The 72,089-nt window shown below is 42.4% G+C and overlaps 1 protein-coding gene across 1 annotated transcript; it reads left to right on the top strand.

Moving 5' to 3' along the window:
- Positions 1-33,181: 33,181 nt before the first annotated feature.
- On the top strand, positions 33,182-68,534 carry TMEM123 (transmembrane protein 123). The gene is made up of 6 exons (XM_077808623.1): positions 33,182-33,452; positions 43,325-43,387; positions 48,840-48,869; positions 56,012-56,158; positions 58,804-58,957; positions 64,671-68,534. The coding sequence occupies exons 1-6, from the start codon at positions 33,374-33,376 to the stop codon at positions 64,693-64,695; spliced, it is 498 nt and encodes a 165-aa protein (XP_077664749.1). The 5' UTR covers positions 33,182-33,373; the 3' UTR covers positions 64,696-68,534.
- Positions 68,535-72,089: the final 3,555 nt, after the last annotated feature.

Genomic DNA, 72,089 nt, shown 5'->3' with positions numbered 1-72,089 from the left:
CCTGGAGCCCTTCAGGCTTCAGCTCGGCTGTGCCACCAAGGTGCTCATTAACTGCAGCTTGGAGCCTCTTCAGTCCCAAAAACGGGGCACAGAGGTGAAACGTAGCTCTGCATTCCTGAAAAAGAGTGTCGCACCATTTAATTGTTCCCTATCGAGTGCTATGTTCATTCAAATGGAACTAATCTCCTTGACTGCTCATCTAGTCCAGGATAAAAAGGGATTCACCTGGATGTAATTGGCAGAAAACATGCAGGAATGTCTAATATGGGGGAGAGCTTCCACTGAAACCTGGAAGTAGCATCAATGTCTTTTTGGAACAGATATATCTATGAAAGCTGCTTCACCAGGCATAGCTGTGGTCTCTCCTCTGTTCTAGAGAGGCAGGGTGCAGAGAGACAGGAACAGAGACCTGTCGGGGTCAGACCCATGACCTATCCTGGACTCTGGTGAGGCAGCCATAGACCAGTCTGGCTGGAATTGACTCAGTGGGCAGGTAATAAACTGAGGGGAGAATTTGGGCCTCCACAGCAGGCAGGAATAGCAGAGCTCCCCTGGCATTGGGAGGAAGATTCCTTTTCCTTAGTAAATAAGTCACTGTCGGTCTTACCATTGAAACCTCGGGGTTTGGGTCTTGCAGGTGCAGCAGAAGTGTGACCCAGCTCTGTCTAACCTGATCAGTGAAATAGGCCTTCCATTTTCTTTTTGTCAAGTGGGCCAGGATGCCAAATAGGACAAAGGCCAATGAACGAAGAGGCCATCATCCTCCTACAGCCAAGAAAGCCCCGCAAGTTGGTAACTAAGGGACAATCACATCATGCACCTAGCACAGCCATCTCTTCTATGCTAAAGCAGAGTGATTCCAACTACAGCTGGTTGGAAGAACTTGAATTAACCAATTTTTCGTCCAAATTTGCTGATTCGTCAAAATATTTTAGAGACAGTTCAATTTTGATGAAATTTCTCCAGAAGCCAGGCAGGGATCCTTAGAAACTTGTTTGTTGTCCTGCCAGTGCACCCACCCAGCTCCTTGGCAGATCATGGGCTTCTAGGCCCCCAGCTTCTGAACAGCCTATCTGGCAGGCTGACAGGGAGCCAGGAACTCTGGGAGTCCTGGCTCTCAAATTTGCAACTCCCTGGCACCTCCAGCTCCCAGAGTTTCCCGGGTCCCCAGCTCTGGGATAGTCTGGCAGCAGACTGCCCTGGGCCAAGGCTTCCAGAGGAGCTGGGTTGGGAGTAGTAATTCCATTTCACAAAGAGTTTTGAAATTTGGGGAGGGAGGTTCCCCCAAATAGGAACAAAACCAAAATTTGAAATCTCAAAATTCTCTGCAAAATGGAATTATCATTCCCACCCTCTCAAGTAAAAATGGTATAGAGCAGGCCCAGCACTCTATTGTTCTCTGTAACCCCCTCTTCATGGTTATCTAGCTACCTAATCCAGTATTCAGACTTTCTTTGCCATTCTCTGTGGAAATAAAGATGAACAGAAGGGTGAGACTGTGGGAGCAGGGATGTCATCCCCATCCTCCTAATGCTCTCCTCCTCCGTAAAACACTTCTCTCCCCTGAGGCCTAAAATCTCTTCACTCTGACATGAGCAATGCCCAGGGAGTCCACATCACACATTGTAAATGGAGTCTAATCAAGATCAGTTGAACGGGGTTGGAGAGTTCATAAGAACGGCTATACTGGGTCAGACCAAAGGTCCATCAAGCCCAGTATCCTGTCCTCTGACAGTGGCCAATGGCAGGTGCCCCAAAGAGAATGAACAGACAGGTTATCATCAAGTGATCCATGTCCTGTCACCCAATCCCAGCAAACAGAGGCTAGGGACACCATTCCTGCCCATCTTGGCTAATAGCCATTGATGGACCTATCTTCCATGAATCTATCTAGCTCCCTTTTGAACCCCGTTATAGTATTGGCCTTCACAACACCCTCTCACAAGGAGTTCCAGAGGTTGACAGTGTGTTGCGTGAAAAAATACTTTCTTGAGTTTGTTTTAAACCTGCTACCTATTAATTTCATTTGGTGGCCCCTTGTTCTTGTATTATGAGAAGGAATAAATAACATTTCCTTATTTACTTTCTCTATACCACTCATGATTTTATAGACCTCTATCATATCCCCCCTAGTTGCCTCTTTTCCAAGCTGAAAAGTCCCAGTCTTATTAATCACTCCTCATATGGAAGCCGTTCTATACCCCTAATCATTTTTGTTGCCCTTTTCTGAACCTTTTCCAATTCCAATTATCTTTTTTGAGATGGGGCAACCACATCTGCACGCAGTATTCAAGGTGTGGGTGTATCGTGGATTTATATAGAGGCAATATGATATTTTCTGTCTTATTATCTATCCCTTTCTTGATGATTCCCAACATTCTGTGTGCTTTTTTGACTGCTGCTGCACATTGAGTGGATGATTTCAGAGAACTATCCGCAATGACTCAAACATCTCTTTCTTGAGTGGTAACAGCTCATTTAGACCCTATCATTGTATATGTATAGTTAGGATTATTTTTTCCAATGTGCGTTACTTTGCATTTATCAACATTAAATTTCATCTGCCATTTTGTTGCCCAGTCACCTAGTTTTGTGAGATCCTTTTGTAGCTCTTCGTAGTCTGCCTGGGACTTAACTATCTTGAGTAGTTTTGTATCATCTGCAAATTTTGCCACCTCACTGTTTACCCCTTTTTCCAGATCATTTATGAATATGTTAAATAGGACTGGGCCCAGTACAGACCCCTGGGGGACACGACTATTTACCTCTCTCCATTCTGAAAACTGACCATTTATTCCTACCCTCTGTTTCCTATCTTTTAACCAGTTACCAATCCAGTTCTTTTTAACCAGTTACCAATCTGTTCACATACATTGTCAAAGCAAGTCCAGATCTGTGGGGTGAGGTCTCTGAAGGAAGAAGCTATGTCCTTCTCCGTCAGCTCCTTCAGGACTTTGGCCAGTGCCTTCATGCTCTCACCAATGACTTCAGAACTGAAAGTGTCATTTAAGGCCCTGATCAGTACGTCCAGAAGAAACTTCTTGTGCTTTTTCACCTGTACAAATATATGACATTAAAAACCACTTATCACTGATCACACTTCTAATAAGTTTTCTTTAGCAATTATGAAGCTGTGGGAATTTCATCTACACCCCTGAGACCTATAGCTATATTTCAGACCGGGTGCTAGCTACAATGAGCCAAACTCGGTGCCATATTACACCTGTGTAATCCTATTAGATTCCTAGCTACTTAGATTCCAAGGCCAAAAGGGACCATTGTGATGATCCAGTCTGACCTCCTGCATAACACAGAACTTCCCCGAAATAGTCTCTATTTGAGCTAGAGTGTATCTTTTAGAAAAACTTCCAAACTTGATTTTAAAATTGCTAGTGACAGAATTCACCATAACCCTTGGTAAACTGTTCTAATGGTATATTAAAATTACCATTAAAAATGTAAGCTTTATTACCAGTCTGGATTAGTCTAGCTTCATCTTTCCCCATTGAATCTTGTTATATCTTTGTTTGTTAATGTGAAGAGCCCATTATCAAAATTTATTCCCCATGTGAGTAGTTATAGACTGTCCTCAAGCACCCCTTAACCTTCTCTTTGTAAAGCTAAGTAGATTGAGCTCCTTGAGTCTATCACTAAAGGCATATTTTCCAATCCTTTGATAATTCTTGTGACTCTTCTCTGAATCCTCTCTAATTTATCAGCATCCTTCTTGAATTGTGGACACCTGATCTGGTCACAGTATTCCAGCAGTGCTCATATGAGTGCTATATTCAGAGGGAAAATAACTTCCTTACTCTTATTCAAGATCCCTCTGTTTATGCCTCCAAGGATCATCTCAGCCCTTTTGGCCACAACTTCATACTGGGAGATTATGTTCAACTGATTATCTACCATGACTCAAGTTTTTTTCAGCATCATTGCTTCCTGGGATAGAGTCTCCCATCCTGTAAGTATGGCCTGCACTCTTTGTTCCTAGATGTATACATCTACATACGGGTCATATTAAAGTGCACATTGTTGACTTATGCCCAGTTTACCAAAGGATCCAGCTTGCTCTGTATTGACTGCAAAGTGGTTACTAGGGTGAGAGAGCAGATTTTGGCCTAGTGCATTGTGTGCAGCCTCTGTAAACTCTGAACAACTGTTTTCCTTGGTTTCTCTAGTTATGCTGCATTCTATTCAGTATTCTCTCTTACCGCCTCAAGCACCCCATAGACTAAATTTCCCAGGCCTCTTACAGACATCTGATGGACAATGCTGTTTCTATCATGTGACCTTTCTTCCAAGATGTGTAAGACAGACTTAAGGAACTTCTTCTCCCTGAGCATTGGATCACTCATTAGCTGAAATAAAATCAACATGTCCGTTAACCCCAATATGTTCATTAAGACTGGGAATATAATTTGAGCAGACATGTAATATACTAAAACAACAAGGAGCCCTCCTACAGCCACAGTCTTGTGGATACAGACTAACATGGCTACCCCTCTGATACTTGGCACATAATACATTGTAACTTTATTATTCCACACAAATGAGAAATGTCTTAAAAACATGGAGCTTTCCTTTTGGGCACTGTAATAGGGGTCCACTCACCTTCTGAGAGCCTCTTAGTGGCTGGTTATAGTACCACAGTCCTTTTCTCACCCCTGGTGCACCCTGCCAGCCGACCTCAGTGAGTCTTCTGTGGGTCAGCCCTCTGTCCGAGTCCCAAAGTCCAAATGAACCCCTTCTGGGGAAGTAAAGAATAGTCCCATTTCCCTCACTAGGGTCTTCAACCCCAACTCTGGGCCCTTTAAATCTTGCCCTTTGTTCAAGCTCTCCATAAGAATTGTCCCCTTCGTGGGGCTTTTGCCATGGTGGATGGTAGGGGAACCTGGGCCTGCCCATTACTATGGGTTCCAACCCATGGACCTATAAACAGTAGCTAGGCACTGCTTGATTTCAGTTCACTGTTGCTTCTTCTCCGGGCTTCTTTCCTACCAGCCACTTTCACCTCAGGGTTAAAGTTCTTAGGGACTCTTTTCCTGCAAACCAAGCTTAAGCAAATGTTGCCAGAATCAAACTCTGGCTATCCCCTGAATTTCTGTGGCCAGCGAGCAGCACCCCTTCTTGCCCCTCCAGTTCCTGCCAGGAACTGACCTGCTAAGACCCTGCAGCTCCTTTTATCTGAGCCTGATGGGCTCTAATTGGCTGCTTTCACGAGGCCTCTCTAGACAGACCTGGAGGACCCACCTTTGTGGCTCTTTTCCTGGGGCAGGGTGTAGTAGGACCACGGGGCCTCTTGTAAGGCGCCTCAAAGCCCAGGTACAGCCCATCACAGGCACAGATAGATTATTTTTCTGAGAACCAGATGAGCCCCGAAGATAGTTGCTTAGCGTAAGTGGGAAATATGACGCAGATGTTGGAGGAAGGCTGTGGAAAGGGAGGGTGCTCCAGCAGGTATCACACTAGCCTAGGATTTAGGAAACCCAGGTTCAATTTCCTGCTCCCTCAAAGACTTCCTGTGTGACCTTGGGCAAGTCACTTAGCCCTTCTGTGCCTCAGTTCCCTGGCTGTAAAATGGGGATAATAGTGCTTCCCTACCTCACAAGAGTGTTGTGGGGATACATACATTAAAAAGAGTTTTGAGGTATTCAGATACTACAGTAATGAGAACCTAAGATAGATGTTAATGTATTTGTATGTTGCTTGTTTCATAGTATTAGGACACTAGGTTCATTCAGAAGATCTGCTGAGCTAAACCAAAATCAGGAGCTGTTGGTTAGGATCAGCACTAGCAGAAGAGGTCCAGTCTTGGCAGAAGAGGTCCAGTCATCCAAACTCTGTCTGTATCTCTCTCACTCTCTCTCAGCCAGCACCAGTGGCTGTGTAGCTAGTATAGGCAGTGACAGCGATAAAAATAACACAGAGAGAAGGACTCAGAAAGGTGTAATGAAGTTCCTTGTGAGGTTTCCATATAAAGGAGGATCCATCCTGCTATCTAAAATGACAATTACTCCTATGAACTGAACTGTACAACTCCTGAAAGAAAGGCAAACAACAGACAACAGCCTAATGGTGAAACTGCTCTTCAGAGCCCTGTGTCTTACCCGGGCAAGGAAAGCTGTGCTGGTGACTCGATGGTTTTCTGTTGGGGAATTCACCCAGGGGAGGAGGCTCTGTATGATATCAGGTGTTATTAGTCCCGATTTTAGCAGAAGACTGGAAGACAAAAGAAACCGCTTTTGGGGTAGATTGCACACTTCGAAAACTCAGCTGCTCTGACCATACAGCTCTGATATCTAGGAGTGGGAGCTGTGTGTTTCCCACCCAGGGCACCCCCCACAAAGCTATAAACTGGAGGGTCCCTCTCAGCCACTCTATTGGTTACTGATCCCCAAGCATGAAATGATGCCTCCTAGATCTCTTACCTCACCAGCAGACACACCCCCTCATGGTGAGTCTTGGGGTTTTCAAGAAGAATCCAAGTTCTCTGCTTCCTGAGTGCTCTCACCAGTCTCTCATTCACACCCTTGAAAAGCACAGAATCTAATGCTTCGATGGAAAGCCTGGGGAAAGAGAGGCACAGAACTGCAGCAATCAGAAGGAAGGTGCAGCCTGAACAGAGTCCGGAAACCCCGGTTACTTGTCAGGTCTGCTGTTCATCGACAGTTCATCCATTGACAATAGCCTGGAGACCAGTGTCCCTGGAAGGACTTGATGCCAGGAGGTAAGTTTCAGTCTCATACATCTCATATGACTAGTTTTGCTAGGGACAACATTTTGCAGTCATTTTTCTCTTTCTGCAAGGAGTATGGGCACTAGCAAAGTACAGTGATATGGAAAAAATACATGATCAGGACCGAAAAACTAGGGGCATAGAGTGTGGTGATCACTAATGCAGCTGTAGCTCACGAAAGCTCATGCTCAAATAAATTGGTTAGTCTCTAAGGTGCCATAAGTACTCCTTTTCTTTTTGCGAATACAGACTAACACGGCTGTTACTCTGAAACCTGTGATCACTAATGGACATTTTGGGTAATATCTCCAGATATGATGTGACAGAGTGCTGTGGGCTTGCACTTGAGCCAGCACTCTGGTCACTATTAGTACTAATTTGGTTCCCCACAGAAGGCCTAATTGGACAGAGGTGTACCCTGATTACCAGGCCAGATTGGGGCTAGTGAGTCAAGGAACCAATTATCCCATTAACAGGGAAACTGTATAAAAGGACACAGGCAGGAGCCCTTTGAGGGGAACAGACAGAGAGAGAAACTAGGGTGACCAGATGTCCCAATATTTGGGGCTTTATCTTATACAGGTGCCTATTACCTCCCACCCCCTGTCCTGATTTTTTACACTTGCTGTCTGGTCACCCTAAGAGAAAAAGAAAGACAAAAAGCTAGGAGAGCCTGAGAAAGTGAGTTCTCTGAGTGGAAACACCATACCCTCCCTCCCCCCACTTTTGGAGAAGAGGTTAGAAAGTTGAGATACAATGTAAAGGTGCTATCTATTTGTAGGGGATTAAATAGACTACATGTTGGTGTTTACAAGCAAGAAAGTCTCAAAGCGGTCTGTGTTTGTGGAAGACGTGGGGGTGCAACATCCCTCCCTCTCACAGCTGGGGGCTCATCAGGGATTTCCCTATTATCTGTGCTATACCTCTCTGTACCAATATTCCAGTCATGAGATTTATCCCATCAAGTATCTGTGATGCCAGTTACGCTCAGTTATGACTTATGAACTAAAACTCCCAGTTCTTACTGTTTATTCCCCATTATTATTACTCCTAGCATTTGTGTATCGACTTCTAAGATGTTAAGCAGATGCCCCTATGGATTTCCCTCTTGTTGCTCCTATAACTCTACTGGTTTCAGAGTAGCAGCCGTGTTAGTCTGTATCCGCGAAAAGACAAGGAGGACTCGTGGCACCTTAGAGACTAACAAATTTATTTGAGCATAAGCTTTTGTGAGCTACAGCTCACTTCATCGGATGCATCACGAAAGCTTATGCTCAAATAAATTTGTTAGTCTCTAAGGTGCCACAAGTCCTCCTTTTCTTATAACTCTACTGTAATTTTCCACATCTACTTCTCCCCAAATATCTAGTCCTCATTAAGATCACCTTTTTTTTACCTGGTGGCTTTTGTCACTTGCCCCCTCTCTGAACTTAGTTTAAAGCCGTCTCATAAGGTTGGTCAGTGCATGAAAATGTTCTTCCCCTTCTTGGTCAGACGGACCCCATCTCTTCCCAGCAAACCTCCTTCCTGCAACAGCATCCCATGGTTAAGGAAGTCAAACTCTCCCATCGACCCATCTTCATAACCCTATTATGTGGACATGCCTACCATTGAGTGTATTGAGCAGAAAGAACACTCAGTGCAGGAAACAAGGGGACTGAGTTAAACCGCAGTTCACATACTTCCATTTTCAATGACTAATACAGCTCGCTCTCTTAAGCCAGTGGGGATCGTCAAGGTAGAAAGTATTTCTGTAGATCAGCATGTGATTATTTGTATTGCAGTACTGCCTCATAGTCCCAGTCACAGACCAGGATCCCATTGTGCTAGGCTATACAGACACAGAACAAGATGGTCCTTAACTGTCATTAATTAACACCTATTAACAGCACAACAAACAGACAAGAGAATAATAAAGTAAGCAAAAAAGGCCCCTTTGACCAGGTACCAGTATATAACTAAGTAATGCTACATATTTAGGGAACTTTCTCCCTGATTCAGGGTCTGATGTGACTAAGCCCCTGTTCCATACCATTGTGTAAACTGGGAACTTGTACAATTGCACAAGATGGAAAAAGAACAGGAGTACTTGTGACACCTTAGAGACTAACAAATTTATTTGAGCATAAAGTTTTGTGGGCTACAGCCCACATCATCGACTGCATAGAATGGAACATATAGTAAGAAGATATATATATACATACAGAGAACATGAAAGGTGGAAGTAGCCATACCAACTGTATGAGGCTAATTAATTAAGATGAGCTATTATCAGCAGGAGAAAAAAACTTTTGTACTGATAATCAAGATGGCCCATTTAGACAGTTGACAAGAAGGTGTGAGGATACTTAACATGGGGAAATAGATTCAAAATTATTCAATATATCTTCTTACCGTATGTTTCAGTCTATGCATCCGATGAAGTGGGCTGTAGCCCATGAAAGCTTATGCTCAAATAAATTTGTTAGTCTCTAAGGTGCCACAAGTACTCCTGTTCTTTCTGGGGATACAGACTAACATCGCTGCTACTCTGAAACAAGATGGAAAGTACGCAGTGGCACACAGTTGAGGCCTACTCCATTTTTAGTACATAAACAGGAGGCCACTTCCACAAGAAGCTATGGGCATGGTCATCACAGAGAGTTTGCCTGTCTCTGTGCTGTTACGCACCCCTCACTGTCTACACCTGGCTCCATAAAGTCAGGCCTTTCAAAAATGCAGCATCTTGTAGGAGCACAGGTAATTTTAATAATGCTTGTTCACTGCAGCTAGCCCATAGCAGGTGTTGGGGTTGCAATTCATACACTTGTCTCACTAATGAGGATCAACGGATCAGCCCATACTGAATGCAGCTTTACAACACACCATCACTTAAAACACATTACAGTCCAGAGAGGACGATAAATATACCATTTATACACATTATGTACAAGGCCCAAAATGCCTGAGGAAGCAAGAAAACAAATGTGGTAAATGGAGAAAATGCATTACTACAAAAATAGTTAGCAGATTTACTCCTGCTAGCTAAAAGCTTCTGTATAACGTACAGTAAGATATAGGGCTTAACCCAACTCAGTGCTAGGTTGAATTAAAGTCAGCCAAAGTTTTGTCTTAGTAGGGTATGAGACCCAGATCCTTAAGGGTATTTAGACTCCTAACTTCCACTGAAATCAATGGGAGCTAAGAGCCTCAATACCTCTTGAGGATCTGAGAAAGGACTGTAGAATTTGACCCAATAACAACAATAATAATAATTTGCATTTCTAGAGAGATTTTCTTCTTCAAAGCATTTTACAAACATGTTTTCTAACTCTCTGCTTCAAATAAAAGCCATTATTAACAGACAATTATATTTTTCCGTCACAGCACAGACAAATAGGAGAGTGAAGATAACACAATTTATTAAAGGGATTTTAAGCATGTTCTTGCATGGAAAAAAAATTAAAGATCCCGCACTCTAGAGATGACTCTGCTTAGCTGTGTGCCTTATGGCTTAAAGCAGAATTCCAAGAACATTACTTCGCTTTTTGAAACAGTTTCTCAATAAATGACAATTCAAAATATCTGCTTCCACCTAGTGGTGTGGGTTTGCATAACCTGTGTTATTTATATTCCCTGTTTTGGATATCTTTGCCTACAGGATAAAATACATCAGAATCTACTGAGACAATTTACACTTCTGCACAAAGCTACAACAGCACTAAGAATGTATATATTTGTTAGCAAATAGGATCATTAGTAACAAGGGAAAGGATAATCCCAAGAAGCGGCTCTCTCTTTCTCCTTCACTCTATTCTATATAGGTTCTTATACTATCATCAGTGCAGTATCTGAGCAGCTTCCCCTAGTACATTAATAATATGACTAACATCTATCATGGTAATATCTTTTATTGGACTAACTTCTGTTGATGAAAGAACTCCACAGAGTTCTTCTTCAGGTCCTTGAAAGATTGTTTCTTTCACCAACAGAAGTTGGTCCAATAGAAGATATTACCTCAGCTAGGGTGACCAGATGTCCTAATTTTATAGGCACAGTCCCGATATTCAGGGTTTAGGTGCCTATTAAACCCCTCCCCCCATCCCGATTTTTCATACTTACTATCTGGTCACCCTGTACCTTACCCACCTTGTCTAATATCCTGAGACCGACATGGCTACAACATGATTGCAAATAACATTTGTCATGTCCAGTTCATTCTCTCTCATCCTCTTCTCATGGGGAGAATTGTGTGTGCAGTGGATTGTTTTGTTTTGGTAGGGCTTTGATTTCTGGTTTGTTTGGGAGTGAGGTTAAGTGTACACATTGCTCATGTATTTATATTAGAGAAGTCAGGTTGAAGAAATGCACTTTGCACTGGGAAAGGTGGGAGGGTTGTCATGGTCCTTAGTTCCTTTGGGAGTTTGTTCCACTGTCACAGACTGTCCCCTGAGAAAGCTCTATCTCCTGCACAAACAAACCTCACCTTATCGTAGAAAACTTCATGGTGCCTGAGAAATAGGACCTGTCAGCCTGGTACTTTAGAGATACTGGGCCCTGGCCATTGAGCACCTTGAAAATAAGGACCGAGACCTGGAACCTGACTTGGTATGTTCATGTTGCAAAGTATGTACACAGCTGCACAGTGCCTCAAGGCAAACAACAAACAAAACTTCCATTACCACTGAATGAGGGGGCCTGTGGAAAAAAAACAGTGCAATTGTGTTATTAAAGACTGTGTCAAAATGCATGTGCACAGTGTTCAAACTACCTGAATCCTGGCATTTCCTAACTTTCCATTGCTCAATTTTGCACACTTACTAATCGTTATTTTAATGCAGATTTTTATACATTTGTTTGGCATATAAATATGAAGAAATACAGACACTGATTCATATCATTTTAGTGCAAACATCCCCAATTCGCTGTTTGTTTGCTTTTAAATAAAGAAGTACAGGACTAGATTCTGGCAATTTCTATATTCAGCTGTAAAGAAAGATATTTTTAAAGGTTTTAAACTGTAGAAACAGAGACACAGGAATTGTCTAACACAGAGAGGAACAGGTGATGTAGTGCACACTTTTCCAAGCCAGCAGAGTTGCTGCACCCCAAGAAATTCCCCCTCTATCCCTGAGTCAGCCTTTGCCAGAGGCAAGCAGACAAAAGGGTAAAAGTAGCTCTCCATTTTAATATAGGCTCTTGTAACTTCCTAGGTAAACTGTTCCCTTCCATTCTTTAGTTGACTACTACTCAGGCTCTTTTCTTACTGGCAAACTTGGAATTTGATTTTTCTACGTCATGGCCCGTCTTTATCACCTCTCTTGTAAACTGAATATGTCAATCCCTGGGAGGACATACTTTCTTGTTTTTTCCTGATTCAGAAATCAGAGCTCTGGGAACTGAACTCCCATTTAAGATACCTTTAAAGATGACCCCCTCCCCACCCAGTCCTTTATTTCATCTATCTGAATGTTCAAAGAGAACAGCTATAGTTAGGGTGACCAGATAGCAAGTATGAAAAATTGGGACAGAGTATGGGGGGTAATAGGCACCTATATAAGAAAAATCCCCAAGTATCGGGACTGTCCCTATAAAATCAGGACATCTGGTCACCTTAGCTACACTTCACTGAATGCCACTGCTCTGACTTTGGATTCCCTCGTAGAATGTGTGGCACTGGGGTAGCTGTCTCAGCTGGATCCTTAACCCAGAGGAAAGACGCTATGTCCTGTTAAATCAAGATCGGGAATGGCACATAGATTTGGGATAAAAAGTATATTTTACTTTGACTCTGTTTTCTTATTTCTCAAAAGGAACAGTACAATAAAGATAAAACCATTGTGAATAAACAATCTAGATATTGATGCATCTTGTATGAAATGGGACAGCTGCTCTTCGACTATAGGGATGGATGCCATATCAATAGATAAGATAAAAAGACAGGCCTGACTGAGAGATTGAACCCATATTAGGGCCAAATTCTGCTCCTCAGTTACATGAATATGTCACCCCCTGACTAGGGCCCAAATCTGTGTAAAGAAGAGTAAACCTGGTCCCAAGGGAGCACAAAACAACTTGCAATTGTTTTTATTTTCTGTCTTCCAGCAGATGGTGTTACAAGTCAATAGTATTGTTCATGCTGTAGCTGTATTACATTTCCTTGACTTTGGCTTGCTCTAATTTTATATTTGTTATCAGAGTCAAACCCTGAGCTAATGTAAATCACATCGTTTCATTAAAGTCAAGAAACTTTGCCAATTTACCCCACCTGAGAATCTGATCTTTGCAGTTTAATACTAATTAAGCCCCTTCTATATTTATAAGGGAATCATTTTCCTCAAATGGTTTTAAATCTGATGTTAAATCATTTCAAGTGTAAATGTGTTTAACAAAAATTAACTGGGGGGCCAGATATGTTAAAACTGTTTAAGAAGGGTGGTTGAGTCTAAATTTTAAAGATATTTCCAAATATGGACCACAGTTCAGGAAAGCAGCCCTATTCAACATAGCATATGAATGATGTAAGCAAGTTCTTAAAATTTGGATCTTGGCTCATGGCCATAATTAAAAAAATTCATTGACACAGCTGGACACCATCCACATTTGAAACATAAAGTAGCTTAAAACTGTTCTAGCTTGAAGTGGTTTAAAACTGCTTCAGGAAACATGGTCCTCTTACAAGTATAGATGTGAGGTTGCATGTATACAGAGTAAATGCTGATTTTAATCATAAAAATTTCCTAAGCACCTTACAGAATATCTAATTGCTTATTTTTAAATCCTAATCAGAGAAAAATTAAAATGTTTTGTGCAAATAACTGAATTCTAAGTATTGTGTAACAATAAAAAGAAAAGGAGTACTTGTGGCACCTTAGAGACTAACAAATTTATTTGAGCATAAGCTTTTGTGAGCTACATCCAATGAAGTGATGCATATGATGAAGTGAGCTGTAGCTCACGAAAGCTTATGCTCAAATAAATTGGTTAGTCTCTAAGGTGCCACAAGTACTCCTTTTCTTTTTGCGAATACAGACTAACACGGCTGGTACTCTGAAACCTGTGTAACAACAAATACTCTTATTTTCTAGATCTACTGATAGCTAGCTCTGAGCCAACAAAACAGTATTTTCAGCCTTTATGGTTCTTTACTCCAGCAGATCTATTCTTTATCTAAGAACAAGCAAACCAAAGAATTCATAATATTGTTATCCCTTTTGATCTGAGCAAGTAGTGAATATATGGGGGACTTGTGAGTTGTTTCCACTAGGGGGAGAAATTGATGATGGAGTCAGGTATTTCTTTGATGCAATGCTGTTTATTTACAAAGAATGTACACAAAGTTCTATTTCCCTAAGGACAGCAGGAACCAGTTTCTTTGCTCACACTTCCAAAGCTCTTTCTATCCAGCAGTCTACCCAAAAGTACGCGCTCTCTCTCTCTCAGCTTTTTCTGAGAGATCACACTACAAATACTTCTCTGCGGCTCCTTTGTGCTTCTGCAGTGTCACACTCCTTCCACCCCTTCCCCTCCCCCCCCCCCCCCCCCGACCATCCCCATCCCCCTGCATTTGCATTCAGACCCCAGTGAAAACCCCTTCGACTGCATGGCTCAACTCCTATTCCAACTTTACATTGTGGTGGCTTCTATTATGTCAGCCATCTATTCCACAAAGGAGCTTGATTATTCAGGATAAATGTAAAAACAAAGGACAACTAGTATGCCCACCAGGTTCAATAAGGCTTCACCTCCCCCCAGCATAACAACCTGTTTTCATGTTTTTTTAAATCTTGTACGCTTCCACAAAACCTACAGCATTCTTTTATTTTTACTAACCTGAAACAGGATATTGAATGCATAATTTCAGTTACACCAACGTAAATCTGTAGTAATTCATTAGAATTATACCATATTTATCCTGGTGGCAAAATATGTTAGCAAGTCACTAGAGAAAACATTAAACGTTTTGATAATTGTTATAACAGACCTATCACAAGCCAGAGAATTGAGATAATCAATTTTGGTTGGAAAATGCTGATGAAAATTAAACATTTTGTGCATTTTCCCCCCCATTTTCTAACCAGCTCAACAAGTAATGTTTATAGCCAAAAAACCTAAAGGGCATTCAGAAGGGCAGACTCTAGTAAAACTGCAGTTCCTGGAATTTAGTAGAAAGAAAATCATATGGTATTAAAGTGATGGGGAGGCTGTTTCTATAGCACTTCATTTCAACAGATTTGGATTCAACAAGTCAAATAGAGCATGTTTGCAGGTATCAGTAAAGCTATTCCTACATGGATATCTTCCAAATCAATTGCATGTTCCATTAAATAGTTATTCTCCATCCTTGCCTCAACCAGTGGTTCAAGGCGATAAGTTGACAATAAACATCTGTCTCTCTGACGACACTTGAGAGATTTCAGAAGAGAGCAGTATTTGTAAGGGACAGGATTAGTTGTAAAGTGATTCGATCCTATCTCTGTAGTACCCAGATTTTGAGGTTGGATAATAATCAATGGTATGGCCATATACATGCAAACAACATGTACATCAGGTGCCAACCCAACAAAAAAAAACCTCAGGAAAATAACTCATGACCTTTGCCTCCAAAAAATAGGTTTCTATCTAGTAAGTCAAATGAGTACCTCCACCTTTTAAGGCTCTTACTGAGCAAAACACCAGCATGTCTTATGCAACCATTAACTTTAAACACATGCTTAATTCCATCCCTCTTCAGCACTGAATGGTACATAAGCAAGTGCTTAATTGCTTTGCTGAGTTGGTGCTTTAGCCAGGAGATGGAAATTGCATACATACAAGCAGGTCTGAAGATCAGTATTAGATTCAGTACAGAGCAGTAGAACAGGTACAGAGTGGTCAGTCTGTTAGAAAACTTCTGGGAAAAGGAGGCTGGCAGTGTCTTTCTGGAACAGAGTGATCAGAACGGAAATTTGACAATACTTAAATTATTTCAATCCCGATGCTGTTAATAATTAGAGGCCCGATTCTGCCACGCTCATTTACATCAACTAGTAATTTATTTCATGAGTAGTGCTCATGTAGTAAGATAATTCCACGTAAGTGTGATGGCCACCATCTTGGCCGATGCACGGGGGACCTCCAGAATTAAGAGCATGAGATGCTACAACTTAAGCTAAAGAAACAAGGCTCTGTAGCTGGGGACTGTCACAGCCCATATGCTCTGTGGCTCACTAGAGACTAGGACCTGTAACACACACTCACTGGTGGGTTACAGAAGGGTGGGAAAATCTGGCCCCATGACTGGCTGTGTGGTTGTGCAACGGAAACAAAGGATACAAAAAGCCCTTCCTCTTTCTCATGTACCTACCAGCACAGCTGAAACAGCCAAGAACTTAGTCCTCAAACGCAAGGGCTGAAGGAGTGCTAGCAGCACTGGTACCAAGACAAAATCCAAAGGGGCCAGAATTAGGCCTGATGCCTTTCTGCACAGGCCGTTGGGTGTAGCCAACATAGCCAGCCCTATAACTCTAAAAAGGAAATGCAGGAGCTACAACTGAACTTCCAGCCAGAACCGGTGTGTGCTCCACCACTAGAGGCCCTGATGCAGCAAGCTACCCCTATTCAGCAAAGCATTATGCTTAACAAGTTTTTGCTTGAATCCCACTAAAGTAAACAGGATGTAAGCACATGCTGAAAGTTAAACATATGCTTATGCAATGTAGTTGTAGCTGTGTCCATCCCAGGATATTAGAGAGACAACATGGATGAAGTAATATATTTTACTGGACCAACTTCTTATTGCTGAGAATGACAGGTTTCAGAGTAGCAGCCGTGTTAGTCTGTATTCGCAAAAAGAAAAGGAGGACTTGTGGCACCTTAGAGACTAACCAATTTATTTGAGCATGAGCTTTCATGCTTCTCCGATGAAGTGAGCTGTAGCTCACGAAAGCTTATGCTCAAATAAATTGGTTAGTCTCTAAGGTGCTTGTCACTCTCACCAGCCAAAGTTGGTCCAATAAAAGATATTACCTTACCCTCTTTGTCTCTCTAAGCATGTGCTTAGGTGGTCTAGCTGAATCAGGTTCAACTTAAGCATGTGCTTACCTCAGTCAGGACTCATTGAGGACTAGTTCTGATGCGGTACCCCTCAACACCCTATATACATGGCTGTACGTTCTAAAGGCATTGAGTCCTTGATGTTCTGCGACACAAAGGTAATCATTTCTGGCATAGGATTCCAAATACTAGAATTAGAAGGAAAACTGTTTGAATGCATTAATCTCTGGCCAAATATTGCATAACACAAAATCCTGCGGGGAAACAGGCAAAGCTGATTGAAAGTGCATTTCAACTCAAATGATGTATGTGCTAGGGAAGTAGGCTGAGAAAACAGCTAAGATTTTTTGGGGCAGCTTCTGTCAATCCTGATTCACACCAGTTTAGAGCAAAATTTGACAAATATTATTGATAATAGATAACACCTTTATCTGAAGTTTACATTCTGTGTTCTAATCTAAAGTATTTTACACCACAACATTTTTGTCCAAAAGCTGGTGTAATTTAAACATTAGTGCAATAAAATGTGTAATTCTCTTTTCTGTTGACTTTTTCAAGGACCAGTATACAAAACATTTTTATTTTCAAAGAAAAAGTCTCCCTCTGGGACTAGAAAATATAACTCATTTAAACTTATGAAGCTATGAAAAAATACATTGGTGCATCAAGTGGAGACCTGCATTGTTTTCCAATTGGCTCATTAAAAGTCTGATTTTCGGATATGCCAAGTTCTCAGACCCCCAGTTCAAGTCAATGGGAGCTGCAGGTGCTCAGCATCTTTGAAAAGCAGGCCTTGTCAACTTCCAGTCCAAGGTTTTCAACAATTGGCAGCTAAAATTAGGCTCCTAGATCCATATTAAACAATAGGTATCCATTTTTTAAAACCCTAGCCTTACTGCAAACACATTTTTGGAATAACTATAGCCATTCAATTTGCAGAAGTCTCTATTAAGAAACAAAAACAAAAAGAAGGAAGAAGGTGGTTTGCATTGCTAAGTGTATTTATTTCTCCAAACTGAAAGTAATTATTGTTTTCTGATTTGACTAACAGAAGATTTCGTAACCAAAAAACTTCTGGTCTCTGATGTTTAAAGCATGCTGTGCTGGACATCCTGTGCAGCGAGCAATCTACATTGTATCCAGCTACCAATGTTTTGGTGCAGTGTCTTTGAAGATGAGTTAACTGTTTGAAGTGCAATATTAATTGAGTTAATACCTGAAAACATGCATTTCCATCCTGAAAAAACTATTCCCATGCTTATTTAAGAACATTACAGTAATAAATGGGCTGTTTTGACTTTTGATTTGTTATTTTATTTTATTGACGGTTCAAAATTAAGTAGTTTAATAGTTTTATAATAATTCCATTGCTATCAGATCTCTCTCCAATGTCTATATAAGTATTTCCCAAAAAGGATCACCACATTAGTCTCAGTCTTAATGACCTCTTGTAAAACAACAGATAATGAAAAGATAGCAGCATCCTGCATTGTATTGTGAACCTGTCAGATCTCAGAAGCTATAGCCGGTTCAGTCAATACCTAGACAGGACATCTCCAAGTGCTGTAGAATATAGCACTGGTATGAAGAATTCCACCTGTCTAGGTCAATATGGAATCAATGCCCAACAATGTCTCAGGGGCACAGTGCTGCTAAATGCGTCATCTTTCACATGAGCGGTAAAACTGACACTTGTGTGATCAGTAAGGATCCCATGGTGAATTTTGTAAAAGTAGGCGTTTTTTAACTCCAGTGATCTGGCCAAGCTCCAGATCAGCTAATTACATTTTAATCTAAGTGTTCCGGCACTTGCAATTAGACAATGTATTCTTCATTGCTTCCTACTCTGAACTGCTGCGCTATAAAACAGTTGCTGCATCCCATCTCAGAACTGGCCACATTTTAGTGGCCAGCAAATGACCCCTTATCTACATCACCAGGGTGTTGTGATACTTAAGCATTCTATATATGATAGGGTTTTTATGTTGCCTTCCCCCCCCCCCCATCACCAGAGCATCTACATGTGATCAGTAACAGAGTCCCTAGTGGTCTTAACTTTTGTAAAGTGTTTTGATATTTGGATAAAAATTGCTACATAAGAACAAAGGGTTATATTTTTAAAATACCAAATCAAGAGGCATCACAGTGAACTGGGTAGCTCTAGCGACTGTGGTTTTATGGAGCCTTTTACCCACAGGTGCTAGAACTAGGAATGCTGGGAGTGCTGCCAGATCCCCTGGCTTGAAGTGATTTCCATCATACACAGGGTTTACAGTTTGGTTCAATGGTTCAAACAGCACCTCCACTATACAAATTGTTCCAGCACTCCTCCTTTCACCTTTGTGTTACTGGTACATGTCAGGTGAACAGTGACTAAAAGTTGTTACCTTCTGATGACCAATGGAATATATTAAATAAGATGGTGGCTCCATTTCCTCGTCAACAGATGATAAAACAAAGAGGCTGAGGACAAAATGAGCATGGAGATTGACATAAAAACCCTATCATATATAGAACGCTTAAGTATCACAACACCCTGGTGATGTAGATAAGGGGTCATTTGCTGGCCACTAAAATTCAGCCAGTTCTGAGATGGGATGCAGCAACTGTTTTACTTAGATGAGGCCCCTCCATTTCATGGTTGGCAGAGGAAAGTTTGTGCTACAACTTCCAGGCTGTACCTGTTCTCTGAATAAAAAGACTCTAGGGCTGTTGGTCTGGCACCTCTCACCAGTATTCAGGTGACAATCAGAATATTCCATACAACTGCAGCATAAAAGAATGGGCCCCAGCCACACTATTCAGTAGGATATATTTGGTCACAAAGATTTCAATATAGCCTATCCACAGTCACACAGGAGTAAGTACCACGTAGCAATAAATAATGATGTACAGATTGAATAGACAATGTACAAAGCCAGTAAGGAACAAAAAGTTCAAAGACTTAAAGGACTTTTACAAGATAAATTCCAAGACTCTTTACAACTGGAATTTCTGGGATTATGGTCAGATTTTCATCATAACTTGTTCACTTGAAGGCCAGAGGCAAAATGCACACAGCTGCACGTAAGCATTTATACTGTTTTAGTTCTTGGTATCCGAATTGCTAAGTCACAAAACCTTCTTTTCATCCCTAAACATCTTTACAGACAAAGGGAGCAGTTCAGCATTGTCATTAATTCCTGTCCATGGCTTGTTCCTTCATTAAGCCCAGCCTGGTCATGTCTCTGCATATGATGTCCTGACATCTAGCTGATGGTCAGATCTAGTTTGGACTGAGCTTGGTTGTGTGCACTTTCTTTGGCATCCTACCATCTGTTTGTCTTCTGCAGTGTCCCGAGGTGTAGCAGAGCCGGAACATCATTCTGGCACTTTTGCTGCACAGAGGATGCTATTTTTCTTTCAAAATGGCACCCTCCGCACAGCGTCATCTCACACTTACCATACGTGCAAGGTCACGCCACCTGGAAGATACCATTTTGGAGAGCCAAATGGCATCCTCCACACATTTGTGTGAGGTCACTCCAGTGGGGGTGTTCCAGTAGTGTACAGCTCATTCAGGACTATACCACTGACAGCGTCCCCATCATTGCAATCTTTTTGGTTCTAGCCAAACCTGTACCCTGATTTCACATCCCGCTCTCCTAACATCATTTTTCTTAAGCTCCTTCTACTTTACACCTATCATCTTTCAAAGAACTCTGATCTCTACTTCCTCCAGCCTTCTGAGGTCTGTTTCATTTAATGCAGCTGCTCCCAGACCATAGAGTAATGTTGTTAGTACACTGCTTTGATAAATTTTCACTTTGGTACCAAACAATGTTTTTATCAGTCCATAATTTCATCTGTTTCTGTGCAACACTCATAGCTAAGACACACCTCCTTTTAACTTCCATTGGCACTAATCAAGCTTCCTGGGTACATACAAGATTTTACAGGTTCTATGACTTCAGGACTGATATATTTCAACGCTATCTGTTGTTCCTTTTCCAACATGCAACCACTTGATCTTCTTGGCATTAATTGTAAGTCCTAGTTGACTACACCAATTCTCCAAAGTAGAGAAGAAAATATCTTACACCATTTGACTTGAGCCAGTTGCTTCAATTTTCCACCAATTCTTATAACTTTTAGTACTTAGCTTTTATAATTGCAGTTATGTTATCTGGAACTCCATATGACTTTGCTACTTTCCATAATGCTTCCCTCCAAACTGAATCAAATGCTTGTGAAGTCAATGAAAACTGCAAACATCTTTAAAACCCATTTTCATTTTCCCCTACCATCAACTATCTGAGCATGAATATCTGATTAATGCAACTTTGGCCTGGTCTAAACCCACGCTGTTCCTTGCCTATTTCCTCTAAAATTGGCCTTAATCTGTTAATAACTGCTTTCATCATGATTTTTCCCAGTACTGACATCACTATAATTAATGGGGATCATCAGTAACTCCTTTCTTCATGATTGTCTAAAGGCAGTAGTTGTACCATTCAGCTAGTATCTCTTCTTGCCCCCATACCTTAGAATCATAGAATCATAGAATATCAGGGTTGGAAGGGACCCCTGAAGGTCATCTAGTCCAACCCCCTGCTCGAAGCAGGACCAATTCCCAGTTAAATCATCCCAGCCAGGGCTTTGTCAAGCCTGACCTTAAAAACCTCTAAGGAAGGAGATTCTACCACCTCCCTAGGTAACGCATTCCAGTGTTTCACCACCCCCTTAGTGAAAAAGTTTTTCCTAATATCCAATCTAAACCTCCCCCACTGCAACTTGAGACCATTACTCCTCGTTCTGTCATCTGCTACCATTGAGAACAGTCTAGAGCCATCCTCTTTGGAACCCCCTTTCAGGTAGTTGAAAGCAGCTATCAAATCCCCCCTCATTCTTCTCTTCTGCAGGCTAAACAATCCCAGCTCCCTCAGCCTCTCCTCATAAGTCATGTGTTCTAGACCCCTAATCATTTTTGTTGCCCTTCGCTGGACTCTCTCCAATTTATCCACATCCTTCTTGTAGTGTGGGGCCCAAAACTGGACACAGTACTCCAGATGAGGCCTCACCAATGTCGAATAGAGGGGAACGATCACGTCCCTCGATCTGCTCGCTATGCCCCTACTTATACATCCCAAAATGCCATTGGCCTTCTTGGCAACAAGGGCACACTGCTGACTCATATCCAGCTTCTCGTCCACTGTCACCCCTAGGTCCTTTTCCGCAGAACTGCTGCCTAGCCATTCGGTCCCTAGTCTGTAGCGGTGCATTGGATTCTTCCATCCTAAGTGCAGGACCCTGCACTTATCCTTATTGAACCTCATCAGATTTCTTTTGGCCCAATCCTCCAATTTGTCTAGGTCCTTCTGTATCCTATCCCTCCCCTCCAGCGTATCTACCACTCCTCCCAGTTTAGTATCATCCGCAAATTTGCTGAGAGTGCAATCCACACCATCCTCCAGATCATTTATGAAGATATTGAACAAAACCGGCCCCAGGACCGACCCCTGGGGCACTCCACTTGATACCTTCTTGAATATTTTTTCTAATGCTCTGATAGCACTCGTCCCACCAGCTTTTAGCAGCTCAGCAGTTATATTGTATATTCCTGCAGCTCTCATTTTCTAATTGCTTCACTGCTCTTCCTATTTCTTCTTCTGATTACAGTTCAGTGCTGATATCCACACTGCCTTGCAAGTTGCTCTGTTTTCTAGGATGTCTAAAATGCTTGCATCTGGATCAGTGACAGGGTTCAGCACTTTGTCAAAATGCTCCTTCCATACTCTCAGCATCTATTTGGCATTTGTTCTCAGTTCACCGGTAGTCTTTTTTACTGCATTCATCATTGGCCTGATTGTGTTTCCATGCAATTTAACCTTTTTGTATATTGTTTTCTTCATGCCTCCTCTAGTTTTTGAGCCCCTTCCTTCCAAAACTTTTGCTTGTCCAATCGTTGTGATTTATTCACTGCTTTGTGCAATGCTTTTGGAAGGCAAGCTGAAGAGGGTGGAACTGCTGATACCTGTTCCTAGCATGCCAGTAGGCTATGACATGGCATTCCCATGACCTGGACAGGGCAGACTGGCCCAACAAGACATTACATCTGAAACTCACTTGTTATAGAAACAGTACTGCGAACCAAACAGATTTATATGGATTCTGATCCACTAGCAAATAGAAATGGTCATAGATTTCAGATAACGGCTAAACACATTACACATATTGCGAGCGGGAATGATAGAACTCTATTTGCGTCAGGCCAGGCTCAGCTAGTAACAGAGGAGTTAAGGAAGTTACAAGTTTCCCTTAAAAACAACAAGGAGTCTGGTGGCACCTTAAAAACTAACAGATTTATTTGAGCATAAGCTTTTGTGGGTAAAAACTCCACTTCTTCAGATGCACTTCAGACCCACGAAAGCCTATGCTGAAATAATCTGTTAGTCTTTAAGGTGCCACCGGACTTCTTGTTGTTTTTGTGGATACAGACTAACATGGCTATCCCCTGATACTTGTCACAAGTTTCCCTTGCTGCCACACAGGAGATGCATTGCCTAGGTACAGGAAAGTCGACACTTGGAAATTACACTGTCCTTTACTCTGGACATTCAAGTGGGCAAGTGAAGCATAGAGATAAGGTTGCTACAGCAGTGGGCAAGAGAACAGCAACTTCATCGAACAGCTGGAAACTGGTGTCTGAGCAGATTGTCATAGCAAGGTTTACTACCACCTACAATAAACTATGCAAAACTGTGATCTGCTGTTACATACACAAACAAAAGCAGGAGAAGAGGAAGAGAAGGACAGATTTATCAACAGCTAGATAGCATTGTAGATGAGATTCCTGATCAAGCTATGATCCTAATAACGGGAGATATGAATGCAAAGATTTGTGGCAGATATGGTAAGCAAATGAACAGAGCTGGACCACATGGCATTAGGATAGCAAACAATAATAGAGAAAGGTAAGAACTTGCTATAACAGGGGTTCTCAAAAACTTCATTGCACCACGACTCCCTTCTGACAACAAAAATTACTATGCGACCCCAGGAGGGGGGCCGAAGCTTCAGCCCACCCAAGACCTGGCTCCCCTGGGCCAAAAGGGGCCAAAGTTGAAACCCAAGGGCTTCAGGCCTGGATGGGAGGGGCCTGTAACCTGAGCCCAGGGCTGAAGCCCAAGCCTGAGCCCTGCGCAGGTCTCAGACTTGGGCTTCAGCCCCAGGGCCCCAACAAGTTTAACGCCAGCCCTGGTGACCCCATTAAAAAGGGGTCCTGACCCACAGTTTGAGAACCACTGTGCTATAACATGCACTGATTATTGGTGATACTTGGTTTCCTCACAAAGACGTGCACAAGGTTACATGGAACTCAGCAGAAGACGGTTAAACCACAAACCAGACTGACCACATGTCAGGAGACCAGGTTGTAGGCAGTCAGGCATCGTGGTCAGAGTGGGGAGTCATGCCTAGTGGTGAGAGTCCAAATGCCAGAACCAGGGATTGAGACAGGGCCAAAACCAAGAAGCAGGTCCAAAGATCAGAACTAGAGTCAGAATCCAAATGCCAGAGCCAAGAATCAAGACAGAGTCAGAGTCAGGAATCAGAGCTGAGGGTCAGAACCAGATCATCAGGGGCATGGAAGACAGGAGTGGGCCGGTTCTGAGGCAGGAGCAAGGCTGGGTGTAGGATGGATCTGGGCTGAAGCTGTGGAGGAGCAGAGCAAAAGCAGGGCTTAGTGAGAGCTGAGCACAGGGAGGCAGAGAATCCATGGGCACTGAGCACCCAGCAAGCTACTGCTGCTGCTGAGTTTAAGAACCAGCCTGCTAACTTCTTCAGCCAATTAGGCAGGGTGGTCCATCAAGCTGCCTAGCTGGCTTGTTAGGGTGCCAAGAATATGGCGCAGCTGAGGGCCTTACTCCTGACACCACATTGTTATCAGTAAAAAGCACAGACAATCACCACTGGCACTAACCTCCGATGTGGCAGTGATCATAAACTACTAGTGGGAAAGGTTACAATTAAGTTAAAGTCCGAGAAAATGATGGGTGCAACTGGAGCCAAATTTGATCTTGATAAATTAAAGGATAACTTATGAGGGAGGCATACAAAGTAGTACTTGGGGGTATTTCAGGCCATTACTCTGCAGTGAAGAAATCTCACTACAGAATGGATGGGAACTATTCAAGGACACAACACAAAATGCAGTGGAGGAAGTAACTGGAAATTGTAAGCAAATAGAGGAAAGCTGGTCAAGTCTGTGAAAGAAGAATACTAAAGAAAAAATGTAAACAAGCTAAGACTGCTGAGAAAGTGGAAGAAGTAAAAGCATTGCACAAAGCAGTGAAGAAATCACAAAAGCACCTCAATCCTATTATTGTCAGTGGAATTAGAGAGCAATTTCCGTGTGTGGGTGTGAGCGCACACACACAACACATTAATGAAATGGGTTAAAATTTGACCAGATTCTGATCTCACCTAAGTCATGATTCTACAGAAGTCAAGCATACACTCAAGGCGCCCCTCCTCAGGACTTCACTGGGACCCAAGCACTTTCCTGACTAGAAGTGCTTTTTGGAATTTAAGTCCAGGGTAGCAGGGTGCAGTCTCTGAACCTTCCCCCCTGTGGTGAAACGTGCTCCTGCAGACACCTTTCCTCCGTTCCTCTCCTTTGTCTTCACCATCCCACACATCTTTCAGCACACTCAGCTACTGAGGTGACTTTAGCCCTGTACTAAGTCACATAAGAGTCAACCCTTCCAGGGGATTAAAGTCCAAACAAACCAAAAATAAAATCTTCTGCTCCTCTTGAGCTAAGCAATCCAGCCCTATCATAAAAATAAAGGGAAGAGTAACCACTTTTCTGTATACAGTGCTATAAAATCCCTCCTGGCAAGAGGCAAAACCCTTTCACCTGTAAAGGGTTAAGAAGCTAAGATAACCTCGCTGGCACCTGACCAAAATGACCAATGAGGAGACAAGATACTTTCAACTCTGGAGTGGGGGGAAACAAAGGGTTCGTCTTTGCCATGATGCTTTTGCCGGGAACGGATCAGGAATGCAGTCTCAGAACTTCTGTTAGTCAGTAAGTAATCTAGCTAGAAATTCGTTAGATTTCCTTCTGTTTAATGGCTGGTAAAATAAGCTGTGCTGGATGGAATGTATATTCCTGTTTTTGTGTCTTTTTGTAACTTAAGGTTTTGCCTAGAGGGATTCTCTATGTTTTGAATCTGATTACCCTGTAAGGTATTTACCATCCTGATTTTACAGAGGTGATTCTTTTACCTTTTTTTTAATTAAGATTCTTCTTTCAAGAACCTGATTGCTTTTTCCTTGTTCTTAAGATCCAAGGGTTTGGGTCTGTGTTCACCTGTACAAATTGGTAAGGATTTTTATCAAGCCTTCCCCAGGAAAGGGGGTGTAGGGTTTGGGGGGATATTTTGGGGAAAGATGTCTCCAAGTGGGCTCTTTCCCTGTTCTTTGTTTAACACGCTTGGTGGTGGCAGCATAGGGTTCAAGGACAAGGCAAAGTTTGTACCTTGGGGAAGTTTTTAACCTAAACTGGTCAGAATAAGCTTAGGGGGTCTTTCATGCAGGTCCCCACATCTGTACCTTAGAGTTCAGAGTGGGGAAGGAACCTTGACAACCCCTCTTGGGGGCTGTTCAGTTTCTGTCGTTTTATACTCTCTCTGGAATCCCTCCCCAGCCTGGGTCTTCTCTAGGGTTTCCAGGCGTCTGGTTTTCGACCGATGGGGGCGGGAAGAAAAGTGGGGGACAGAGCCACGAGGGAAGAGGCAAAGCAGGGCAGGGCCTTAGGTGGGAAGAGGTAGAGCAGGGGAGGTTCGCTCAGTGTCCGGTTTTCACAGATTGGAAAGTTGGCCACCTTAGTCCTCTCCCCTACATCAGGGGCATCTGTTAGAGACCTCCTGCTCCTTGTAATGCATCCCCATTCTAGCTGTCCTCCTCAGCTGAGCTTTTGTTTTACATATGCCAGGTGCTCTTCATCAGGCCCTACAGCTTCAGCTGGGAGGCAGCTAACTACTCTCTGGTGAGGCTGGGTCCATCTCCTCTTAAAAGGCCAGTCACCTTGTGACACTGAGAAACTAAGAGATTATTAGTGTTTTTAATTTTTAGCCTAGCCAATGTAGTTTCAGGTACTATTTTTATCTAAATTACAGAGAAGAGCTTTGTTTTGCTGTCTTCTCAGCTGATCAATAAAAACACAGGGGAGATGCATTTCTGGAAGGTACTCAGTACAATTATGAAAGCTGTACAAGAACCAGAGCAGATCAGAGAAATAACAGAATGCCGGAAATATAAAACTGTAAACTATTTTGACTTGGTGCATGTTATATAGCCAAACTACCCCATAACAAAAATGTAATTTTATTTTAACATTTTAATTTACTAGAGGCTCTTGGTGAGGCTTGGTCACAGAGAACAAAAGTGAGTGAAAAGAAGGTAGGATGGTTTTGTGGTTAAAGCACTGGCATGGGACTCAGGAATCTGAATTCAGCTCCCAGCTCTGCCACAAACTGTCTGTATGATCTTGGATAAATTACTTAATCTCTCTGTGCTTCAACTCCCCATCTTCAAAACTGACATAACACAGCACAGTGGTGCTGTGACAAAATATTCATTATTTGTGATGCAGTCAGCTGTCACTTTGATGGAACTATACAATGACCTACATAAATAGAAATTATTCTCCTCTAATTCATGAGTTTGCTAGCAAGGAATGACACTTTTTCATGCTTTCTAGTCCATAAAAGTCCTACACACATTCCACTCTTTAAAATAAGGCATGCTTTCCTTAACTTTTATATTTTTCCTCCACAAAAATGTTAACATCATCTTTAACTTTATAGGTATCATGAAAAAACTCTGAAGAAATACTCTTGCAAAATTAGTCATGGAAGGACTTCTAAAGATTTTTTTTCTCTGCTATTCTTATAAAGCAGCCATTCTCAAACTGTGGGTTGCGACCCCATTTTAATGGGGTTGTCAGGGCTGGCGTAAGACTTGCTGGGCCCCAGGGCCAAAGCCCAAGACCCACCGCCCAGGGATGGAGTCAAAGCCTGAGGGCTTCAGCCCTGAGTGGCGAGACTCAGGTTACAGGCCTTCCACCTTAGGCTGAAGCCCTTGGGCTTCAGCTTTCCCCCCACCCCCAGCTCGGGGCAGGAGAGTTCAGGCTTTGGTCCCCCCTCCTGGGGTTGTGTAGTAATTTTCATTGTCAGAAGGGGGTCACAATGTAATGAAGTTTGAGAACGTGTTATACAGTATATTTAGCTCTACAGAAGACAGAAGAATGACTACAATTCAGTCATATAGTATAATAGCGAGTGATGTACAATGCTCTCAAGTACGCAGAGAAATTTCACAATACTTTCACGTTGCACATCTTTTGTTCTGATTGCTTAATGGCATGAAACAACAACAACAGACTACAATAGTCTGTAGAACCAATGCCAATTTAAACAGGGTGTGCAAAGTATGAAAACTGCAATCCTGATTCAAAATATTCTTAAGAAGGATGAAGAAAGAGGGTATTTGCACCTAACTATTGTTCTCGATCAACAATATATTGCCCTATTGATGAGGAGAACAAACTTACATTTCGTTACTGAGGCCTAAGTGACCCACTTGAAACTGTTATTGAGAAAAGGTTACTTATTTAATGATTCCAATAAGATTTGCTTATATACAGTTTTGTTTGCTTCTGTCCTTAGCAGCCTTTATCCACTCTTGTCATAAACATAAAGGGAAGGGTAACCGCCTTTCTGTATTCAGAACTATAAAATCCCTCCTGACCAGAGGCAAAACCCTTTCACCTGTAAAGGGTTAAGAAGCTAGGATAACCTCACTGGCACCTGACCAAAATGACCAATGAGGAGACAAGTTACTTTCAAAGCTGGAGGGGGGGAACAAAGGGTCCGTCTGTCTGTGTGATGCTTTTGCTGGGACCAGGTCAGGAATGCTCTTCAGAACTTCTGTTAAATTAGTAAGTAATCTAGCTAGAAATGCGTTAGATTTTCTTTTGTTTAATGGCTGGTAAAATAGCTGTGCTGAATGGAATGTATATTCCTGGTTTTGTGTCTTTTTGTAACTTAAGGTTTTGCCTAGAGGGATTCTCTATGTTTTGAATCTGATTACTCTGTAAGGTATTTACCATCCTGATTTTACAGAGGTGATTCCTTTACCTTTTCTTTAATTAAAATTCTTCTTTTAAGAACCTGATTGCTTTTTCCTTGTTCTTAAGATCCAAGGGTTTGGGTCTGTGTTCACCTGTACAAATTGGTGAGGATTTTTATCAAGCCTTCCCCAGGAAAGGGGGTGTAGGGCTTGGGGGGATATTTGGAGAGGGGGGGGAAGACGTCTCCAAGTGGGCTCTTTCCCTGTTCTTTGTTTAACACGCTTGGTGGTGGCAGCATAGGGTTCAAGGACAAGGCAAAGTCTGTACCTTGGGGAAGTTTTTAACCTAAGCTGGTCAAAATAAGCTTAGGGGGTCTTTCATGCAGGTCCCCACATCTGTACCCTAGTTCAGAGTGGGGAAGGAACCTTGACAACTCTTAACACTTTCAGTTACACCCTCATTTCCATGGGTACATGCATACACACACAAATGCACGCGCTAGTTGTTCCAGCATTCTCTTCAAATGTTTACAGCTACAACATAGGTTCCTTTTATGTACAACCTAGCTAGTCTCTCTGTATATCACTATGATATGACAATATCCCCTTCACACACCTCTTAGCCACCCAATATTTTCTCCAGTCTTCTATAACACTACTACATAGAGCATACTCAAACATAACATGGCCCCAATCCTGTATTAAGCTTGGGCAGGAGGACCCTTGCCCCCATGTGCAGCTCATTGTAGGATCAAGGCCTAGAAAGTGGCCTCCAACCTTTTTAAGCACAAGATCACTTTTTGAATTTAAGTGCAACCCAGGATCTACCCCTTCCCTTCCCTGAGGCAGGGGGCTGGTGTGCAGGAGGGGGTGTGGACTCTGGGCTGAGACCAAGGGATTCAGAGTGGGGGAGATGACTCTGGGCTGAGCCAGGGACAGGGAGTTGGGGTGTAGGAGGTAATGAGGGGTGCAAGCTCTGGGAGGGAGTTTGGATGCATGAGGAGTCTCTGGGATGGGACAGAGGGTTGGGGTGTGCGAGAGGGGTTGGGGTGTAGGCTCCAGGAGGGGGCTGAGGGCTGGGGCAGGGGGTTGTGGTATGGAAGGGGTGCAGGCTCCCACTGGGCGGCACTTACCTTGGGCAGCGGCACAGCAGGGCTAAGGCAAGTTGCCTGCCTGCCCCAGCCCCGCACCACTCCCAGAAGCTGCTGGCATGTCCCTGCAGCCCCTGGGGAAAGGGGGGCACGTGGCTCTGGGCGCTGCTCCTCCCTACAGGTCAATGGGAGCTACAGAGGCAGTGCCTACAGGCGGGAGCAGCACACGGAGACCCCCTCCTCCCCACGGAGGGATGTGCCGGCCAATTCGGGAGCAGAGTGGGGCCAGGGCAGGCAGGGAGCCTGCCTTAGCCCTGCTGCCACACTGGACTTTTAGCAGCCAGAGACTGCTATTGACTGGCAGAGGCTCTGCGATCAAACAGTCAATCGCGATCTACTGATTGGTGACTACTGGCCTAGAACTTTCCAAGATAAATAATCTCTTTGCTGCTGTTAGTAGTAGTAGTAGAGAAAAGAAAAATACTCTAATATATTTCCCCATATCTTTCATAAACACTGGCTTTCCTAAAATCAATCAGCACTCATGGGAAAACACAATTTGCAGATAAATCTTCTCTAACATGGCACTGGCTCCTTTAACTATTTTCTTAATCTGTGACACATTTTAAAAAATTCATTCATATAACACTATCTCATGTAGGCCAACACAAACTGCCTCCTGTATTGCATCATTTAATGCAACATCTCATGTAAACAGGCAAGACTAGGAAGAGCTGACTCAATGCAATGGCAGTCAGGCCAGGTGAAGGAAGAGTAGAACAAAAGAGAATGGCAGGCGGCATTCTCAAACTCAAAACAATATTTAAAAAAGAAAAGAGAGAATTCAAAGTTTCAGCAACAAAACAAAAAACAGGAGAAAATGGTAGAAGTAGGGGGGAAAATGCCATGTCTTTCTTAGTATACTTGCAATGGAGGAAACCCAACTCAGGCCGAGATGGCAGACACCAAGACTTAGGGCCTTAGGCCCAGAATGAAAATTCAGTGGATGTTAGAAGCCTAAATACCTTTATGGATCTGGGCCCTAATCCTGAAAAATGATCCACACACGTAGATCTGTGTGTCTATATTTGTTTCAGTGGTACTCTACACAGATAGAAGGAATCAAGAGAGCTCCACCCAGGTGGATCAGACACACACATACATGCATGCATACAAAGTACCCAGAGAGTTTGTTTGTTCTTTTAAAGAAATGATGTAACACACATAAAGCTTACTCAAAGGAAGGGACCCATCCTAGACGCAAGCCATAAAAATGTGTAGTAATACATGCCTGGAGAGTCAAATTGTAGGAATATAATCATTGGGAAATACAACTTAAAATAGTTTTATTTCCTAACATTCCTGATGTTTGTGGTGCACACTGAGGCAGGGAGTAGCTAGCATTTTGAAATGTACTCACACACTTGCTGATCTGTTGCTCTCAATCTACATTCTATATCCATAAACTCCCAAGGCCAGCATGCGAGATGCTAAGCAATGAGCAAAAGGCTGAGTGTCATCAACTTCCACTGTCTTCAGTTGTAGATGCTGAGAATTTCTCAGGACAAGGTTCCATGTGATTACCAACCAGTGTGGCCAACTTTTTCAGTTTTTGTTGTTGCTCAAAGCCCTAGCTCTTGGATTCATGATTATGTGTGACTCAGTTTTTGCCTTTAAAAAGTAAGTTTCTAGCCCTCATGATTGCAGAGAAAAGCTTGAAAATATGACCTGAGGTCACCTGAAAGGCTCAAAATTTAAAAATTAAAGAGTCCAAGATTAAATTATTTCTTTAAAATCTCATGATTTTTAAGCCAAACTAATGATTTTTTTGAGGCCTGACCTGTGATTTTTGTAATGCTTGGGTTTGGAAATACTGCTAACATGGTAGATGCAATTATATGCTGAGCCCTTGCAGTGCATTAAAAGGCCTTGTCAGTGCTATCCCACAAGAAATATTGCCTTCAGACTGGACAGAAGGACCTGTGGGATCAAGTTCCCATATTGAGAGAGAACCTGAATGGAGCAGGCAGACAGGGTATGTCTACACCAGGGGTTCTCACCAGGTTGGGACCCCTGGGGGGGGGAGGGGAGTTATCAACCTCCACCCCAACCCCTGCTTGCCTCCAGCATTTATAATGGTGTTTAACTTAATGGGGCGGGGGGGTCGCCCTCAGAGGCTTGCAATGTGAAAGGGGTCACCAGTTAAAAAAAAGTTTTAGACCTACTGGGCTACACAGCAGTTTGCAGCTACCCTCTCAGCCTCGTCAACAGACTTCGGCTAGCAGGAATCAGGCTAGTGCTCTACAAAGAGCTGTACACAGCCAGCGCTTTGAAGTTGTGGCTTGGGCTGGAGATGGGGCTCTGAAACCCAGCGGACAGAGACTTCAGAGCAGGAAACCAGCCCACACCAAAAGTACTAGCTATAACACAGCTATTTTGAGAGACCTGGCACCCTGACTGGAAGGCTGGCTCCAGAACGCTGTGTAGACATACCCGCAAAGGCCGAGTAGCAGGCAGCACTCAGCTGATCCTCGCTGGCCAGCTGCCTTCCAGGGTTGGCTGACTTCATGGGGGTGGAAATCAAGGACTGAGGTGTGGTGGTTTCAGAGTAGCAGCCGTGTTAGTCTGTATTCGCAAAAAGAAAAGGAGTACTTGTGGCACCTTAGAGACTAACCAATTTATTTGAGCATAAGCTGTAGCTCACGAAAGCTTATGCTCTAATAAATCTGTCAGTCTCTAAGGTGCCCCAAGTCCTCCTTTTCTTTCTGAGGTGTGGAGGGGATTGACAAGCCTCCACCGGGGCTGGTCGGGCGGGACGGTGGTGGAGGGAGGGAAGGCTGGCTCCCGCCAGGCAGAGCGGAGAGGAAGTTTCCAAGGAGAGGGGCTGCATTCACCCTGAATCCTGCCCCGAGGGAATGAATTCTGCACCCCCGCCCCCGTGCCCACCTGCCTGTGGCCACGTCCCTAACGCGGCTGGGGCACATCAGGGGGGAGCAGGGCGGGAACGCAGCCCCCAGCCCCAAGGGGACGCGCCGCACGTGGGAAGGCCACCGGCGGCCTCTCTCCCAGGCTCGGTCCCTAGTCCACAGGCCTGGGCCCGGCTCCCCGCAGCGGGGCGGGAACCGCTTCCTCCGCCCCCTGCCGCCAAGGCAGCCGCCGCTTCAGCCTGTCCCGCCCCGCCCCGCCGGGCCGCGCCGCGCCGCGCCCCTCCGCTCCCGCCAGCTCCACCACGTGAGCTGCCTGCCGCGGGGCCCCGCTCTCCGCCCGGCTGCTCGCAGAGAGGCGCGGAGTTGGGGCGGGCGCAGCCGGTCAGCGTCAGGCAGCAGCAGCGCTCGGCCCTCGCCTCCTGCCCTGGGGGCTGTCTAGGGCTAGGCACGGGGCAGACCCCCTCCCCCCTTTCCCTCCCAGGACCATGAGACGCTCCGCGGGGGCTGCCAGCCTTTTGCACGCTGCGGCGCTGCTGCTCGCCGCCTCCTGTGTCGCCGCGCTCGGTAAGTCAGAGCCGTGGGTAACGGTGCGCCCAGAAGGGGCTTTGCCCTGCGTGCCGGCGCCGTGCCCCGAGTGGGACCCGAACCGCCCCCTGCTGGGCCCCTGACGGCTGCTCCCCTCCCACGTGGGTGAAGGGCCCCTGGCAGAGCAAATCACCGGGGAGACCTAGCGGTCTGGCGAGTGCTCCTTGTAGGGGCTGCCCGGACATGGGAAGTGGCCTTAGCTCACCTAGCTCAGTGTTCCTCAACCTTTTCTGGAAGCAGGGACCGGCTTGCTGCCTTCCTAAACTGTGTCCGAGAGATGCCAAGGACCGGTTGCTCAGAAACCTAGCCCTTCGTCCTGGCACAGCTGCCTCGCTGCTGTTCGGGTATCGCTGTACTGAGGTCCCAGTTAAAACGGTCTTGTAATTCCGAAGCCTGGGATAGCCTGGAGAGATGTAAATCCAGCTTTCATTAGAGTCCCGGGAGCCTCTGGTCATGCAGGCTTATAAAAGCATGTTTTCATACCACACGGATACTAATGGGGTGTTAGTCTCTAACTAGAGCAGTCATCATCTTTGTTTTGCACACTGGGGCTTTTTAAGATAAGGGATCAAATACAGGTATAGCAGAAGTGCGTTGTGCCTTTCAAAGACACTTGCAAAAGATGCTTTTCACCATTCTAGGATGATCTAATCTAAGGCGTAGATGGCTACTTTATGTCAAAATCACACTTTGCAATCAGTATTACAGTTTTACAGTGTGCAGAAAGATTTATGATCTGCATTTACTGAGTGATGGTATCATATTTATTGGCTCAGTTGTGCACATCTTATCCACTCTGTAAGTGATGACATGCTAAGCTATGTCCAAATAGAAGTTTTACTCCCTTAGGGAGGGAGGGAATGGACCAGGTTTGCCTTTACCCTCAGGCAATGCCCACTTCAGATGGATTAGCTAAAGTACAAAAAGAAAAGGAGTACTAGTGGCACCTTAGAGACTAACCAATTTATTTGAGCATAAGCTTTCGTGAACTACAGCTCACTTCATCGGAATGCATCCGATGAAGTGAGCTGTAGCTCACGAAAGCTTATGCTCAAATAAATTTGATTCCTCTAAAGGAGACCTCCAACAAAACGGGAGACAAGATTTGACATTTTTGATACTGCTAAAGTGAAAAAACAAATGGAACCCCTTCCCTTTCTTTCCTTAAAAAAAATGCCCATAAACCTTCTTGTATATTGCAAGAAAGCAGAAAAGGAAACAACTCCCCTAGATTTTGTTTTCTTGTTCAGCTTTGAATTCCACTATCCCCTTTTCCCTTCAACAAAGAAAAATACTAATTTATGTGGACACAAAATAGGGAGAGAAGATACTCATATAGGAGATCAGTACAATCAAAACCATAGCTGACAGAAGCAACTGGAACAATGGAACAAGGTGCCTAGATCAAGGTCCTTCTAGTGAACTATCCTAGGGGCCTACACTAGATGTCAGAGAAAGGAGAGGAGGGAGCCATAATATTCCTGGCTGGTTGTGTAGTATAGTGTCATAAATTTGGGGAGGGAGGAAATAGTTTTCCCGATCCCAGCTGAAGATCAGCAAATGCCCTAAGGCGGTGCTACATTTATGGCAAGACTGGTATCTGCTGCTCTTTCTGCGGTTGTGGGATTACTCTTCTATGTAAGGAAGGGCCCTTTTTTGTCTTGGACTGGTCTGGTGCTTATAATAATGTTTCCTTCAAGTGGCTGATCCCTGCAAGTATACAGATTGCTGCCGTCTCACATCAGATGAGTTCTTTAACTCAAGTTGTGAAAGCACCAGATTCAGTCCACACTGATAATAACCCTCTGAAAACACTTACCATAAGGATGGCTGTAAAAAGCTAGACAGATAGAATCCCAGAAAATTACTTTCAAGGAGTCCCACACAAACACAACAATTTTGTTTAAATAAGTAACCAAAATAATCCGCAAAAAAGCAACCTGACATCAGAAACTAAAGTGAAATATCACTTGGTCTAGCAATCCTGAATTGTTTCTCGTCTTACAGATACACAGTCAGTTAAAAAAACAAACCAAAAAAAAAAAACGAGGAGTACTTGTGGCACCTTAGAGACTAACTAACAAATTTATTTGGGTATAAAACTTATGCTCAAATAAATTTGTTAGTCTCTAAGGTGCCACAAGTACTCCTCGGTGTGGTTTTTTTTTGTTTTGTTTTGCTGATACAGACTAACATGGCTACCACTCTGAAACAGTTAGTAAAAGTTTTTACACTGAGTTTACTTTGGTGAAACTGCAATGAAAAATAGAATTAAAAAAGCAGGTGGAGGAATATGACAGGCTTTCAAGTCTCCATTTCAGTAGAAAACAACTCTCCCTTGGATAAAAAAATGCTCTTCTGAAGGAACATATGCCGTATCCTGTCTATTGTCTTTTTTTAATGCATTATGACCCTGTCATACAATGAAACACTGCAGGAGGTTCTGTTTTACCTAAGGAACAGCATGATTTGTCTTTGTAAACCAATATAAAACCCTGGTAAGCAAGCTGACTGGCAAATATTGGTTAAATGTTGAAAGAAGATAGTTCTGTTTTTATTATCTGTATTTTCCATGAACTGTAAAGTAGCATTTTCTCTTTTGAGAAGTGTGATATTTATGAGCTGTGCTTAACTGACTGTGTAGAAAAATAAGCTATTAGCGTCTGATCCAAAGACATTGGAAAGATTCAGATGACTTCAGTGGGCTTTGGATCAGGCCGTTACTATGATATAGTGATGAAATTACAAGTTCTATTCCAAGACGAGTAACATAAAGGAACACTGTCAATGTAAAGACCTTTTTTTATATTAGGTAATTTTAAAACATAGTCAGTTGCTAATAGAGTACCCCTTAAATATTATGTTCTGACTTTTTAAAAATCTAAATTCTGTTCAAAAATGTTGTGCGGGTTTTTCTGCTTTCCTGTTGATGTTTGTCTATTTCAGGAAGGATGAAAATGATTCACTAGTTGACAGTACACTGGAAAGTGTGAAACTGACAGTACTCAAAATGCTGTCAAATACACAAAGTAAATGGGCCATGAGAAAATAGAGAGAAATAGGTTTTCAGACAGAATTGTGATTTCAAGTTGATCGTGTTTTTTTAATCTGCTACTAAGTTATGAATATGCATCAAATATTTAAGGGGAAAACTTTATTAGAAAATTATGGTTTAAAAATAAAAAAAAATCAATTTATGAATGTGTAAAATCCCAGAGATTCAGAGTTATGGTTGCATTTAAAAATAAAAAAGTGGAAATGCAGAGTTAAGTTATATCAGACAAAATTCTGCTCTGTGTTTGAGTCCTCATCCGCCCTACATCCAAAGATAGATAACTGAACATTGACACATTATAAACGTTCAACATTGGCAAAACCAGCCACATACCCCTACTGTACAATGCTATGCTTGACATATGCACATGTGCACTTGCTTGTGAGTTGCTGGTACCAAGCCCTGTGATTGCTCCTGTGATCATGGATTCTCAACTTGGGAGCTTAGGGCCCCAGAGTGGTCACAGCCACCTCCCTTTCTTTATCTCTAGATGGGAGTGAGAAAGAGGTGTCCCTTTCCCCAATGTTTTTATACCTAAGAGTGGCCATACTGAGTCAGACCAATGGTCCATCTAGCCCAGTATCTTGTCTTCTGAAAGTGGCTAGTGCCAGGTGCTTCAGAGGGAATGAACACAGCAGTGCAATTACCTCGTGATCCATCCCCTGTTATCCACTCCCAGCTTCTGGAAAACAGAGGCTAGGGACACCCAGAGCATGGGGTTGCACCCCTGACCATCTTGACTAAAAGCCATTGATGGACCTATCCTCCATGAACTTGTCTATTTCTTTTTTGAACACTGTTATAATTTTGGCCTTCACAACATTCCCTGGCAACAAGTTCCACAGGTTGACTGTGTGTTGTGTGAAGAAATACTTCCTTTAGTTTGTTTTAAACCTGTTGCCTATTAATTTCCTTGGGTGTCCTCTGGTTCTTGTGTTACGTGAAGGAGTGAATAACACTTCATTACTCACTTTCTCCACACCAGTCAAGATTTTATAGACTTCTTTCATATTCCCCCTTAGTCGTCTTTTTTCCAAGCTGAAAAGTCCCAGTCTTTTAAATCTTTTTTCATACAGAAGCTGTTCCATTCCCCTAATCATTTTTGTTGTCCTTCTCTGTACTTTTTCCAATTCTAATATATCTTTTTTCTGTTGTAACATGGTGTCACAGTATCAGAAATTGTTCTGGTTAAACTTTGGAGTACCAGGGTCCTTGCATTCTGAGTTATGTTGGTAGAAGTTGAGTGGCTCAGGGCTGAATCTAGCCTATTTTGTCATTGTCTCCTACCAGTTGCTTCAGTTTTGGTAAAGTTAGATTGGGATTCTGATGAAAACTAACTTCATCCTCACTACCCATAATGTGAGATTATATATAGCACCAGCTCCATGCAACACTTGGATTACTCCTACAGACTCATGCCCTGATCCTGCAAACGCTTCCACATATGCTTAACTTTAAGAGCAGGAGTAATCCTTCAGTCATCATTTCAATCATAACTTCAATCACCAAGTGCTGGTGAGTGATCTGCAGAGGAAAAGAGTCTATTATAGCCTCAACTGCAGAGCTTTAGCACACTCTCAGTTTGAGTGGCCATCACAGTTTAGGATCAGGGCCTTCTTTAATATGCAGAATAAAACACATTGTAAATTTTTCTCCTCTTCGTTTTATGCAAGTGACAGAACTGTGCATATCTCAGACATTTTTGGCCCAGTGAAGCAATTCCGTTGCATTTTGTCTGTCTGTCTACCAGAGCCTGTGGTACAGTAGAACCTCAGAGTTGCAAACACCTCAGTAATGGAGGTTGTTCATAACTCAGAAATGTTTGTAACTCTGAAAAAATGGTATGGTTATTCTTTCAAAAGTTTAAAATTGAACATTGACTTAATGCGGCTTTGAAACTTTACTATGCAGAAGAAAAATGCTGCTTTTATCTGTCTTAATTTAAAAGAAACAAGCACAGAAACTGTTTCCTTACCTGTCAAATCTTTTTTTAAACTTTTCCTTTATTTTTTAGTAGTTTATGTTTAACACAGTACTGTATTATACTTGCTGTGTGCTGTTGTGTACTTCTGGTTCCCAATGAGGCGTGTGGTTGATTGCTTGGTCAGTTCGAAACTCTGGTGTTGTAACTCGAAGATTCTACTGTATAAGGGAGGAATGTTGGGGTTACAGAGAGTCCCTGAAATAGAGGGGGATGGCAGGTTGAGATACAGGGAGGTTGTGGCTGGGATGGAAGAATGCAAGGAGCCAGGTGTGTGCTGTGGGCTTAGCCTACAGAAGCAACAAAGTGCACAACCCTCTAGTTATGCATAGGTTTAACACACATGAAGGTTTCCACTTTCTATATATACGCTATCACACTCAATTTCATCGATACACTCATAGAAATAGCGGTTGGAAATTACTCGGAGAGCCTTTCCACATAAAATTGGAACAACTGACTGATTCTCTGTGTATGAAAGTTTTTGTTTCTGGTCTATCCAAGTTAGCTTGTGTCAGAGATTTGAAACTGCATGTGGTATAGACTACAAGTGTTTTCAGGAAATGGGAATAAATCATCGTGACAGACACCATCTTAGATCCCCACAGGAAACATTCTTTCGTTCAGGCTAGGCCAGCTTGATGCAGCTGATCCACTTCAGCAGAGCAGACCACAAACAGTCATGTTTCAAGATATATCTACAGATGACATTAGCAAAGGGAAACAGCAGAGTGACTGATAAAATAGCTGGTAGATCAGATAATGAATACACTTTTAATAGAATTAAAAGTAGGTCATTCAAAAAGCAGATGATTGAACTTGCATATAAAATGTCATCACTAGAACTTATAAATTGTGGTTATTACATTAGCAGAGATACAACTATTGCAATAAATTAACTTTTAACAGAATTAAAATCCATTCTTTGGACTGTCAGGGAAACTGAAGCTTGACCCTGCTGGCCTCTCTCAGACAAACTCCCCACCCCCTTACACTCTGAGTAAGAACTTCAGGATTGGGTCCTTTCTAGGGGAAAAAAATTTAACTCTGCTCCTATGCTGCTGTTCACGTAACCAGTCTGGGAAATTTCACTGTTGTTGTAAATAAGTATTCTACCCACTACATCAGTCCCATCATAATATCAAAGTGCCTTGCTACACTGCACTTTGAATGGGTACCTTAGGTTTAAAATACAGTTGGAACTAGTTCACCTCACTGATTTGCAAGCCTGATCATTCTGAGATCTTTACTGGGAAGTAAGAATGGAGATTTCATTATTACTAAGCCTGTATTGTATTTCTGAAGTGGATTACAGGACATTGATGTATATTTTATGGTGTATTGTCACATATAATCAGAACTAAACTATCCTTGTCAGAGTAATAAACGGTATGTTTTGCCATGCAGGATCACTGATCTCCTCAATTGTCCTTGTTTTCTTGCTAAGTCACAAAAATCAGTAACCACCAGAAGTCTCCTAATCACTTGTGCAAATTTAGCATTTTCTATTGTGTGCATGTTTGTTTTCTCTCACCTCTTTTCTCTTAACAGTTGTATGTAGCCCATGTGCTAGCACTAGGCTGACCCTGCTGCAGAGAGGAGGCTCAGAAAAGTTAAAACGAATCAATGAAAGCTGTGAAGTTAAAGTGAATTAAACTCTTGTGTGGGTGCTCTGATTCAGAACTGGTTTTAGCTCGCTATAGCTTAATCCTCTTTAGGATTTAATTTATGCTCATTAACTTCACAGCTCTAGTTGATTTGTCTTAACTTTCCTGAGTAGTTGGTTTCTTAACTTTGACTGAATTAGTCATTGAACAGAACTGGTTAAATAAACTGAAATGAAGAAAATATTCTCTCTGCACTTGTAGACGAGGCTACTGCAGTCAAAAGCTGGTTTAGCACATCAACAGATCCTGGTTTCAGGTGCTTAGCCAGTGACTTCCACCAATTCAGTGGTCTGACTTCCTTTAAAACTTGGCAGCAAAAGTGTACAGTATATTCCCAATTATCTGAGTCGCATGGGGAACATGGGTTTCATTTGACTAACTTCAGAGTAACAGCCGTGTTAGTCTGTATTCGCAAAAAGAAAAGGAGTACTTGTGGCACCTTAGAGACTAACCAGTTTATTTGAGCATGAGCTTTCGTGAGCTACTGAGCTGTAGCTCACGAAAGCTCATGCTCAAATAAACTGGTTAGTCTCTAAGGTGCCACAAGTACTCCTTTTCTATTTGACTAACTGGGAGTTTAGATAATTGAGAGGGCAGGAGCCATGCTACCGCCAGGGACTCATTGTCCTGCTCCTCCTCGCAATCCTGGATAGGGGTCTCTGCTCTATTATCCGAACACCCATGTTATCTGTATCCCTTCCTGGTCCCCCAGCATGAGAGACATGCTATAGAGAGCATGTCTCTCATGCTGGGGGACCAGGAAGGGGTTCAGATAATGCAGAGGTTTGGTAATAGGGTTCTGGATAAACAGAAGTGTACTGTGGTTCTTAATATTCTTTTTTATTTAATTAAATAATTTGAACAGATTGTAATAAATGTAACCCTTAACATAAGTTGTTAACTTGAAGATAATTTTAAATAAATATTTTTTTAAATAAACCTATATTTAATTTAAATTTTAAAAAATCCAAATTAAATAACATTCTTCGCTTGCTTGGTTTTTTTGTGTTTGTTTCTAGAGCATTGATTTTTATCCACCCTAATGGGTGGTATATGTGCAGCACCATTCCACACAGCATTTTGATTCAGAGGCACACTCCAAAATCAGTTCCTCCCCTGTTTCCTTGCTGCTGTAACTTGTTACTGGCCAACAAGGAGGCTGTGTAGCCAAGGCTTTGCCCTTTTCCTTGCTCTTCCCAACCACTTCCTTCCCAGCTACTCTAGTTACAGCGGCTCTCCCAAGTCCCCGTTCCAGGCAGGCCACATAGGGTGGTGTTGGTGATTCTCACTCCCATGCATGGGCGTGTAACCCATGTCAGAACATAGTACCAAGGTGGCACAGGTTAATCACTCAGAAGTCAAGAAATTCCACAAGTGAGCATGCATGCTCACCCATTCCTCGGGCCCCCAGTACAGGGCCTGTGATAGTGAGGGGTGGCTTCACTAGTGTCAGTGGAATTGCACAAGTGTAAAATCATTGTAGCCAAAAGAAGAATCAGGCCCTGTATGTTTAATTATTAATGATCACACACTATTTCTCAAATGCAGTAGGCTAGACAGTACAGTACAGTAATTAATATCACTTTTCTGAGTATTAGATACCCGTGTCGCATTTCTGTAGCATTGTTTATTGCTAAACAGGATGCCTGGAAGTCAGTCTTATAAAAATTACACAGCAAACTGTGTGTGCATGTGTGCTTGCTTGTGTGTAATTTGCTTAATCTGTTTTTAAACCTTAACATACGAATTGCCTGTGTGCAGCTGTTACGGAATCACTTGGAAGGGAGAGGTTTAGAGCAGAGATTCCAAACCTTAGGAACATCAGGACCGTTTAAGGGGGATATGCTTGGTTCTTTGTCCTGCTCCTGCCACCTCTAGCCCTCCCTCCCCCCCAGGCAGCTCTTTACAGTATTCTCTCTCACTGCAATCATTATGGAAGGAGGTGGAGGGCAGTGGTTATGTAGCACCAGCAACATGAGAGAAGAGAGAAAGAACATGTGGTAGCCACAGCTTCAGAGATCCTTAAATGAGGAGAGGGACACAGCCCAAAACTGGTGGCGGGAAAGAGAGGGAAGGAACAGCCCCAAACATAGGTGGGGAGTAACAGCCCCATTAAGACATAAGGACTGGAGAGGGGACACACCAAAATGGGAGCTGGAGGGACCACGGGAAAGAGCATGTAGAGAGCGGGAGACCTGAAAAGACAGAAGGGATAAACAGAGAGAGCTGGGAGAGAGGAAGTGAAAAACTGAAAGAATAGGACTGTCTTTTTGTTCTGTGTTTGTATAGTGCCTAGCACAGTGGGCTCCTAGATGCTACAGTAATACAAACAATAAATAAATTTAAAAAATGGGACTAAGAAGGTAAGGAGAAAATGGAGACGTAAGGCCAAATCTGCATCAGAAAAGGTTTGCACCGCTACCACAGCAAATCTTTCCAATGTAGACGAAGCTTCTGATGGCCAAAAAGTGATAAACTACTGTATACCAGTTCTCTGAGCAAAATAAACCCTACTTGCAAAAATACTTTTATGCCAGTATCACTGTTTACACTAGGGCTTTTGCCAATATAGAAGTTTCATTAGAAATTGCACCCCTAACTGACATTACTATTTTGACTGTAGACTTTGCCTAAATCAAATGCAGGAGAGGAGAGAATGTGATGGGGGCCATGAGAGAAAACAAAACCAAAATATTCAGAACCAAAACTAGAAAAAAAAACAAAACAGGGAAAAATCCAAAATGCAAAAATGTAAACCCAGGCAGTCAGAACGTGGCTACATGCAGCAGCTGTGACAGAGCATGAAGTGAAGGGGGAAAGGGAGAAAAAAGAGGCAATTAGTAAAACGGCAGGTGAGCAGGACTCCAACCCATGAAGGACAGGGATCACTGTACTTAAGGAAAGTGGCCCTGATCCTGCTGGAAGGGAAATCAGTGGCAAAATTGCAATAGGACAAGACCCACCCTTTGTGTGACTGTGCTTTCTGCCCTGACCCCAGTCGTGGCCTGCAGTTGGATGTCATGAAGAAAAGATGTGCATGCCCTTGGGACTTGCTCATTCAATTGCAGTACATTATGGTTGCGCAAAAGTGGCTTGTTTTTAATGCTAGAAAAGTTCATTCTTTCACTATTTTCTTTTTTCTTTGAAGGGACTACAAAGACATCCATTCCAACCACAATCGCACAATCCACTTCAAATACTTCAGCATGTGGTAAGTGTCTGATAACCCTTTTCCTGCTGGTACTATATAGGCAAGCACCAAAAATACCCAAACAGAAAAATTAGACAACACTCCATAGACCGCGATTGAAACAGTGCATTTTATGGGGGTATTAACATTTTTGCAATGGGATGGCACAACTAAGAGACCTCCCAAGATAGATTTTTATTTTATTGATAAAATTAAAGGCACCATTCTAGGTAACTTGCTGGCCACAAGCCATGAGCTCCCCAATGCCATAGGAAGAGAAGAATCAAGAAAACAAAATCTAAAGCTCCTTGATTAATTTTCTTCTTGGTCGTTCTGAACTTTAGCAAACACACTCCATTTTAGTGCAGTAGAACAGTGAATAGGCTGTCTTGCAAGCAGTGGATATTTGTTTGAATTTTCCTACTCTGTAGTAGCCTGTGAATGTAAGCAACAGGTGGGAATCCACATGTCATGGGGCAGGGAAAGAGAGAGAAATTTCTGTTAGGATGAGGCTCCAGGGTAGATGCGCCATGGAAACGTGCGCTGTCTCCATGGAGCCTATATCACAAAACACTGCAGTTCAAACAAGATATTGGCAGTAGGAGCGAGCAACTCTGTTAAAGATATACCACCAGCTTTCGTATCCCATTCCTTGGGGAAAGAGCCTTCATACTTGGAGGCCCCCAAATCCTTATTTATAATACAAGTTATTCAGACTTTAATGCTTTATCGTTAGAGGGAGCAAGAGGCTTCATATTGCCAGGTGTATTATGGTAAAATAAGTCAATGTGTATAATTAATGGGTGGGAGCTGTAGACATAGAACCTTATACAGACTAACACGGCTACTACTCTGAAACTTGTAAAACTATGCTTCCCTACCCTAGACCCCTGCCCCATCCTTAGCAGGGCTGAAGGTGTGAATTTTCTATGCAATTTTTAATCTGCTACTAAAACAAATTATCCATCTCATTTGATCTGCAACATTCCAGCCTTGGGTTGTTGCAATGTGACATTATTAAAAGAGAACAAATCATGGCAAGAGAACTGAGAAACTCAGAAGTCGTTTCTTGTGGGAGCTTGGCACAGACATGTTTCACCATGTCAGTAAAAGGTTGGTTGAAAGCTAGCACATCATACCACTTTCCACTGTGTGTTGAAGAAGCATTAGAAAATAATCTGTTGTCATGGCCCTCTGAAATTTTACACTTGAAAGAGGGAAGAGAAGGAAGTCTAGTTTCTTCTACTCTATGTCTATTTTTGTCACTTATTATTTGCTTTAATATCACAAGTAGATTACTACTTATTTATTATTTGGATTGTGGTAGCATGTAGGGGCCTCAGTCATGGACCAGGACCCCTTTGCAAGCTAGGTGCTGTACCAACATGGAAGAAAAAAACAGTCTCTGCCTCAAGGAGCTCTGTAAATCAAGGAGTTGTTATATCTTTGTTAAGAGCTACTTCTAAATCAGTTAATAAGTTCCAAGTACTCCTATTTCTGTGGATCTTGGTGATTACCAAGTAGCCCTGAGATCTGCAGCAATCAGGGAGGTGAGCAGTGGGCTGTGAACATTCTCACTTGGCTCATTACTAGAAATTCCTGTTGGGTCTTGAATATTGTCCTGAAGAATGTGGTGATTCATACAGATAAAACTCCATCTGCACTCTCCATAGCTGTTAGCATTTTGACTTAGGGATTCAATAGTGGGTACAAAAAAAGGGAGAACAGAACATAATTTTACCAAAGCCTGGTAGCCTTGGGTAGTGGTGGAAATGGTGCATGTTTTAATTTCATTGTTTGCAGAATCCCTACTCAGGCATGCAAGCATAGGCATGAATGAAAGAGGAAACAGAGAGATTAGTATCTTACAGGTATCCTGTCTGCAACAGAGCTTGACATCACATATGAAACCATTGTCAAATGTGGATTGTGTTCACACTCTAGATGGTTCTTAAATCCAGGTTTCCTGTAGAGGTACTAGCTTTATTATTATTTGTATTGTGGTAGCAAGTAAAGTAAAGGCCAAAGTCCTATTGTGCTAGGCACCGTACAAACCTAACAAAAAGACCATTTCTGCTCAAACAGTTTACAATCTAGGTAAGCTTTAAGAGCTTGTCTCCACTTACCAGAGGATCGATGCATGACTGGGGGTCAATTTATCTGGTCTAGTGAAGACGCACTAAATCAATTGCTGATCACTCTCCCGTCAACTCCGGTACTCCACCGGAATGAGAAACATAAGGTAAATCGTCAGGAGAGTTTCTCCCATCAACCCAGCACAGTGTAGATGCCGCAAAAGGTTGACCTAATCTACATCAACTCCAGCTATGTTATTCACGTAGCTGGAGTTGCGTAACTTAGGTCAGCTGAGCCCTGTAGTGTAGACCTGCCCTAACACACACACTCACACCCCGTTTGAAACAGATTCGTAGATTTTAAGGACAGAAGGGACCACTGTCATCCTCTGGTCTGACCTCCTGCATAACAGAACTTCCCTGAATTAATTAGTGATTCAACTCCAAATCTTGTCATTTAGTTTTTCGTTAGAATAAGTTTTTTACAGTGTTGAAAAATTTTTCTACTTGCTAGCAGTGAATAGAAGAATCCTGTTTCCTTGAGAGAAAATAGGACTGGTTTTATTTTAAGAGGCAATCACAGTGATAATTATTAAACATGTCATACTGTGGTGCTTAAAATTATGGATGCATCTGGATGTATCACTAGATCTTTACACACTTGTGGTGAGTCGGAATATGCACTAAAAATTAGTATTCAGAATTGATACCTTCTTTATTCACCCTAAATATTTGACTGAAAGTGTCCAATATATCTTTAAACGCAGGTAACCTGTAATGCTTATGAATTGTGATTCATCTTTTAAAAATAAAACAAAATCATATGACATTTAATTGCATTATTAGTTGTTTTCCCTTTTTAAGTAATAAATATGAAATAATGCAATCTAGGTATGTTTATCATTATGCATATCAGAGTACAGCTGGACTTTTAGGGGAAAATGAACAGGCAAAGTAGAAAGATAAAAGGACAGATGTTTTTCTTCTGTTGCTCTCTGATGTTCTTTCATCTTGGATTGGTTGGTAAAATACTACGGGTAAGATTTTTTTTTTTTTCCAAAACACAAAAGAAGAGTTGGGTGCCCAGTTCAGATTGACTTTCACTAATTCCCTTTTGTGCCTCTGAAAAGCTCACCGTTCACGTCTGGAAATGATTGAAACTAAATAAACTGCAAGAGGCTGGCGTATAAAAATATACCTCTTTTCTGCAAAAAAAAGGCTTACTGTGTCACTGAGCACTATCGTCTTGGTACAATGAGAAAAAACGTTCAGAATGGGACCGGGAGTGCAAACATGCCAAGGGACTTTATCAAAATCCCTTTGAATAAGAGCACAGACATTTTTGGGGGGTGACTCAAGGTTTGTGTATTGTGGTTCAGTGTGTCTGCTCATGGCCTAGGAACCACATCTGTGTAATCCTCTCTCTCTCTCTCTCTATATATATATATATATAATATATAGGCCATGAGCAGACACACTGAACCACATATATATATTACTACACATTATTCAATTTGGCATGTTTGGAAGTGATGGACTTTTAAGAAATAAAAGCCTATGACTCCTGTTTTGTTTTATCTTTTGGAGTAGGAGAGCAGTTAGCACTGCTGTATGATAGAACTCTATATGTCTGAAGATCTTCCTAGGAGGATGTCTGAAACCTTCCTGTAACAGGTTTCAGAGTAACAGCCGTGTTAGTCTGTATTCGCAAAAAGAAAAGGAAAAGGAGTACTTGTGGCACCTTAGAGACTAACCAATTTATTTGAGCATGAGCTTTCGTGAGCTACAGCTCACTTCATCAGATGCATACCGTGGAAACTGCAGCAGACTTTATATATACACAGAGAATATGAAACAATACCTCCTCCCACCCCACTGTCCTGCTGGTAATAGCTTATCTAAAGTAATCGTCAGGTTAGGCCATTTCCAGCACAAATCCAGGTTTTCTCACCCTCCACCCCCCACACAAATTCACTCTCCTGCTGGTGATAGCCCATCCAAAGTGACAACTCTTTACACAATGTGCATGATAATGAAGTTAGGCCATTTCCTGCACAAATCCAGGTTCTCTCACTCCCTCACCCCCCTCCAAAAAACCAATCGGAGAACACTTCAATCTCTCTGGTCACGCAATCACAGACATGAAGGTCGCTATCTTAAAACAAAAAAACTTCAAATCCAGACTCCAGCGAGAAACTGCTGAATTGGAATTCATTTGCAAATTGGATACTATTAATTTAGGCTTAAATAGAGACTGGGAGTGGCTAAGTCATTATGCAAGGTAGCCTATTTCCTCTTGTTTTTTCCTACCCCCCCCCCCCCCCGATGTTCTGGTTTAACTTGGATTTAAACTTGGAGAGTGATCAGTTTGGACGAGCTATTACCAGCAGGAGAGTGAGTCTGTGTGTGTATGGGGGTGGGTTTTTGGAGGGGGGTGAGGGAGTGAGAGAACCTGGATTTGTGCAGGAAATGGCCTAACTTCATTATCATGCACATTGTGTAAAGAGTTGTCACTTTGGATGGGCTATCACCAGCAGGAGAGTGAATTTGTGTGGGGGGTGGAGGGTGAGAAAACCTGGATTTGTGCTGGAAATGGCCTAACCTGACGATTACTTTAGATAAGCTATTACCAGCAGGACAGTGGGGTGGGAGGAGGTATTGTTTCATATTCTCTGTGTATATATAAAGTCTGCTGCAGTTTCCACGGTATGCATCTGATGAAGTGAGCTGTAGCTCACGAAAGCTCATGCTCAAATAAATTGGTTAGTCTCTAAGGTGCCACAAGTACTCCTTTTCTTCCTGTAACAAGGAGCCAGTTAGGAGACACTGCTCCAGTTCAGCCCCAGAATTCAGTAAAGAACATGTCGTTCATTTGAAAAGAAGCTACATGGCTCCTTCAAAGAAAGACAATCTGCATTGCCAGCCAGCATCGTCTTTGCTCTCTCCGTGGTTGGGGTTCAAGAGTACAGCCTGCACATCGTATAGGAGACATAGCCAGAGTGGAGTTGTTGGGGTGGCACGTGTTGGGGAGAGGTTTATTTGTGGGTATTGAAGAAAAATCAGCATCTGTGGGGTGATCCAAAGACCACTGGAATCAGTGGGAGTCCTTCTGTTGATTCAGTGAGCTTTGGATCAGGACATTAGGACACACCAACAGCTCCAATTTCTGTTAATGGGACTTGCACAAAGACATCAAGTGTAGATTATAAACCAGTGTTTCACCATGTATTAATTATGTGGCAGAGGGAGCTGCAGCCAGGCACTCTGCCATCTGCAAGTCAAAACAAGATGTAAGCAATAGGTAACTGAGGTTTTGTAATGCATTTTAATGCCAAAAAAACCTTGATTTTTACGTCTAAGCATACTTGGATTTATTGGTATTTTTTTCTTCCTTTTAGATAAAAATGTCACTCTCACAACTATTTCAGGTGAGTTAAATTTCTAAACTGTGTGATAACCCTTTTTAATTATGCTTTAAGCTTTTTAATGGTGCAGTCAAGTTCTTAATCATTACTAATTTTGCTGTTGTTAAAAAAAATCCTTCAGTTGATCTGGTTGGAGTTCATATATTATGCCCTTTAAATTACGTATAAATAGTGCTATGATTTTCTATTTTTGTTTATATAATATTTGATTGGTTGAACCACTTACTGTTTTGGATTAATCTGTGAAATACAGTTTATTGCATATGACCCTGATTCCATGACAGGATTCATTATCTTAGAGGTGAAAGAGCATATGGTATTGCTAGAATGGCTGAAAGTTGAGCACGCTATTGTCTAGATTGGTCTCTAGCTTCTATACGTACCTCCTTCAGTTGCTCATGATTTTCTCAAACAAATTTCTTGTGTGTGAGTGGGGGAACACTGAATAGAAACAGCTGAGTTATTTTTGAGTTTTTAATGGGGAAAAAACCTTACGTGCTTCTCCCTATATGTTCTGATGAAACATTTTGTACAGTGATTACTCAAACGACTGGAGCTACAAAGTTCAGGGTTGCTCTCTTTTGTATCTTTGGAGCTCACTGAAACCAAGGAATAAGCCAAGTTTCAAGAAAGCGGTTGAATAATTTTAAAAATTAACATTAGAGATTTCTTGCATTTTAGAATTTAGCTGCATGTGCTCGAATTTGCTTTGTGTTAATCTGCATATAGAATCCTAGTTTATATACTATAGAATATTATTTAACAGATATGTAAAGAGAGACCATATTTTAAGGAGTATGGGCATATGCATAAGAGAACAGAATTACAGTTAGGTTTCAACTTTACCATTTCATGAAATTCGGTGTTTGATTTATTAACCTGAGCATTGTAGCGGTGACCCAAGATGGTTGTATGGAATATATGTTAATTTTGTCTTTTTCATGACTGAATAACTGCCATAATTAATATTTCCATTTCTGTTTCCTCTGTGGTGAAAAGTACAGTGAACATCGTATAGAAAAGTACAGTGAACATTAGTATAAGAAATCCATCCTTTATATTGTTGTATTTTTTATTCCAAATGACTTCAGAACACTTTTAAAACACAGGAATCACTTCACCCACCACTGAAATTCAGACACCTATGGGGTGAGACATCACCGTTATTTATTGTTGCATAGGAACACTAGGTCATGAGCTGAAGAATATTGTAGCCAGTTATACCTTTTCGGGGAATTAAGGCAAAATTTAGGTAGCTGCATTGAAGACTATTGCCCCATATCGCTCCTCAGTGACCACAGGTGGACACATCTCATTTACAAGGCAGCATCTTCAGAAGCACTGCGTCCCCATCACTGGGTTAGGGCATTGGGTCTGTACTGATTCAGAGGGAAGGGTTACCTTGCTTATAGCCATACTGAATTTGTTGCAGGCTATTATGCGTAAGCACTATTGGCTCATGCCTAGGAACTCCAGCTTCAGTGGCATCTGTGCACTCTAGACTGATGATATGAAGGCAGGTGTAGTTGTTATCAGGGGATAATTTGCTCTGCAGACCATCTATTGCTGGTAATGATGGGCTCTTGTTTGACTCTGGATTTTGACTCGAGATCTACATTAAATTGGGGCTCTGTGACAGATTGCCTGTATAGCCCCAGGCAAGTCAATTTCCAACCAGTGCCTTGGTTTCACATCTGTAAAACTGGGACAGTGCAACTTCTGTACCATACATGTTATGAGAATAAATTCACAGTATCATTCAGATACTATGGCGATGGAAGCCATGTAAGCACCTGGAGGCAGTGTCATGTAGTGGAGAGAGCACTGGACTAGGATTCTGGAGACCTGGGATCTGTTCCTGGCTCTGCCACTGGCCTGCTGGGTGATCTTGAGAAAATCACTTCCCCGCCCTGTGCCTCAGTTTCCCCATCTGAAAAATGGGGATAATGATATTGCCTTCATTTGTAAAGTGCTTTGGGATTTGATGATGAAAAGTGCTATATAAGAGCTGGGTAAGAACCGAGCTCAACTGTCAGAGCCCACGGTGTAATGTGGTGAGGAGAAAGGGCATGTCCAGGACATGGGTGACAATCCAGTGAATGCACGTTTGTGTGGTCACCAGTTGTTTTAATCATGCTACCACCCAGTAGCTGTGGCTCTGTCAAGTGTGTTTAAGACCTTCTCTTCAAAGACAATGCAAAGCCAGCTCCAGCAAAGCCAGCTGGTGACCAAAAAGTCTTGAGGGTCCCAAAGGTATCTGTCTCTAGCATACACTGGCAACAGTGGTCCTGGCCAGTCCACCTACCAGCAGTATGAGCCTCGTCCCAGTTTACTCCACTGTACTGATTATAAGGAACAAAACTCAGCAACCTTTCTGGTAGCTCAGCACTACATTTTGTCAACGCTTGTACCCTCCCCTGCAAGTTCAAGCCCTAAGTGAAATCTTAAATACTACCGATGGTAAGGGCTGTTTTGATATTTACAGATGATTATGCCATTTGGAGGGTTTGCATATCATTTTTAAAATGTGTTCTGTATTTTACTTAATGTGTTTTACACATGCTTCAGAGAGGAGCTGAATTTCCTAATTGCTACAAGGTAAGCACATGAATGGAACAGCGCCAGATATTTAATCTGAATGAATGTTGCCTTTGAACTGCACATGAGGGATATTATGTGCCATCTCGTAATATCAAAGGAGAGTGATAAATAAGATGCATTATGGGGATGGTGTAGTGTTCTCTACCATATATTTTCTAACGTTTTGACAAGTCCAGTTTTAACTTTCTCAAGGAGTAAGGTTTCTACCACTTCCCTTTTAAAGTTTATTTCACAGTCTGGTAGATCTGTACTGCAGCCTCTCGTTTCTTTTTCTTGTTCTCAGCTGCATTTGAAGCAGTGCTACTCAATCTTTGGGAGAACTTCATTCCTAAAATCAAAATGTGGCTTCTCAAGTTTTAAATAAAACTTCTCTGTAAGAACGACATTCTGTAAGAGGCTATATGGTGCTGAACAAGGAATGGAAACTGGGTGCCAGTTTACGTGTGTAACTAAAATGAAACCAGTTTATTTTTCTTCATTAACTTTATTGTTAGTCAATTCAAGAAAATATTAGTATTACTGTAAAATTGAATAATCTAAAATATTAATCCAGATAAGTATAAATATTTCATTTTATCTGGATGAACCTTAGATGCTATATGGTTATATAAATAATGCAAAAGTAGCCAGCTATGAATAGAACTTTGCATATAGTAATTTGGGAAGAAAAGTGGAAAACTTTTTTGACCAATATTATCTGTTTGGGGAAATGTTAGTTATATAATGTTTTAGTGTTTTACATTAGTGCTTTATTTTAGGAATGACCTTTTCTCAAAATTTTTCTGCTCTTCTACTTCAGTATTCAGGATTTCATTATATCAGATATAGCATATTACTCTCCTCTATTTTTATATGTTTCCCTATGGTATTTTTATTCTGAACACGTCACTGTCACTTTCTTAAGAGTGAGAGTGTTTGGTAAAAGTGAAATTAAAGTTAGAGAGATCACGTGTCAGTCAGAACTTGTGAAACAGCGTTCTATTCTTTGTTTGAAGTTCCACAAGACCATCCGTTTCTGAGGAGACAGTATAAATAGCTGTTCTTTATGCAGTATTACTTTAGTTTAATTTTCACCATAACAGGGAAGACCATAAGGAATCCTGGGTCTAATATATGTCCAATAGCTATTCTTTTGTGCTGTAGTTTCAGAAGTGATACAAAAAACAAGTCTTGTGGATAGGGGGAAGAGGCAGATATGGTATCTCTTGACTTTAGTAAGACTTTTGATACTGTCTCACATGACCTTCTCATAAACAAACTAGGAAGATGCAACCTAGATGGAGCTACTATAAGGTGGGTGCATAACTGGTTGGAAAACCATTCCCAGAGAGTAGTTATCAGTGGTTCACAGTCAAGCGGGAAGGGCATATGAAATGGGGTTCTGCGGGGATCAGTTCTGGGTTTGATTCGGTTCAATATCTTCATGAATGTTTTAGATAATGGCATAGAGAGTACACTTATAAAGTTTGCAGATGATACCAAGCTGGGAGGGATTGCAAGTGCTTTGGAGGATAGGATCAACATTCAAAATGATCTGGACAAACTGGAGAAGTGGTCTGAAGTAAATAGGATGAAATTCAATAAGGACAAATGCAAAGTACTCCGCTTAGGAAGGGACAATCAGTTGCACACATACAAAATGGGAAATGACTGCCTAGGAAGGAGTACTGCGGAAAGGGATCTGGGGGTCATTGTGGCTCACAAGCTAAATATTAGTCAACAGTGTATCACTTTTGCAAAAAAGCAAAGATCATTCTGGGATGTATTAGCAGGAGTGTTGTAAGCAAGACACAAGAAGTAATTATTCCGCTCTACTCTGTGCTGATTAGGCCTCAACTGGAGTATTGTGTCCAGTTCTGGGTGCCACATTTTGGGAAAGATGTAGACAAATTGGAGAGAGTCCAGAGAAGAGCAACAAAAATGATTAAAGGTCTAGAAAACATGATGTATGAGGGAAGATAGAAAAAATTGGCGAACATGATAACAGTTATCAAGTAAATAAAAAGTTGTTGCAAGGAGGAGGGAGAAAAATTGTTCTCTTTAACCTCTGAGGAGAGGACAAAAAGCAATGGTCTTAAATTACAGCCAGGGCGGTTTAGATTGGACATTAGGGAAAAGTTTCTGACTGTCAGGATAGTTAAGCACTGGAATAAATTGCCTAGGGAGGTTGTGGAATCTCCATCATTGGAGATTTTAAAGAGTAGATCAGAAAAAAACCTGTCAGGGATGATCTAGATCAGTGGTTCTCAACCCGTGGCCCACTTACGGCCTAGTCAGCACACAACTGCAGTCAATGTGATGTCATCAGAGCTGAAAAGAGGTAGGGCATGAGGGGCACCTGCCCCAGGTGCAGAGCTAGCGGAGAGGGTGTAAAAATGGGGTGATGCAGTATCAGGCTCAGTGGCATCAGCCCCCCCATCCTGGCAGGATTGGGCACAGCAGCATTAGCAGGAGGCCAGGGTACTCAGCTCCCCCACACGCTGCAGGATCACGGGTTCAGTGACACTGGCTGGAGTAGGCTCCCCAGCCCTAGGACAGCAGCAGCTGAGCTACCTGCTGCCGAGGTAGGAGACCAGTGGTCGCGAGAGTATAGGGAGTAGAGTGTGGGAAGCAGGGAGGAGGATGCAGGGGGCTAGGATCACGGGGGGGGGGGGGGGTGCAGCTAGGTCCTTGGGGCAGACTCTAGGTGTAGGACTGGTGGACTGGCAACAGTCCCTGGATGGGGAGGTTGAGAGCTGAGGGGCAGTCTTTGGGGAGGCTTGGGGGGAGTTCCTGGGAGGGAGACGGGATGCTGGAGGGAGCAGTCCCTATGAGGAGGGGCATTTTGCCCTGGACAGGGCACCCTGGCTCTGCAGGAAAGGCATGTGTGCCAGCCCAGTGTTGGTAGGGTCTGGATGCTGGGGTTGGGTGATGGGTGAGGGCAGCCCCTGGGTGGAGGGGGGCTGGGTATATGGAGGAGAGTCTCTGGCTGTAGGGTGCCCGACACCAGCCAGGGTTCCCCATCTTTGCAAGCAGGCTCTGCAACCGTGCTCTCTGGGTGCTCAGTGCAGCCCCACTGCCAGAACCCCACGGAAGTGAGGGTGGTAATATACCATGGAATGCCACCCTTACAAATTAAAATTAATTAATTTTAACAGTTAATGTTTTGACTCATTTTGCTGATTTAAAATGCTCTTGGTAGACGTTTGCCAGTGTTGAAATGAAAGCTATATATCGATTTGAATCGTATTGCTCTCATATAGCAAATATTAAACCTTTTTTTTTTTTTTTAATGGTAGTTGTACAGACAGTATATATATTGTGTGGCTGCGGCCCACATAACACAGAGAGCTTCATATGGGACCCACAATGGTAAATAGGTTGAGAACCATTGCTCTAGATAATACTTAGTCCTGCCATGAGTGAGGGGGACTGGACTAGATGACCTCTCAAGGTCCCTTCCAGTCCTATGATTCTAGGATTAATTAAGATTTGTCATGTTGAAAACTCTAAAAGATCTCAGTCCTGCAATCAGTCACGCAGAGCCCTGATTCAGGAAAGCACGTAAGCACCTGCATAACTTCCGCAGGAAAGCATGTGCTGAAGGGCTTTCCTGATTGGGGTTACTTTCCTAAATTGAGGTCATAATTAGGAGTAGGGTTGGGCACAGAAATCTCTTGATATAAATAGGGTTTGACACACCACTTCAAGAGGAACTTATGAATTTAGGAATAATCACTGAAGCCCGTTGGAGTTTTGCCATAGACTTTATTTGGAACAATGTAAATATACTGGTATTTTATAGCAAAATTGTTTTTCAAAGCCAGATTCCTATTGCATTTAGATCAGTGTAAATCCAAATTAATTCTGTTGAATTCAGCAGAGTCACTGAAATACACTTGTGAAATTGATCAGAATTTTTCCTATTTTTTTGGGTTGGGGGGGCCTTACAACCATAATATTCTTATTTACAATATTCTCACCTAATGGACATGAGCAGAATTGAATTCACAAGCACTTTGGAATTCAGATGTTAAAGGGACACAGATGAAAGTGAACAATTGTTGCTAACAATTTGCAGAAGTCAAACCCACCTCTCTTCCTACTACCTCCAAACCACTGTTATGGCTCTGAGCTCAAGTTAAGAAAAAGAAAAAGCAGGATGAAGAAATGCATCATGTGTAATGAACTCCCAAATGTGGGCTCTAGCTAGGCACAAGACAGAGCAGATTACACAGCAGAGGACCCTGTCACCCACTTCTGGAGGTCAGCACTGGGGACTAGCAGTTTAGGAAGTGCATGTGGGTAGATGGCCTCTGAAACCAATAACAATGTGCTGGAGCATAGGTGCCTGCGGGAGCAGAACAATACCCAAAGCGATTAACGTGATCCCTCCTTTCTGAAGGGATAATCTGCCATTTTGTAAGGGAGCAAAAATAGCTATTTTTTGACATAGGGAATCTTTCAAAATAGTGTTAATCAAAAGCTGCAATTTCATTCACAATTAGCATAATCTTTTTAAATATAATTTTCCATGTGATATCATTATTGTACACTGTTTATAGGTTCTACCAAAACAATCACCACCCAGACAACCACCACCCAGACAACTACATCAACCACCGTCTCGAAACCCACAACAACCGTACAATCAACAGCCAGTGTCACAGTGACCACTTCCAAGACTATGTCTCCTTCCAGCTCCGTAACAGGTATATACTATAGACTGCTGCCTGTTTCCCACAGTATGCTAACTTACATTCTTCTGTTATCTACATCACTCTGCCATCTTGAAAGCTTGCTCTAAGTATCTCCAGTTACTTTAGCATTAGGAAAAGGCCATTTGACCCAATGTGCATTTGAAGTTTTTAAATGGCACAACCTGTTGGTGAATTCATATTCAGGAAATAAACATGCCAGACTTACAGTTAATTGTAGTTTTATCTGATTGGGCATTTTAGACATGTTTTTCCATTGTTTACAAACTGTAGCATTCAAAATTTCCTTAAAAGAATGAAGAATCTACTGAGTTATTGGTGTAAATCTTGAGTAACTCCACAGAAAGATTTACACAGGTATAATTGAGGTCAGATTCTGACCTGTCAACACTTAAATAAGAAGGAAGTTTTGTTAGGTTGACTTAAGAACTTAGGACTCTGAGTCAGTTTTGAAAATGTTACCTGGGACTTTGAAATGGGCATCCCACTCCTTGAAGACATTTTGAAAATCCAATCCTCAAGCTAAAGTAAGGACAGTGTACTTAAAGGTTAATGTAAGATTTGACTGTTTTTTTTGTTGTTGTTGAGGTATTAGGGGGTGGAATTATATCTCATATACTGTGTTAGTGGTGACTCAATATTTTGAGTTCAGAGGCACTTGTGTTTTACAAGAACAGTTAACTAATATGATGGCTTGATTGTTCATGCTGGATTAGATCATTTATACTGACCTACCAGCAGGGTACTTTTTTAGCAGCTGTTTATCAGACCTTCATATGACCAAAATATATCCTTTCTCTACTGCTATGAAAATTGAAATTGAAATCAACAAAAACATTAGTACAAACATAGTAAGTAACAACTATGCATTGGAAAGGTGACACACATTAGATAACATGATAAGTCTCTCTTATCTCTAGCTTCTAGTACTCTTTGTTGATACCAGCTAAGCCAGTCACACTTGTTGAGTTCAATTAGTTGATGACTTACAACCTCCAGATGCTGGAGAAGAATTTCCAAGAATTATCTCTGTGCCAATAACAGGGAAAAGCTGTAACGACAACACCATCTTACCATCTGACAACAGTTATACAGTTACCATTCTGTTAGTGTGCTGGCAGTGAAGCCAAGAAAGGCTCTACTTGTTTGCTAAAAAGAAGGGCCATTCTCTCTCCTAAATGAGAGCCATGTTGGGTGAAAGCCTGTTATAGAAGATAGCAGGAACTCCGCATGAGGCTAAAGAACTCAGTTTCTGTATTTCTGTCATTCCTTCAGTTCTGTTTTATCTAAAGGCAATAATTCAGTTTGGGAGAGGATTTCATCATAAGTGCCAAATCTAAATTTCCAGTTGAACTCAACTAATATTCTAAATAACCTGTTTTCGCCCAATACAGCTCCTGTGCATAACAGTTCCACTTAGGAAGTATAGGCCCTAATGAGCTTATTTAATACCACATACCTGGATGGGTTATTGGTGGCAGGGGTTGAATTTGGGACTGCTAGATCTAAACACATGAGCCTCTACTCCCTGAGCTGAAAGACCTAGCTCTGTTAGCCAAGACTGTGACAGACTCATGAACCCTTATGTGTGGCCAGGCACCAGTAGAGGGGGACAGTGTGCCACACTGAGTGAGTTACACTTCATATGAGTACACGTTGTCAAATGTGAACATAAAGCTGTCAGTGTCAATGTTTCCTAGCAGGCAGCTGCTGACCCAAACCACTTTCACCATTGTCACATTGACACTTATAAGCAGATCAATGTGCTTCAAGTTAGGTGAAGTCTTTTAACATGGGAAGTGCCTGTTAACCTCAGCAAGTGCCATCACACATTTGGTTGGCCACATCAGCTTAAATTGCATCTTTTGATTGGGATGTTCGATTGGTTAAACCACTCTGGGATTGGAATCTGCCTGGGCGAAGGTGTGGGGTGGGTTACCCAGGTGCATGATCTCTGGGACAGGAATCTGTCATAGGTGGATGGTGATTGTGCAGGTTTCTGTTGGGACGAATAGCTGTATCTACAGGTGGGAAACCCAGTTTTCCTAACCCACTGAGTTAGGAGTTAAGGCTGAGTCTTGATTCAGGTAGACTAGTAATTTTTAAGGAAAAGTGTATGGTAAGAATATATCATAGCTCAAGAATCTATGGAAATGAATATTCAATTATGATTGATCAGTTTGTGTTTGCTGTTCCAAAATTCCAGCCTTCCTGTAGATCTCTGGAAAGCACCAACCTTGAAGAGAGTTTGTCGTGCTTTCCACTCCATGCCTGGCAAGCTCCACTGACTGGGGCAGAAAGAGGTGTTGAGGTAGAGGGAGTTGCCTGACAATTGGACTCTTGCCAGCCCCTGTGCAAGTGTATAAGGGAGCAGAGTGGCTCCTAGTGCCATCCTCCTCACTCACTGTGTGTGCTGAAGCTGGCCAGAATCTGGGACTTAAGAATGCGGCTCTGGGTTCCAGTGGAGTTGGTTGATATTTTACCAGCAGCACAATATAAAGTTGTCACCTGAGGTCCTCAGATGATGTTATGATTGGGCAGAGGGTATATAAGAACCTAGACAGAGAGAACTGCAGTCACAGTACATTACAGCAAAAGTTACAAGCGTCATAAAAACTTTCTTTTTGTTTTCTTCTTAGCCACGCCAAAATCTGCAGCTGTGCTATCCAGAACCTCCAGATTTGATGTGGGCAGTTTTTTCGGTGGCATTGTGCTGACACTTGGAATGCTAGCCATTCTCTATGTTGGGTGTAAAACATATCACTCGAGAAGAGGTGTTCAGTACAGAACCATGTAAGTTTTTTGGAGGTGTGTTCCCCTGTTAAATTGTTGGTTTCTTGTTGGAAATGAAGAGAAGAAAATGCTCTACTTTCTTGTTCAATGCGGATTTTTTTTAAAAAGGCAGGCCAGTATCTCAGCCGCTTAGAGCCTTCATCAGTTTCACCTCAACTGATCCTCATTTATTCATGGGGCCTATTTTTTATTGGGGATTTTCTTGCTTAGATTTTAAGCTACTTGTTTGTACAGTGTCAAGCACAATCACCATTATGCTAGGCACTGCAATAATACAAATAATCATTCTAATCTGTTCTATAAATTCCTTTCTTACTCCCCTGCCCTTTAGCTAATCTAAATTCATTCATTCTGGTTTTTTGTTGTCCTTATTTATGTCCCTGAAAGTTCTGACGGATTCTAATCTTGTTCCCGTTTCCTTCTCCATTTCCACTATAGGGTTAGGGTTGGGTTTTTTGGGGGGTGGAGGGGTTACCCCTAAGATACTTCTTTTGAGAAGTTCCTCAGAAAGATATATTGATCATCTCTTGTTCTCCGCATTCTTTTGTGTAGTGCTATTACGCTGTAATTGTGCTGCCTTTTAGAACCTCCAGCCCTCTTCCAGAATTTTGCATGTTAATATTTACTAGAATTCTTCACTGCTGAATATTTCTTCCATGAACTCTGATGCCTGAAGAATTCTCTCTCTCACCAACACCCTTTTCTCTCCCTCACACCCGCACACTCAGCAGTCCTATCATTTCTTCGTATTATGCGTATAGCTACTCTTCCTCTACTTTCCTCTCTATCCCTCCTGTACTTATTGCAACCTATCTGTGGTGACATTCCCACTAGCTGAATGTTCAATAAATAATCATTTGTCAACACTTTTATTTCTTCTTCCTAGTTTCTCATTCCTTTCCATCTGCGTATAGAAGCTTTTGACGGTATTTTTTCTTATTCTTCGTTTTCTGTAGTAGAGTATTTCTATCTTCTATGTTCTCCTGGATGTATTGGATGCACATGCCAGATTCTTGGAATTAAATGACTATCCCTCTTTCCCCCTTACAGTCTACCATAATTTACAGACTGGCTAACAAGCCAGTTTTGAATCCAGGGTTTGTTACCCCACCTGCTTAAGCAGAGACTGTCTAAATCAGTCATCTGTCATCACAGAAAGCATTCCAATGATCTATAGCCAACATTTACAAACTTACGCCTAACTTTGGGCACTCGTGTTTGAAAATGTTGAAATGAACCTCAAATCCTCCCCTCTACAATATAGGCACATCCACTGGTTTGTCTCCTATCTTATTCTTGGCTCTCCAAGAGATCACATGTATTGAGTCTGCCTTCAGGTCTCTTCCCAAATCCCTGAAGTCAAATAACTTGGTCTTTTGTTTGTCTTACCTAACACTCCCTTCGCTTGTTCCTATATGGGTTAGAGTTAGTGGAAATGCCCCTATCATTTTCCAGGTTTCTCATCACATGCATTATCAGATCATAGAATCATAGGCTTGGAAGGGACCTTGAGAGGTCATCTAGTCCAGTCCCCTGCACACATGGCAGGACTAAGTATTAGGATCCTTCATCCTGGTACCTGTTTCTTTATATGGGTCACATCTTGGGCTGGGTTCCTTGCTGTAGAGCAGGGGTGGGCAAACTTCAGCCCATGGGCTGGATCCGGCCCCTAGGGGCTTTGGATCCGGCCTGCGGGATTGCCACCGCTGTCATACCACGCCACTCCAGGAAGCAGCCACACTATTTCCCTGCAGCCCCTGGGGCTGGGGCTGGGGCTGGGGGAGCACAGAGCTCCGCACACTGCTCTTGCCTGTGGGTACCTCCCCCAAAGCTCCCATTGGCCAGGAACAGGTTACCGCGGCCAGTGGGAGCTTCGCAGGAGGTATCAACGGGTGAGGGAAACATGCAGAGCCCTCTGCGCTTCCCCCCCCCCCCGCAGGGGCCGCGCAGGGACGTGGAGCCTGCCCTGGCCCCAGTGTGTGCTGCTGCCACCCCGGAGCCGCTCTAGGTAAGCAGTGCCGGGCTGGAGCCTGAACCCCTCCTGCACCCTGCACCCCAACTCCCTGCCCTGAGCCCCCTGCCACATCCCATACCCCTCCTTCACCCCAACCCCCTGACCTGAGCCCCGTCCTGCACTCCACATCCCTCCTGCACCCTAACCCCCTTTCCTGAGCCCCCTCATAAACCCCGCAACCCTCCTCTGCCCCAACCCCTTGCCCTGAGCCCCTTCCTGCACACCGCACCCCCGCACTCCACCCCTGCACCCCAAGCCCCTGCCCTGGCCCTGAAAGCAATTTCCCCTCCCAGATGTGGCCCTCAGGCCAAAAAGTTTGCCCACCCCTGCTGTAGAGTCACTAATTAGGATCACTTGCCTCTGCTTTCTTTTTTAATCCCATGCAGTACTTGTTTCTTAGTCACTGATCAGGCTACTGCATATTTTTGGTTTATTAGAACTATGTTACTCCTTCTTGTAGGGGAACAACAGCTATTGTGTCAGGACATATTTGAACTGTATCGGTTCAGAGAATGTCTTTTGCTTTTCTTACTAAGCTGCCTTCTCTCTTTTTTTCATTGTGCACTACTGCCCAAACTGTAATCTCACCCTGGGGAGTTAGACCCTCTTGGTCAGAAGCTGGAACATCTTTACACTGGATTGCCTTACTCCCTATGGTTTCCATTCTCCATGTCAGTTGAAGGTGTTTGTTTTACTTGCAGTGAATTGTTGGAACTTGATAGTGTCAAAAGAAAAGGAGTACTTGTGGCAGCTTAGAGGCTAACCAATTTATTTGAGCATAAGCTTTTGTGAGCTACAGCTCACTTCATCGGATGCGTACTGTGGAAAGTATAGAAGATCTTTTTATACACACAAAGCATGAAAAAATGGGTGTTTACCACTACAAAAGGTTTTCTCCTCCCCCCTCCCTCCCACAAACCCACTCTCCTGTTGGTAATAGCTTATCTAAAGTGATCACTCTCCTTACAATGTGTATGATAATCAAGGTGGGCCATTTCCAGCACAAATCCAGGGTTTAACAAGAACCTCGGGGGGGGGTAGGAAAAAACAAGGGGAAATAGGTTACCTTGCATAATGACTTAGCCACTCCCAGTCTCTATTCAAGCCTAAGTTATTTTGTATCCAATTTGCAAATGAGTTCCAATTCAACATAAGCTATTACCAGCGGGAGAGTGGGGTGGGGGGAGAGAAAACCTTTTGTAGTGGTAAACACCCATTTTTTCATGCTTTGTGTGTATAAAAAGATCTTCTATACTTTCCACAGTATGCATCCGATGAAGTGAGCTGTAGCTCACGAAAGCTTATGCTCAAATAAATTGGTTAGTCTCTAAGGTGCCACAAGTACTCCTTTTCTTTTTGCGAATACAGACTAACACGGCTGTTACTCTGATAGTGTCAAGGGATTCTGGTACATCTCCCTCTTTTGAATTCTGTTTGCTGGTCACAGGATCCATTGAGTCATGGCTCCACCCCCTCCTTATCATCAGTGACTCTTCCAACACCCCACTGTTCAGCCAGCCTCCACCAACCATCTCCAAACAAAGAAGCAAGAATCATCAACTAGCTCTTATTTTCAGCTATTCCTTTCCCAGTATTGCCAATCCTAAGCATTCAAAAATCATGTTTCAGCCCCATCTTCCCCCCCCAGCCCCAAGATCATAAGATTAGCTTAAAAATCATGATGTTAAAAAATGGGCATTCTTTTTATGTGCCTTTTGTTTTTTGAGTCTTTTGATTAGTGCATTTTAACCTTTTCTCCACAACAATGAGGACTAGAAACATCTTTGTTTTAAATGAAAGTTGAGATGCCTCATGAACTCACATGACTCCAGGGGGTGGGCTTTGAGAATAACATCATATCTTGTGGAAGTCATCATGAAATTGGGAGCTGGCAACACTGCTTTTCAAAGCACTGTAGCATTAGTTGCCCCTGTCCTTTCACAAGAATCGCTCGACGGAATACTCCTCTCTGATTTTACTCTCCTCTGTTTTTAAAAACGGTCTTGTCTTTATTTTTCTTGTTAGACCTGTGTGGACATTTAGGAAATAATGACCCCATTGTCAAAAAAGCTATTGATAAAAAGCAGGTAAAATGAGGTACTTGATCGATTGGAACATATGATATACCAATTAGTGAGTGAAATGCACCCTGGAAGTTAAGGGCTGGTTAATGAACCTATCAAATGAGTAAAATCTGTTTTGAAAGGGGTGTGAGTAACTGGAGAAGTATTAGACAAGTAGGAGAAAAAAAACAAGTGTTCCTCAGAAGTGGTGTCCTGGTAGTTGCCATTTGGCATCTTTAAGGCCAAATGCTAGGAAAATCTAGAAGAAATTGGAGAAAATATAAAGAACAGATATCAAGGGCCTTATTTTCAGCGCAACTGAGCACCAGGAGATCCCTCCTGGACTTCAGTTGGAGTTTTGGATGCTCAGCACTTCCCAAAGTCAAGGCTGAAAAGGATAACACAACTGTAAGCAAGAAGCAGTGCAGGTTTATAGCAACAAACCAGGCTAAATAAACTTAATTGTTTTTTTCTGATAACATTTCAAAATTATTGATTAAAGAGAAGGTAGATGACGATCTGCCACCAAAACTCTCAATGCCGTCAACCATTATTATACATCAGACAGTTTATTTTGATTACAAGTTCTCCATCATGAGCAAAGCAGCTAATCCAGGCAGTTATTACACATCAAGAAATTTGTTATCAGAATGCCCTATATTAAAATCCTGTTATTTATTAATAATTATTTTTATTGCAGTAAGACCTATAGATCTCACCCCAATTGTACTCGGCACAATACAAACGTAACAAAGAGATGATCTCTGCTCTGAAGAGTGTACAATCTATGGGTCAGTGGAGGCATTCTTTTGCTAAAGCCAATGTACTTAAAAAGGGAGTGTCAGATAGGTCCCATCCTATATTCTTTGGCTATGTGCAGCAAGAAAAAATGTTCTCTGTGTGTTCTGATGACATACTTGTTGTTTCTCTTAGTTTGTGTAGCTCCTGGGGTCATGTCTATGGGTAGTAAATAAAACACTAAGTAAAACATTTGATGTGTAATAGCAATTGAAGTCACAGGAGTGTTGGGTGAACAAGACATGCAGAATCCAGGTGTTTTGTTTGTCCAAATAATACACTGTTAGCCATTTGTTCAAAATGTTTACCTGCCTCAAAAAGGGTATCTGCATTTGATTGGTGTTTTCAGAAACCATTATTTAAAAAAATGCAATCCAGTACATAAATTCATGTAGGATTAACACCAGAAAATCGTCTTGTTTGTTTTTAAATAATTTCATTTTTGAGAGTAAAAATGAAGAGAAAGAAATAGGGTGAATAGCTTCAATCACTAATATAGGCGAGGGAAGACAGAATAAAATGTACCCATTGTGAACTTTGGTAGTTAGTTAGCTAGACGAATGAAATATGAAAACACTGCAATGTCTTATATGTTGAGCAAGGCTTAAGGCATGTGGTGAAAGGTAAGTGTTTTAACATCAGGCCTGGTTCTGAGAAGCACTAACAGAAAATCCCATACAGGCATTGTGGGTGCTCAGCACTTTCCAGGATGAGTGCCTTTATTAGCAAATAACCCTTGAGAGCAGTAAAGTGGGTCATGACATTCTGAAACTTTTGATATTGTATTGTAGACCATTGATGCTTTTGCAAATGATTAATTACCGTGTTTCTGTTACAGTGATGAACATGATGCTATCATTTAAAGATACTTCTGAGAAGACAGTGGGGAAATTCCACCCGATCACTGCTTTAAGAACATCTATTTGAAATTTTTTTTTTTCCTTTCATAAAGATAGTCCCAATCTCTAATGCATCCATAGATCTGATCCTGCACAGTGTCAAGATCTTCCCAAGCACCCTGAGCTCCCGTTTATTGCAATGGGAGCTGGAGGAAGTTAGCACTTTGCAGAAACATGCCCTGTTGTTGATGCAATTTAAAAAAAAAATCTTTAACGTTCATTACCTAATGATGAACTGAAATGCTTTTTAAAATAAATGCATACAAACTTTGAGATACCAAATCATTACCATAACATACCACGTGACATTAAAGTTGTGAATACATTGGATTATTACCTACATACTACATAAATGCGGGTGGTTCTACTTTGGGTACAACAGGCTGAAAAAATACTAGTCGCAGTTAGGGAAAAATGCAATAGGCTTGGCAGGTAAACTACAAGAGGAAGTGACTTTGCTACTATTTTGTATTAAAATGTATTTATTTGTAACTTGAAACTTGGGGTGAACTTCTGTTAATGATTTGGGAACCTCAGACTTTGTTTTTTAACAAAAATATTTCAGTTCAGTGCTGATGCTAGTTAAGGGATGTGAGATTATTCCAATTTATCAAATTATGATTCATAATGTCGTAAACTATCCAGAACAGGATGATAGAAAACGTACTTAAAATATAGTCTACCGATGATCAGTGATCTGTGGATATATTACCGGAGACTACTCGTAACTGTTGATAGTGGGGGGACACAATGTAAAGGTTCTGGTGGTATGCAGCGGGGTTCAGAGCAGAGCACATAAATCCTGGCAGAAATCTGAAGGGGCATGTGACCCTGTGTGCTCCTTCCACCACATTACCTCTGGGTCTGCAGAATAAAATATAGTGAGAATCAATCTGTGGGGAACTGGGAGGGGGAGGAGATACAGTCCATGACAGTACTTGTCTCTTATGAAGTGGTCTACAAGTTAAAATGGGCTAGATGATCATTATAATATACAGGTTTTATTTAGAATTAAATTAGTGATTCATATCCAGCAAATCACAATGGTATGATTGAGATAAAATTGTAATTTTTTTAAAAAAAGGCTTGTCTCCTACTGTGAATATGAAGATTTCCACTGAAAATTATTCTAGCTTGAATGTAATTTAAAATCCCTGCTTTGTTTTATTTGGAAGCTTTATACAGGGTTTCTAGTAGGATTTTAGGAAGAGTTGGGAGTAACTTTCCAAATTCGAGTGGTAAAATATAATATGTAGGATAGCATTTAAAATATATATCTATGCCCTACATTCTTAAAATTGTTTGCAGGACCTGGTGCTGCTGTACTTACACATTATGATCTAGTCCGGGGTGGCCAACCTGTGGCTCTGGAGCCACATGTGGCTCTTCAGAAGTTAATATGCGGCTCCTTGTATAGGCACTGACTCTGAGGCTGGAGCTACAGAAGCCAACTTTCCAGTGTGCCGGAGGGTACTCACTGCTCAACCCCTGGCTCTGCCACAAGTCCTGCCCCCACTCCACCCCTTCCTGCCGCCTCCCCTCAGCCTACTGTGCCCTCGCTCCTCAACCCCAGAGCCTCCTGCATACCACGAAACAGCTGATTGGGAGGTGCGGGGAGGGAGGTGCTGATCGGTGGGGCTGCCGGAGGGTGAGAGGCGCTGGGAACGGGGGTGGGGGAGCCTATGGAGGGCTGCTGACATATTATTGAGGCTCTTTGGCAATGTACATTGATAAATTCTGGCTCCATCTCAGGCTCAGGTTGGTCACCCCTGATCTAGTCCAAAGTCCATTGAAGTCAATGAAAAGACTCCCATTGGGTGATATCAACAGACTTTGAATCAGATCTTTATTTCATAGGGAGTCATAAAGAAGGGGCCTGACACTGATTTCTAATTCCCTTCCCGTTTACACTGGTATAATTTTATTGACCTCAGTGGATGTAATCCTGATTTACACTGATATAAGAAGATTCGTGTGAGGCTCAAAGACTGCAAATTTGGATATTTAGAATATTTCAGCAGCAGTGAGCTAATGTTCAATCCCAATCAGTTTCCCTTTGCAGCTGACCCTGTATGGAAAAGTGCCTCTGATGGAGAGCTGCTTTGGTGGGTACTACTAATGATAATTCACCATCCAAGACACAACCACGTAGGTATTAGACAGCTATTGGAAAGTTTGCCCAGGTGCATTTTTGCATGCAAGGTGGCCATTAGTGTGTGATGCAGCACTTTGGTAGAAACAGGTCTTATACCAGTTACTATTTTGTTTAGAAATGTTTCACTCTTTTAAGTCTTGCACTTTCATAGGATTTTATTTAAAAAAAAAAAAATCTGTCCTAAATACAAAATTCTTTCTGTATATGATAAGATCTAGGCCTGCAAACCTTTCCTGCTGTGGGCAGTCCTTACTCACGCACTCCCTTTGCAATCAGTAGAGTTACTTGTTTGCGTACTCCCAGGAGGAAGGGTTTGCAGGGCTATGCCATTAAAACTTTTTTTTTCTCTTGTTTAAAAAAAAATTGAAGTATTTTAAGTGATTATTAATTTCACTGTTTTGGGGGAAAACCTTGCCTTTTTCTTTTTATATGTATATATAAAGACTATAGGTAAACTTTACCAGTTTGCAAATCGTTGTTCTACAGAATTTTTTTTGTAGTTACCCAGAGTTTTACTGTATTAAGTGCTACTCAGTAGAGTTACTGAGATCCTCTGACCTCTGTTGTGCAGATAAATATTAAAATGAAATGTTTGTCTTTATTACCAGAATGTCAGGTCCAGTGTATTTTTGATTTTATTAAACAGTGTTTTAATTCCTTAAAAATCATTCCCCAAAAAAATGTTGGATGAAAATGTCAATTTACAATATACAGGTGTTTAATGATCCGCTTTTTAGATGACAGAACACAAGAGTTTAATTTTTTGCCAGAACTTCTGCAGTTTGAAATACATTTTATTTTATTGTTTGGAGTTTGTGTGTAGAAAACAATATTAATGTCTGCAATTAAGATGTAGCAGTAAATGATGCAAAGGAAAGTTAAATTCCTTTAGGTGTGTGTGTACTGTAGGAAGTGAAAATTGAGTCCTACTCACCATTAAGGTTCAGAATTTACATTCTAATGAAAGGGAAATGGATTTCAGCCTTATGGTCAGTTGACTGTTAATAATACTAGTCAGATAATGACAGAACTCTTTGCTGTACCATAATATGTGTAAAGTATGTACATAGACCTCAGTCCTGCAAGTTGCTCCATGTTTGTGGTCACTTGTACCCAGATGCAGGTGAACTTGAATTCATTGGGATGCCATGTAGATGCAGGGGTCTACCCATATGGAGTAACTTGAAGAATTAAGAACAGCTTAAAATGCACAGCTGTTTAACTAACCTGATTGTCTGAACATTGTTAACCCTCTATGCCTATCCTATGGACACGCAGCTGATCTGTGGCAAAAAGGGGATTACATCCCAGCCCTGTGCTCAGCCCTCTAGGCTGTGTTGCCTTATTGTAAAGCTGTTTGAACTTATCTACTCTGGAAATGTTATAGCTGCATTGTGGGAACATACAATAGAAAGTTCCCAAGATCTCACAATGCATCCATTCTGGAAATGTTATACAGAGTATGCAGGTAGTCTCTGAGTTGTAAAACTGGTTGCCTTATAATGAAATACAAGATGTTAAAGCCTCAATTCAGCAAAACACTTAAGCACATGCTTAACAACCATTAACATCAGTGGGACTTATGCATATATTTACATGCATTATTGAATCAGTGTCTAAGAAAACTAGAATAAACAGTGGCTCAATCTCTCTGCACAATTATTTTGGCACCTCCCTCCCCCTGGAAGGAGAATAATAAGTTGAAAGATGTTCTTCCATTTGTCATCAAATACTCTTTCCTTTCAGAATCTAAAATAAGTTGCCTTGAAAGTTAAGTGCTGCCTTGCATCCAATGTGTTTTAAAAAGGGGGGGAGAAAGAAAACTAAAGTGCAGGTATCAGATATAAAATTTTAAATGCTCATAGCTATTCAAGTGACTTCCTTCAGTTTTGGCTTGAGCTTTTGATCTTAATGTGATGTACAAAATGAGCCTATGGTCTACCTTCAGACATTATTCAAATTACTTGTATGCAAAATTTCTAATCAAAATGTATATATGGGGGAAAAAACAACATTTTGGGTTTTTTCCCACACTGGTAACTTATAAAAGGGCAATCTGTTTTTGCTCAAACTTCCATTTAGTAAAAGAAAGAAAGAAAGAAAAGAAAAATTTGGACTGAGACCAAAAGTGCAAAATTGGACCACAAAAGGAATCTGAGAATTATGGGTCTCTGTGGATGTTATAATAATGCAAAGAATTTTCAAAGCCAACAACAAAAAACAGGCAGTGCTAGAGTTTGTTATTCCAGGGTTTTAACCCCTGTATGTTTGCCTTATTTTTTCTTTTGTAAAGTGTTTATGCTTCACTTAAACTAAATTCACCTTTTGTCAGACCCAGTGGCCAAATCATAGCCTGAAAATTCTGCTCTCCCTTATATACACAGCATTCCCATTTTCCACACCTCGCAGGAGAACAGAATCTCAACCAAACTATATTATGTAGGTTTCAGAGGACATCTTTCCTCAAAACAAAAGTCTGTCTCTTCTAACTTGAATTATTATCTGATTTTTAGAAACCGTTTGCAATTTTCATTCTCCAGCTTTATCATAATGAAATCCACCAGGCCAACACTTAAGCTGAAGCTAGCTGCTGTGATTTTTTTCCTCTGACTGCAAGTGTTCTTGTAGGCCTCTATTTAATCTTGCATTTCAGTGCTGTTCCTGCTTTTTGAGGCATGTACTTGCATAGCTGTTTCACCCTGTTGCTCTATTTTTATCTTCTGGAAATGGAAAATTACTGACTTGTAACTTTACTTCTCTGAAGATAGTGTAACAGGATTCTCACTTCTGTGTTTCAGCTTCCTAGGGCAAAATCTGAAGCATATCCCCAAACTGTTAAGATGAGCCCCTAAACCACTGTAAGAGTGGGGTGCAAGAGCCTAGTTATGTAGCAGTTGCACACCTCCTGCTCAGCTTAACCTCTGACCTTGGAGCTTTCCAGGTGGTTTCTTATTGGGCAGGGGCAGAACTCCCAAAGGAAGTAAGGCAAGCAGCAAAGGCTTGAAGATCTTCTTTAAAAAAAAAAAAAAAAAATGAAAACCAACTAGTATTTTCTCTATAAATATAACACCCCCACCCCCCATCACTAGTTGGGAGGAAGGCAGGTGAGTGAAAAGCCTGTCAGAACAGTTTCAAAGGAAACAGAATTACAGGTCCATAACTTTTCCCTTCTCAAAACATAGTACCTGAGTGGAGTCACACCCCTGGAGAATAAGTAATTCTAGAGGCTGTCACAGATTCAGAGGGTCTGATCTATGCCCCAGCCTGTCACCAGTCTCTTGGGAGTGACTGCTTTAATGGGCTGGGTCCCAAGGGCCCATGCAGTTCCACTAGGGGCAGCCTTGTGGCATCCAAGACTCTGGGATAGGGCCTTCAGTACCAGCAATCCCTTTCTCTTTCCATGGCTCCCTGCAGAGAATCCAGCCACGCCAGATTCCTGTGGAAGGCTCATACTGTACCCTATTAAGGCACAAAGCTCTCAGTGAGTATTTGCAGAGACAACAGCCAGCCTTTTCAATCAGGTAACAATTTATAGGTCACGTGACTGCGGAAACTGAAAGTCCTTAGGTTAGCAAAGAGAGGCCAAGCCCGTGCCATCAGCTGGCCAAGCTGTAATGGATTCCATTTCTGGCCCTCTGTCCTTAGACCAGAGCTTCCAGCCTCTTCTAGAAGCCAACTGTATATCCACTCTTGGCCCCAGCTCAGGCTTTTGTTCTCCAGGCAGTGCTGTTGAGAGTTGATGCATGAGTCACTGGAGTTTGCATTGTCTCTCTGGATCCCCTGCTGAACTGAGTAGGTGTCAGCCAGTTCTTTAATGACAGTATTCATTCCACCCGGGCAGGGCAGGGAGGTGACACTCCTACACTGTCTTGTAGTCTACCCTGAGAGCAAACTTAATTCTGTTTCTCGCCCCCCCACCCCCCGGGCCATTGGTTGGCAATGCTCAGTAGGGGGAGAAATGGAAGCATGCATAGGATTCATAACTATATTACAAAAAATTCCCATGTCATGTCTTCCCTGATCAAGGATGAATTGAGCAGGGTCACTTTAACCAGTGTCCTGGGGATGTCTGAACCCACAATCGTTATCCATAGATGGAGGGGTATGGACAAGGGGGGGCAAGCAGGGGCATGAGCCCCCAAATATTCAGTGGGGACACAGAACTCTGGCCTCAGGGCAGCAGGGGGAGAGTGAGTTCCTCCAGCCACATGGGGAGCTGATAGCTCCTCCGGCCCTGGTGCTGTGGCAGGGGTACAGAACATGCCCCTCCAGAACCAGTCATATTTTTATTCCTTTGCATGCCCCTGCATGGATGCCACAGCATATTTCCCATCTCCTTGGTAGCTGACTGTCACGGAGTCCCCAGGCGATGCTCTGGAACTGCTCCCCATGAAGCCAGTCAGGACTCTGGGGAAGTCTCCTTTCTGTGAGCAGCCTGTCTTCAAGACACACGGCTTCCACCTTCCTGGGTCTGAGCTCGGAGCATTCAGCATCCTCTGCCCCTCCGTGCGCTTCCCACAGAGAGTCCAGCCAGGCAGGGTCCTGGGGAAGCCAGAGGGTCCTGCCCCCCAACTCCACAGTCGGACGTGACTCTCAGCCAGCCAGTAAAACAGAGGTTTATTAGATGACAGGAACATGGTCTAAAACAGAGCTTGTAGGTGCAGAGAATAGGACCGCTCAGCTGGGTCCATTTTGGGGGGCAGTGAGCCAGACAACGTCTGCACTTCACTCCCCAGCCAGCCTCAAACTGAAACTCTATCCAGCCCCTCCTCCTCTCGGCTTTGTCCCTTTCCTGGGCCAGGAGGTCACCTGATTCCTTTGTTCTCCAACCCTTTAGCTCTCACCTCGGCCCTTCCCCCCTGCAGGCCATCAGTTGCCAGGAAACAGGGTGTTGGCCATTCTGTGTGTCCAGACCCCTGCACACACCTGCCCTCTAGGGTTCTGCAACGATCATACACCCTTATCCCACCACCTAGATACTTAAGAACTGCACAGGGGAACTGTGGCACCCCCCACACTATTCAGAGGAAACATTAAGAACAGTCCCAGTTTGTCACACTGACATACCAGGTACTTTCATGATTCTTACAGCACAGTTTCTAATCAATCAATCTGACTTTTCATAACACAAGATAGAGTAGTTTCACATCCTCTCTTAGGTCTTGTCTGTTAGCTCACACTGACAGGATGCACATGGGGAGTT

Source organism: Eretmochelys imbricata, chromosome 1 (genome assembly GCF_965152235.1).
Source record: "Eretmochelys imbricata isolate rEreImb1 chromosome 1, rEreImb1.hap1, whole genome shotgun sequence".
NCBI classification, from domain to species: Eukaryota; Metazoa; Chordata; order Testudines; family Cheloniidae; genus Eretmochelys; species Eretmochelys imbricata.
The sequence above is the reverse complement of the archived record's forward strand: the minus strand, read 5'-3'. Positions and strand labels throughout refer to the sequence as shown.

What these genes read in the sequence shown, in the direction of transcription:
- TMEM123 (XM_077808623.1), top strand. Translation starts at nt 33,374, where the DNA reads ATGAGACGCTCCGCGGGGGCTGCCAGCCTTTTGCACGCTGCGGCGCTG. An exon ending in CTCCTGTGTCGCCGCGCTCG is followed by an intron (nt 33,453 to 43,324) that starts GTAAGTCAGAGC and finishes TTTTCTTTGAAG; the next exon opens with GGACTACAAAGACATCCATT. An exon ending in TCCTTCCAGCTCCGTAACAG is followed by an intron (nt 56,159 to 58,803) that starts GTATATACTATA and finishes TTTTCTTCTTAG; the next exon opens with CCACGCCAAAATCTGCAGCT.